At 42.1% G+C, this 72,089-nt stretch overlaps 1 protein-coding gene across 1 annotated transcript; it reads left to right on the top strand.

Moving 5' to 3' along the window:
* Window positions 1–29,957: 29,957 nt before the first annotated feature.
* On the top strand, window positions 29,958–59,308 carry LOC110534268 (TBC1 domain family member 2A). The gene is made up of 13 exons (XM_021619023.2): window positions 29,958–30,096; window positions 30,458–30,787; window positions 33,016–33,170; window positions 33,554–33,684; window positions 33,958–34,169; window positions 34,421–34,756; window positions 35,144–35,254; window positions 36,989–37,158; window positions 37,384–37,905; window positions 44,225–44,345; window positions 52,748–52,933; window positions 54,186–54,307; window positions 57,269–59,308. The coding sequence occupies exons 2-13, from the start codon at window positions 30,476–30,478 to the stop codon at window positions 57,468–57,470; spliced, it is 2,580 nt and encodes an 859-aa protein (XP_021474698.2). The 5' UTR covers window positions 29,958–30,096; window positions 30,458–30,475; the 3' UTR covers window positions 57,471–59,308.
* The last annotated feature ends 12,781 nt before the right edge of the window (window positions 59,309–72,089 follow it).

Below are 72,089 nucleotides of genomic sequence, written 5' to 3'. Positions count from 1 at the left end.
GGGGGGGGAGACGAGCGGGGGCGCGAAGAACGGGCTTGATACAGGAGACATGGAAGACCGGGTGGACGCGACGAAGGTATCGCGGAAGAAGAAGTCGAACTGCGACAGGATTAATGACCTGAGAAATACGGAACGGACCAATGAACCGCGGGGTCAACTTGCGAGAAGTGGTCTTAAGGGGAAGGTTCTGAGTGGAGAGCCAAACTCTCTGACCGCGACAATATCTAGGACTCTTAGTTCTACGCTTATTAGCAGCCCTCACAGTCTGCGCCCTATAACGGCAAAGTGCAGACCTGACCCTCTTCCAGGTGCGCTCGCAACGTTGGACAAAAGCCTGAGCGGAGGGGACGCTGGACTCGGCGAACTGAGATGAGAACAGCGGAGGCTGGTACCCGAGGCTACTCTGAAAAGGAGATAGCCCGGTCGCAGACGAAGGAAGCGAGTTGTGGGCGTATTCTGCCCAGGGGAGCTGTTCTGACCAAGACGCAGGGTTGCGAAAAGAAAGACTGCGTAAGATGCGACCAATAGTCTGATTGGCCCGTTCTGCTTGACCGTTAGACTGGGGGTGAAAGCCGGAAGAGAGACTGACGGAAGCCCCAATCAAACGGCAAAACTCCCTCCAAAATTGAGACGTGAATTGCGGACCTCTGTCCGAAACGACGTCTGACGGAAGGCCATGAATTCTGAAAACATTCTCGATGATGATTTGTGCCGTCTCTTTAGCAGAAGGAAGCTTAGCAAGGGGAATAAAATGAGCCGCCTTAGAGAACCTGTCGACAACCGTAAGAATAACAGTCTTCCCCGCTGACGAAGGCAGTCCGGTGACAAAATCTAAGGCGATGTGAGACCACGGTCGAGAGGGAATGGGAAGCGGCCTGAGACGGCCGGCAGGAGGAGAGTTACCGGACTTAGTCTGCGCGCAGACCGAACAAGCAGCCACGAAGCGACGCGTGTCATGCTCCCGGGTGGGCCACCAAAAGCGCTGGCGAATGGAAGCAAGCGTACCCCGAACGCCAGGGTGGCCGGCTAACTTGGCAGAGTGAGCCCACTGAAGAACGGCCAGACGAGTAGGAACGGGAACGAAAAGAAGGTTCCTGGGACAAGCGCGCGGCGACGGAGTTTGAGTGAGTGCTTGCTTTACCTGCCTCTCAATTCCCCAGACAGTCAACCCGACAACACGCCCCTCAGGGAGAATCCCCTCGGGGTCAGTGGAGGCTACTGAAGAACTGAAGAGACGAGATAAAGCATCAGGCTTGGTGTTCTTAGAGCCCGGACGATAAGAAATCACGAACTCGAAACGAGCGAAAAACAGCGCCCAGCGCGCCTGACGCGCATTAAGTCGTTTGGCAGAACGGATGTACTCAAGGTTCCTATGGTCAGTCCAAACGACAAAAGGAACGGTCGCCCCCTCCAACCACTGTCGCCATTCGCCTAGGGCTAAGCGGATGGCGAGCAGTTCGCGGTTTCCCACATCATAGTTACGTTCCGACGGCGACAGGCGATGAGAAAAATACGCGCAAGGATGGACCTTGTCGTCAGAGAAGGAGCGCTGAGAAAGAATGGCTCCCACGCCCACCTCTGACGCGTCAACCTCGACAATGAACTGTCTAGAGACGTCAGGTGTAACAAGGATAGGTGCGGATGTAAAACGATTCTTGAGGAGATCAAAAGCTCCCTGGGCGGAAACGGACCACTTAAAGCACGTCTTGACAGAAGTAAGGGCTGTGAGAGGGGCTGCCACCTGACCGAAATTACGGATGAAACGACGATAGAAGTTCGCGAAGCCGAGAAAGCGCTGCAACTCGACGCGTGACTTAGGGACGGGCCAATCAATGACAGCTTGGACCTTAGCGGGATCCATCTTAATGCCTTCAGCGGAAATAACAGAACCGAGAAATGTGACGGAGGAGGCATGAAAAGAGCACTTCTCAGCCTTCACAAAAAGACAATTCTCTAAAAGGCGCTGGAGGACACGTCGAACGTGCTGAACATGAATCTGGAGTGACGGTGAAAAAATCAGGATATCGTCAAGGTAAACGAAAACAAAGATGTTCAGCATGTCTCTCAGGACATCATTGACTAATGCCTGAAAGACAGCTGGAGCGTTAGCGAGGCCGAAAGGAAGAACCCGGTATTGTTGTAATAACATATTAAAACATGTAATGACGCATTCACGGACTGTTGTTAAACACACTGATAACCCATGAATATACACTGCTCCAAACCCTTTGGGATGGGCTACAAAGACACAGAACTCTGTCAAGAACCAATGTGATACAGACAACAGGCTGGAGAGGACTGTCTATCACCTACGAACAACCAACCAGGAGCCAGGACTACTAGAATCTACCTACGTCATTTCAATGTATAAATGTACTGCCCAAATATGTGTTACGCCCTCTTTTTCCGAAACCTCCCTAAGAGTGGACGATAGGAGCCGTGCTGCACGTTTGCCAGATATTACTATGCTAGATTAAAATGCCTCAAATATACCGTATCCGCCTTGTCCAGAGTCTCATCTTGGTCTCGTTTCTCCTATAACTAATCATTGACAAATTGGTAGCTAGAGGATGGTAGAAATCCATGAATTCGGTCCATAGATTTGATGAGAGAAAAGACAAGTTGACGACAGATTCTAGAAGGACGGGCGACCTGTCTACAGGAGCCATCGGGGATTCAACTCGCCTCAGGAAACTGACCAAAGAGCTCGACATTATAAAGGTACGCAGAACCGGTTTAATCGAATTCTGCATATTATAGTATAATCAATATCCAAATTATGGTCAGAAGTACTGAGTGCGTGAGTATGAATTGCCGTTAAATTTATGAAAATTGTTTCGATAACCAAAGGCATTTGCATAATGATATCTGTGTAAATATATTGTTCAAATCTGATTCAAATAGTCCTGCAACAGTAATAAAATTACTGGGTGTCGTGGTGAGGAATTGGAGGACAGAATGTGATATGATGTGATATATTGTTTAAGATTTAATCCAAATAGGCTGGCAGTAGTTGATATGTAAATCGACTAGGTGTTACGGTGAAGGATTTGATAACAGAATTTGATGGAATGTGATGCACTGTTTTAATCGGGTCCAAATAGGCTGGCAATTTTCGATTTGGCAATCGTTTAGGTGTTACGGTGAGGGATTCGATAACTCAGTGAAATGAAATATGAATGAGATGATGAAATGTTTTGTTAATTGATCGAGACGTATATTTAAGACTGTAACTAGTGGAGTAGCATCCCACTAGGAGCAACAGTTAACAAGCTAAATAATTGGACTAGGAGTGAAGGAATTAAACCTGATCTCTCCAGATTGATGTCACTGATTCACCGTTCCATGAGACCGAGGGATACTGACCACCGGCTCTAAATTTGACCGCCGAGTCAAAAGTTTGGGCGGGGCTGTGCGGCCGCCGTGCCGTGTAACGAATTGATTTCTGTTCTCTTTGTGCTGTTGGGGTTGCCTAGAATTAATTTGACAAATATTATAGAAGGCATCTGAATGCATTGACCCAAAAGTAGGCGTTTGGGACACTAACATTTCGGCAGGCAGTAGAAATGTGTGAACCTGTAAAATTACTCCAGTAAAATACCCTAGACGCATAATTATCTCGCGAATATCCCTTTGCGATATTATAGTACAGCAATTCTACAAAACTCTGTGTGCACGAGGGTGAGACACGAGAGATAAGTCTGTGTGGGCACCAGGGATACATCGCTGGTTTCGACCAAGTGACGGGCTAAGTGCACATAGTTGCGGAGGGCCATAGTGCAATGTGCAACATTTAGTTGTTTTTAATTGTTTTACATAATTTTTTATCGGACCCAGACATAGTGAATCGTCAATATGGCCTCAATTACCGTTCCCAAACTCAAATTCAATGAATATTTAGATCAGAGAATACAGGAAAGGGCAGGAGGAAAACAGGAATATAAAACAATAAAGAAGATATGGGGGGAAATTAGGCTAAGAGAGTGAGGCAGAAAATAATAGCAGCCATTTTTTTTCAAGAAAAAAGGAACGAAGGAGAGAGAGAGAGTGGAGGCGGAGCTGAGAATAGGGACATGGGCAATAGAGGTGAAAAAAAGGACATGCCCACAAAAGAAACCTGATATGATGGGGGTGCTTGCTGGGGCCTCAGATGACGTCAGAGAAGGCACAAACAACAACCACAACACACCACCACCCACCGTGACCACCCCATCGGCCCCGCTCTCTCTATACCTGCCACTGCCACAGGAAGAGAAGACTGAAGTGCCACCTCCCTATTCACAAAATCCATTCGCATACCTCCCACACAACCCATTTAAAAACCCACACCACACCAGCAGCCATACAGGCCCCGGTCTTCATGGTGAAGGGAGGACAGCTAAAAGGGAACATGACTGTGGGGATTCAAGAAGGCCACCTCGTCTGTGAAGAAAGGCCCGATTGCTCAAGCCCCACAGCACTACAAGGCCCAGGTGGGTCCCTGCTGAACTACCCACAAGGAAGGGAAGGTGGATCTCAACCGGGCCTCCTAAAGAGAGAAGGCCACGATCTTATTCAGTTCTCCTCTACTCCAAACACAGACAATTAGCTGAAATCATAGGCTTGACACAAGCACTGAAAGGAGCAGGAAGGGGCCTACCAACTTCCCCTACGCCCAGCAGTTGATCCACGCTTCGTTGAGTGCCAGTCTGGGAAGACCGCTTTGATGGGACAGATGCCCAGCCTACATGGAGGAGCCTCTACATGGATACACTAACTGCAATGAAAATACTACTACCCAAAGCCACGAACACAGGATGAGGAGGAGGAGGAAGAGGACCCCCTCCTCTACAATACAACCACCCAGGGCCCAGCCACATGCAGCAGCAACAGCAAGATTACAACCAACCACAGTTTCAAGGTATGGCAGGGAACACCATGCCCTGGCCATAAAAGATGCCCACACTGTCTGAAACCCCAGAAGTGTACTGGCCAAAATGCCTACCCACAGGGCCTGCCACCCCTCACATCCAGTTTAAGTTCAACCAACTGAAAGCTCAAATCTACACTCTGCACCCATATAAGACTCCCCAAGCTGAGATCCATTGCACACTCAATGCAACAGAAACTGATGACTGCCTCTACACTGCAGACTGGGACGAAGACAGGATGCACCTGACCCCTCCTATCAGGTGTTGTACCATTGTGTGTGGCCCAGAGGGGGTGGCAGCACCGGTCATCCTACGATCAAGGAACCTCCATGCACCCCTGGCCTGGACGGCTGAAGCATCAACAGCCATAGCACTCCTGAAAACAGATCTATCAGCGGCAGCAGCTCTGACTGCACCTGACTACAAGAACAAGTTCCATTTGGATGTTTCTGAAAGGGAAGGATTCACCTCATCCGTCCTATTCCAGAAACAAGAGGGGGAGAGACGGGTCTTGATGCACTACTCTTCTAAACTTGACCACATTGAGGTAGAACAGACAACATGCTCCAGATACGTTGCTGCAGTAGCAAAAGCTATTGAAAAAACAGCTCACAGCCATCATCCCTCAACCAGCATCGGCCAAATTAGCTGAAATCATCGGATTGACGCAGGTCCTCATCAGAGGAAAAGGAAAGACTGTGAATATCTATAGAGACTCAGCCCATGCCCATGAAGCAGTCCACACTGATGGACCCAGAACTTTTATGAGAAGCACATGGCCCACACACACACGAAGGCAAACTAAAGACCCTCCAAAAGACCCTCACATAAAAAATATGACTGACTTATTTATTTTATGATTTATTTTGTGACGAATGCAATGTTGGTGACAGACACAACCCAAAGAAACCATATCAAACACCAATGGGCTCATACCCATTACCTAATGCATGATTTCAGGTTATTAGCATAGAATACACAGACATGGGGGCGGATAAGGTGGTTAATGGGAAACAATACCTATTAGTGATGGTGGATAGGTTTTCCAAATGGGTAGAGGCAATTCCAGCGGCGGGGGAGGATGCGAAGTCAGTTATAGGCCACAATCCCAAGATCTCATGGAACGCGCAAGTCAAACGTATGTGCCGGGTCGAAGTTGAAATGGGTCGAAGCCCTGCCCCTGGCGTTGATGGCCATGAGAGCCTCACCAGGATCAGGCACCCATCTCTCTCCTCATGAGATAATGACTGGTAGAGTCATGCCTGGCCCACCAAGGGAGGGAGGTCATATGCCCGCCCTTGATGTGCAATAAATTGTAATGTCTAATTATGTGAAAAAACTGACGGTTCTCTCTGCAGCACTCTCTACCCAGGTTCACAAGGTACCGGAGGGGGAGCTGCCGGGGGACACGCCACCACTGAAGGTAAAACTTGGAGACTGGGTAAGGGGAAAGGTCCACAAGAGAAAGTGGCTGGAACCCAGGTGGACTGGTCTGTACGAAGTGAAGGAGGTTACTTCACACTCAGTCCAGGTCAAAGGTAAATTGGGCGCACCTTGGCACCACCTCACACATTGTACACCAGCTCCAACCCCTTCCCGCACACTGACGGAAGTCAGAACCGACCTAAGTGGTCTACATTCGGCCCCAAATCTTGCACCTCCTTAGTCAGGGAAAATGGGAGGTTCAACCCCATATTCACTGACTAAGTCACACCGTACTCCTTGGGAACGGTTGGGGATCTCCGGACCACTGTTTGTTATTTTTCTTCTCATGGGAGGAGTCACTGTATGTACACTCACATGGCTTATAAACCAACAGATGCACCCACTACAGATGCACCCGCTACAGACTCACACACTGAATTCTACTCTGCCAGGTGAAACTAACTCTCTCTCTTTTCCCTCTTATCTACCACAAGACCATACCGTTTCTAGGCGTGAGGTGGGAGTCACTAAGTGCACCCCCCAGGAGTTGAAGAGCACCACCTTGTGTTTGCCTTTCAATGCCACCACCACCGTTTACCTGCCTTGGGGCCTTTTGGGTCATGCGCAAAATAGTTTGGGGCTGCCTGCCTGGACCTATTCCAGTTTTAACTGGTATATAACCAAAGGGGGATATGGTGAGTGGTCTTGGAAAAACTTGGTGGCAGAAACGGGGCATGACTGGTACAGCTATTCCGAGGGACGGGTTGTTCTTGCCTGGCGCAAACGGCTTACATTTTCACGCACTGGTTTTCAACTAAAGCTGATTGTACGACCTGGGACCACTATGGGGTGTCAGGTTTTTACGTTGGCCCTATATGTAGATACCGACAGGGCTGAAGTCCATTTCACACTATATATCTGTGTTACGCCAGAACCACAGCCTACTTCTGTGACGGTGCGTGACGATATGGCAAAGCCACATACCCTGCCCCAGCACAGGGATGGGTGGGGTTCTGCTGTTTTAGTGGTCACCACCCCTACCCCGGATGAGAACATTCGGGTTGCTACAGGTATCTCAGGTTTGTCTAACAATTGGCTATTATTGACCGAACAAGCAGCCAATACAACCCCCACTAGTTGTGTAGTTTGCATGGGTGCCCGACCATTGCTCCGCATTGTCCCGGCTACTGTCGAGATCGGATGTTTAATGCCCCTTATGGACCAAGACAATCCGACTGGTAATTGTTTCTTGTGGGATGCAGTTTACCCTGTTGTCTCCGCTACGGACAGGGCACCAGTATTTTCCTCTGATGTTGCCAGGGCCGAATTCTCCTGTATTAACATGACAGGGGGTATACTACAGTTAGGTTTGCTCCCTGTTGGTTGGTGTACAAATACTATCGTAGTAGTTGGTGTTTTTAAGCCAGTGATCAGGGCTGACATCTGGTGGTGGTGTGGGGGACCTCGGCTTTTTGACAGACCTCCCAATAAGGCTACGGGTACTTGTGCGCTTGTGACACTTCTACTGCCTATCTCTGTTTACCCTATAGGTGTGGGTGATTTGGTGACCCGGATACAGGCTGTGGACCCACAGTTTCTGCCTACCAGAACCAAGCGGGAAGCAGCCCTGACTGTTGGGGATCCCACATATATTGATGCTATAGGTGTTCCTAGGGGGGTCCCTGATGAGTACAAGCTGGTGGACCAGGTCGCCGCAGGTTTTGAATCATCTCTCTGCTGGTGGTGCACTGTGAATAAAAATGTTGACCGCATTAACTATATACATTTCAATGTCAAAAATTAGGGAACTGGACTCAACAAGGTTTTGAGGCCGTACATGGTCAACTGGCGGCTACCTCCCTTATGGCTTTTCAAAATCGCATTGCCGTTGACATGTTGCTGGCTGAGAAGGGTGGTATATGTTTTATGTTTGGGGAGCAATGTTGCACATTTATCCCCAATAACACAGCCTCTGATGGCAGTCTCACTGTTGCGTTAGAAGGACTACGTACCCTGAATGGTAAAATGAAATCCCACTCTGGGGTTGATACCAGCAAGTGGGACTCCTGGATGGATGCATTTGGTAAATATAAGGTCCTGGTCTCTTCTATTCTGGTCTCTATCTCTGTGTTTGTTGCAATACTAACCCTCTGTGGCTGTTGTTGCATCCCATGTGCCCGCTCCCTGCTTTCTCGAGTCATTACTTCTGCTATTGCACCAAATAATGACCCTGCACTGATGTCCCCCCTCATACAGCAGGAGGATCCTCTGGTGGAGTTTGAAACATGCACATATGAGTAATTTTCACGTCTCTTTGGAGACGTGAAGAGGGGGACTACAAATTTCCTAAAATGTCCTATTCTATTTTTCTTACATTTAGTTTTTGTCACGTCTAGTAGATGTGAAGAGGGGGTGTTGTAATAACATATTAAAACATGTAATGACGCATTCACGGACTGTTGTTAAACACACTGATAACCCATGAATATACACTGCTCCAAACCCTTTGGGATGGGCTACAAAGACACAGAACTCTGTCAAGAACCAATGTGATACAGACAACAGGCTGGAGAGGACTGTCTATCACCTACGAACAACCAACCAGGAGCCAGGACTACTAGAATCTACCTACGTCATTTCAATGTATAAATGTACTGCCCAAATATGTGTTACGCCCTCTTTTTCCGAAACCTCCCTAAGAGTGGACGATAGGAGCCGTGCTGCACGTTTGCCAGATATTACTATGCTAGATTAAAATGCCTCAAATATACCGTATCCGCCTTGTCCAGAGTCTCATCTTGGTCTCGTTTCTCCTATAACTAATCATTGACAGTATTCAAAGTGCCCTAACGGAGTGTTAAACGCCGTCTTCCACTCGTCCCCCTCCCTGATGCGCACGAGATGGTAAGCGTTACGAAGGTACAACTTAGTGAAAAACCTGGCTCCCTGCAGGATCTCGAAGGCTGAAGACATAAGAGGAAGCGGATAACGATTCTTCACTGTTATGTCATTCAGCCCTCGATAATCTATGCAGGGGCGCAGGGACCCGTCCTTCTTCTTAACAAAAAAAACCCCGCTCCGGCGGGAGAGGAGGAGGGGACTATGGTACCAGCGGCAAGAGCTACAGACAAATAATCTTCGAGAGCCTTACGTTCGGGAGCCGACAGAGAGTATAGTCTACCCCGGGGGGGAGTGGTTCCCGGAAGGAGATCAATACTACAATCATACGACCGGTGTGGAGGAAGAGAGGTGGCCCTGGACCGACTGAACACCGTGCGCAGATCGTGATATTCCTCCGGCACCCCTGTCAAATCACCAGGCTCCTCCTGTGAAGAAGAGACAGAGGAAACAGGAGGGATAGCAGACATTAAACATTTCACATGACAAGAGACGTTCCAGGAGAGGATAGAATTACTAGACCAATTAATGGAAGGATTATGACAAACTAGCCAGGGATGGCCCAAAACAACAGGTGTAAAAGGTGAATGAAAAATTAAAAAAGAAATGGTTTCGCTATGATTACCAGAAACAGTGAGGGTTAAAGGTAGCGTCTCACGCTGAATCCTGGGGAGAGGACTACCATCCAGGGCGAACAAGGCCGTGGACTCCCTTAACTGTCTGAGAGGAATGTCATGTTCCCGAGCCCAGGTCTCGTCCATAAAACAGCCCTCCGCCCCAGAGTCTATTAAGGCACTGCAGGAAGCTGACGAACCACTACGAACAAGGTAGTGCAGGATCTTGAAGGAGAGACAGGAGTAGTAGCGCTCACCAGTAGCCCTCCGCTTACTGATGAGCTCTGGCTTTTACTGGACATGAAGTGACAAAATGACCAGCAGAGCCGCAATAGAGACAGAGGCGGTTGGTGATTCTCCGTTCCCTCTCCTTAGTCGAGATGCGGATACCTCCCAGCTGCATAGGCTCAGCACCCGAGCCGGCAGAGGAAGATGGTAGTGATGCGGAGAGGGGGGCAACGGAGAACGCGAGCTCCTTTCCACGAGCTCGGTGACGAAGATCAACCCGTCGCTCAATGCGAATAGCGAGTTCAATCAAGGAATCCACGCTGGAAGGAACCTCCCGGGAGAGAATCTCATCCTTTACCTCTGCGCGGAGACCCTCCAGAAAACGAGCGAGCAAAGCCGGCTCGTTCCAGCCACTGGAGGCAGCAAGAGTGCGAAACTCAATAGAGTAGTCTGTTATGGATCGATTACCCTGACATAGGGAAGACAGGGCCCTGGAAGCCTCCTCCCCAAAAACAGATCGATCAAAAACCCGTATCATCTCCTCCTTAAAGTCCTGATACTGGTTAGTACACTCAGCCCTTGCCTCCCAGATTGCCGTGCCCCACTCACGAGCCCGTCCAGTAAGGAGAGATATGACGTAGGCGACACGAGCAGTGCTCCTGGAGTAAGTGTTGGGCTGGAGAGAAAACACAATATCACACTGGGTGAGGAACGAGCGGCATTCAGTGGGCTCCCCAGAGTAACACGGCGGGTTATTGATTCTGGGCTCCGGAGATTCGAAAGCCCTGGAAGTGGCCGGTGGATCGAGGCGGAGATGGTGAACCTGTTCTGTGAGGTTGGAGACTTGGGTGGCCAGGGTCTCAACGGCATGCCGAGCAGCAGACAATTCCTGCTTGTGTCTGCCTAGCATCGCTCCCTGGATCTCGACGGCTGAGTGGAGAGGATCCGAAGTCGCTGGGTCCATTCTTGGTCGGATTCTTCTGTTACGGTGCGTGAATGAGGACCCAAAAGCGAATTAACGTAAACAGAGCTTCTTTAATAACAAAACAAAACGTAGGCTCAGATGGACCGGCAGGTTCCGACAGGACAGGACAAGGTTGCAGCAAACATGACGATAGTCTGGTTCAGGCATGAACAACACAAACAAGAATCCGACAAGGACAGGAGCAGGAACAGAGAGAGATATAGAGACCTAATCAGAGGGAAAAAGGGAACAGGTGGGAAAAGGGGTGACGAGGTAGTTAGGAGGAGACAAGGCACAGCTGGGGGAAAAGAGGGGGAGAAAAGGTAACCTAACAACGACCAGCAGAGGGAGACAGGGTGAAGGGAAAGGACAGAAACAAGACACAACATGACAGTACATGACAGGATATATCCTCTGGCGTGTTTTGTATTTGTATTTATTATGGATCCCCATTACTCTTCCTGGGGTCCAGAAAAATTAAAGCAGTTTATTCAATTTTAAAACATTACAATACATTCATGAGGTAAACTCCAATGGATATATCCTCTGGCGTGTTTTGTATTGTATTTATTATGGATCCCCATTACTCTTCCTGGGGTCCAGAAAAATTAAAGCAGTTTATTCAATTTTAAAACATTACAATACATTCACAGACTTCACAGACATATCTACAGTATTAAATCCATGTGTATGTATAGTGCGTATGTTATCATGTGTGTGTGTGTGTGTGTGTGTGTGTGTGTGTGTGTGTGTGTGTGTGTGTGTGTGTGTGTATGCATGTGTCTGTGCCAATGTTTGTGTTGCTTCACAGTCCCCGCTGTTCCAAAAGGTGTTTTTTAAATATATTTTAAAAATATATTTTTACTGCTTACTTGATGAGGAATAGAGTTCCATGTAGTCATGGCTCTATGTAGTACTGTGCATCTCCCATAGTCTGTTCTGGACTTGGGGACTGTGGAGAGACCTCTTGTGGCATGTCTTGTGGGGTATGCATGGGTGTCCGAGCTGTGTGCCAGTAGTTTAAACAAAAAGCTTGGTACATTCAGCTTGTTAACACTTCTTACAAAAACAAGTTGTGATGAAGTCAATCTCTCATCCACATTGAGCCATGAGAGATTGACATGCATATTATTAATATTAGCTCTCTGTGTACATCCAAGGGCCAGCCGTGCTGCCCTGTTCTGAGCCAAATATGAAAAGATAGATGGTATCATCATAAAACAATACCAATTTAGATACTACAAGGGACACCCTTACCTTAAATTGAGGATATCTTTACATTTTTCAGTCAAGTGCCTGCACCTGCTGTCCTTTCAAATTCAAGTCCAAATGTTTCAGTTGGGCATAACTAAGGAAGAAGAACTAAGGAGGTTCCCTTTAAAAACATTTTAAAAAAACTTTATTTAACTAGGCAAGTCGGTTCCTATGGGGTTCTTGGAATAACCTTTTGGGGACCATTTTCAGTGCCAAGAACCCTAAGGTCCTTTGAAGAACTTTTAGGATCTTAGAAGAACCCTTGTTGAACCCCTAATTTTTTGAGTGTATATGCATGTAGCAGTATCTACACTTAAACCACTAGATGCTGTTGTGCCCTTAGGTTTATTAGTGGTAATGGTTATATAACTCATCATGCCTGTAGATTGCTACTAATGAAAATGTGGTGAAGGTGAGTTGGACTGATTTGATTGACTTAAAATCAATGTCCTGCCAGGGCAATTCCATGCAAGATTGCCCAAAGATATTTATAGCCTTTCACCTTGGAGTTGTGTGCACATTTTTGTTGTGATGTTTCAACCCATCCACCTATAAAAGTGACATGATTGATTGTAACAGGGTTGATGATTTAATCTTAAAGGGCAACTGTACTTACTGATTATGCCTCGGTTTAGATTTGTTTCATTAAGAAATTCCAGCGGCATACTGAATTCAACCGTCAATTTGTTTTCTGGGTGTGGTTTGATGTGGGGGTCTCATGGTCATGGCTAGAAAGGATCCAGCTTTTGTCAAATTTACCTCAAAAGTTGACATGTATTGCATTTTTAGCTAACCCTAACCCTTTTTCCTAACCTTAATTTAATAATCTTAACCTGTGTAAATTCTCCTAGCCTGCTAAGAAAATTCAATTCTGACATTAATTTGACAAAAGCTAGATCTATTCTAGCCATGACCTTGCCTCGTGTATGTGTTCTCAGGCGGGAAGAGTTAGCAAAATGATTTAGCCAATAAGCTTCAGCCAACTGGTGTGCAACCATGGACAAATTAGTTTGAGTTAGGAAAGTCTATTTCCGGGGCAAGTTAGGGACCGTCAATAAATTACACACTGTAAATAAAACATTATTTTCATGTTGCACACATTTTAGGTCTCATTAAATACTTTCAATATTTGTTTATACATTTATACAATTTACAGTTGGTTTGAGGTTAAGTCATTTCAATTTGGAGCCATTGGAATTTGAATGTATTGTCCCATATTAAATCAAAACCAAATCAATTTATTTTTATTGGTTACATACACATGGTTAGCAGATGTTAATGTGAGTGCAGCGAAATGCTTGTGCTTCTAGTTCCGACAGTGCAGCAACATCTATCATGTAGTCTAACAATTCCACAATAACTACCTAATACACACAAATCTAAGTAAGGAATGGAATTTGAGTATATGAATGTATGGATGAGCAATGACAGAGCGGCATAGGCAAGTATGAAATACAGTATATACATTTGAGACGAGTAATGCAAGATATGTAAACGTTATTAAAGTGATTAGTGATCCATTTAATAAAGTGGCCGATGATTTCAAGTATGTACCGTTGAAGTCGGAAGTTTACATACACCTTAGCCAAATACATTTAAACACAGTTTTTCACAATTCCTGACATTTAATCATTGTAAAAATTCCTGTCTTAGGTCAGTTAGGATCACCACTTTATTTAAGAATGTGGAATGTCAGAATAATAGTAGAGAGAATTATTTATTTCAGCTTTAATTTATTTCATCACATTCCCAGTGGGTCAGAGGTTTACATACACTCAATTAGTATTTGGTAGCATTGCCTTTAAATTGTTTAACTTGGGTCAAAGTTTCAGGTAGCCTTCCATAAGCTTCCCACAATAAGTTGGGTGAATTTTGGCCCATTCCTTCTGACAGAGCTGGTGTAACTCAGGCAGGTTTGAAGGCTTCCTTGTTCTATAGGATTGAGGTCAGGGCTTTGTGATGGACACTCCAGTACCTTGACTTTGCTATCCTTAAGCCATTTTGCCACAACTTTGGAAGTATGCTTGGGGTCATTGTCCATTTGGAAGACCCAAGCTTTAACTTCCTGACTGATGTCTTGAGATGTTGCTTCAATATATCCACATAATGTTCCTCCCTCATGATGCCATCTATTTTGTGAAGTGCACCAGTCCCTCCTGCAGCAAAGCACCCCCACAACATGACGCTGCCACCCCCGTGCTCACGGTTGGGATGGTGTTCTTCGGCTTGCAAGCCTCCCCCTTTTCCCTCCAAACATAACGATGGTCATTATGGCCAAACAGTTCTATTTTTGTTTCATCAGACCAGAGGACATTTCTCCAAAAAGTACGATCTTTGTCACCATGTGCAGTTGCAAACCATAGTCTGTCTTTTTTATGGTGGGTTTGGAGCAGGGGCTTCTTCCTTGCTGAGCGACCTTTCAGGTTATGTTGATATTGGACTCGTTTTACTGTGGATATAGATACTTTTGTACCTGTACTTTTGTACCTCCAGCATCTTCACAAGGTCCTTTGCTGTTGTTCTGGGATTGATTTACACTTTTCACACCAAAGTACGTTCATCTCTAGGAGATAGAACGTGTCTCCTTCCGGAGCAGTATGGCGGCTGCGTGGTTCCATGGTGTTTATACTTGGGTACTATTGTTTGTACAGATGAACGTGGTACCTTGAGGCGTTTGGAAATTGCTCCCAAGAATGAACCAGACTTGTGGAGGTCCACGTTTTTTTTTCGGAGGTCTTGGCTGATTTCTTTTGATTTTCCCATGATGTTAAGCAAAGAGGCACTGAGATGAAAGGTAGGCCTTGAAATACATCCACAGGTACACCTCCAATTGACTCATATGATGGCCGGTTCCCCTCTTTCCACTGGGATTCTCTGCGTCTAACCCTATTACAGGGGTTGAGTCACTGGCTTACTGTGCTCTTTCATGCCGTCCCTAGGAGGGGTGCTTCACTTGAGTGGGTTGAGTCACTGATGTGATCTTCCTGTCTGGCTTGTGGGCTATACTCGGCCTTGTCTCAGGATGGTAAGTTGGTGGTTGAAGATATCCCTCTAGTGGTGTGGGGGCTGTGCTTTGGCAAAGTGGGTGGGGTTATATCCTTCCTGTTTGGCCCTGTCCGGGGGTATCATCGGATGGGGCCACAGTGTCTCCTGACCCCTCCTGTCTCAGCCACCAGTAGTTATGCTGCAGTAGTTTATGTGTCGGGGGGCTAGGGTCAGTTTGTTATATCTGGAGTACTTCTCCTATCTTATCCGGTGTCCTGTGTGAATTTAAGTACGCTCTCTCTAATTCTCTCTTTCTTTCTCTCTCTCGGAGGACCTGAGCCCTAGGACCATGCCTCAGGACTACCTGGCATGATGACTCCTTGCTTTCCCCGGTCCACCTGGCTGTGCTGCTGCTCCAGTTTCAACTGTTCTGCCTGTGATTACTATTTTTTGACCATGCTGGTCATTTATGAACATTTGAACATCTTGGCCATGTTCTGTTATAATCTCCACCCGGCACAGCCAGAAGAGGACTGGCCACCCCTCACAGCTTGGTTCCTCTCTAGGTTTCTTCCTAGGTTTTGGCCTTTCTAGGGAGTTTTTCCTAGCCACCGTGCTTCTACACCTGCATTGCTTGCTGTTTGGGGTTTTAGGCTGGGTTTCTGTACAGCACTTTGAGATATCAGCTGATGGGCTATATAAATACATTTGATTTGAATTGGCCTATCAGAAGCTTCTAAAGGCATGACATAATTTTCTGGAATTTTCCAAGCAGTTTAAAGGCACAGTCAACTTAGTGTATGTAAACTTCTGACCCACTGGAATTGTGATACAGTGAACTTTAAGTGAAATAATCTGTCTGTAAACAAAAAGTAGATTTCCTAACCGACTTGCCAAAACTAAATTAGTTTTAATGACTCCAACCTAATTGTATGTAAACTTCCAACTTCAACTGTATCCATGGAGTAACCATGGTAAGTCTGATGTTTAGACAAATGTGACTGACCGCCTTGTTTCGGACTTATGTAGCAAAATTTGAAATTGTGTTTTTTACGTTGGATAAAAGTAGACACACAGGGCTAGAAATGGAACAATGGGAAAGAAATTCTGCTTTGAAAGTTGATAAACTTGCAACCCCACTTTTGAGAAAATGGCCCTTTTCTTTGTCTACACCCATTTAACATTGTTCACACCCTCTCAAACCTTAGCCCCACCTGTCTCTTTAAGGATTCACATGAGACTGTGTGCTAAACAGAGTGAGTAGTTTAGTAAACAACCAAAGATTTCAAGACTAAAAATGGTCAAAGTAGTTGTCTACAATAAGGAACAATTCCAGTTAAAAATACACTATCTAGTCCTTGGCCTATATCCTAATCTGACTTGGTGCAGTTCTTCACATTACCGTCTCTGGTAAACAAACACTATATCAAATAAAATGTGTCAAATGCACAGGATACAGAAGGTGTTAACTGTACCGTGAAATGATTACGTGCATAGTAGCAATGTCAAATCCAGATAAAAATATTTTATACATATTAAACATTTTATTAGATGACACTTACCCGACATACTTGGCGAAATTCATGGGGCATGTGAAAGAAATGCTATAACCAACCCCAAGCCACATCTAGCTAAGTGGATGGGTCACAGTTGTCTAGAGTACACTACCGTTCAAAAGTTTTAGAACACCTACTCATTCAATGTTATTTCTTTATTTTTTACTATTTTCTACATTGTAGAATAATAGCGAAGACATCAAAACTATGAAATAACACATATAGAATCATGTAGTAACCAAAAAAGTGTTAAACAAATCTAAATCTATTTAATATTTGAGATTCTTCAAATAGCCACACTTTGCCTTGGTGATAGCTTTGCAAACTCTTGGTATTTTCTCAACCAGCTTCATGAGTCACCTGGAATGCATTTCAATTTCCAGGTGTGCCTTCTTAAAAGTTAATTTTTCAAATGTCTTTCCTGCTTAAAGCATTTGAGCCAATCAGTTGTGTTGTGACAAGGTAGGGGGTATACAGAAGATAGCCCTATTTGGTAATAGACCAAGCCCATATTATGGCAATAACAGCTAAAATAAGCAAAGAAAAATTACAGTCCATCATTACTTTAAGACATGAAGGTCAGTCAATACGGAACATTTCAAGAACTTTGAAAGTTTCTTCAAGTGCAGTCACAAAAACCATCAAGCGCTATGATGAAACTGGCTCTCATGAGGACTGCCACAGGAATGGAGGACCCAGAGTTACGTCTGCTGCAGAGGATAAGTTCATTCGAGTTTATTTTTTATTATTTATTGAATATTCGAAACATACAATATACTTCCAGTGAAGCCGCTCAATAACTACATCATACCAGTCATCCAACAGATTCCCATTCAGAGCGACACACAGAAGCATCCAGGGTCAATGCCCTGCTCAAGGGCATGTTGACCGATCTACCACCAGGACAAAAAACGTGAACCCGAACAATCCAAGTTCCCCCCACAGTTCCCCAATAGCTGTCCCTCAACCATTCGAGACCCCTGCCACAGTCCCACCAGGAAGAAAAAAATAAAAATAAAAAATACAATTAATTCCATTCCCCACCCCCAAGAACCCCCCAATGTACCAACAACCAAGAGAATGAACTAAAGAAAAAAAAGGAAAAGACAGAAGAAAACAGCAAACAACAATGCAAAAAATAAAACTAAACAATACATTTAAAACAAAGGACATCAAGGACAACTAAAATCACAACAGCAATGCCAACTGTATATGTTTGTGTGCATGTCTGGCACTATTACATGTTCAGTATATCACAAAAGTGAGTATACCCTCACATTTTTGTAAATATTTGAGTATATCTTTTAATGTGACAACACTGAAGAAATGACACTTTGCTACAATGTAAAGTAGTGAGTGTACAGCTTGTATAACAGTGTAAATTTGCTGTCCCCTCAAAATAACTCAACACACAGCCATTAATGTCTAAACCGTTGGCAACAAAAGTGAGTCCACCCCTAAGTCCTCTAGTAAACTTTGATTAAATTTCCAATATCCCCGTCCAATCTATAAGTGTTATGTGAATGCCAATTAGATGATGATCCGACCGCATTCTGTCTCCTATTAAAACTTTTTTAGCCTTTGATGCAAGAGAGAAAGAGACAAGAAATTATTCAAGACGACTAGCTTGATTAATTCTCCATGTATATCTCACTAGGCTATGTATATCAGATATACTATGTATATCTCACTCACTAGGTTTTTTAGTCTCCAAATATCCACCATTTCTAATGTGTCCATAATATTTGTGATTTCCTTAAGTGATGATTTTTTGTAGAGTGATTACCTTTACGGTCCATTGAGGTACTCAACACTGTGTTATAGTCTCCTACCATAACAATTAGATAATTTGTTGTCTGTAAGTTCAATAAATTGGTATAAATGTTTTGAAAGAAGTCTGGATATTCCTGATTTGGACCATGTAGATTGATGAGCCAAATGTATTTTTCGTCTACTTTCATATTCAAAAGGATCCACCTTCCTTGTGAATCATTCCTGACTATTTGCACAGTCAGATCAACATTTTTGTTAATTAATATCATCACACCCTTTGAGTTCCTTTGTCCATGACAGAAAATTATTTATCCACCCCATTCCTTTTTCCACACAACTAGAGTGAGTTTCCTGTAAACAGTATATGTTATATTCCTTTTCCTTTAGCCATGTAAAGACTGATCTTCTTTTTTTATAATCTGCTAAACCGTTACAATTATAACTGGCTATACTTATTTCACCCCTTACCATAACTAGATACTATTCTCAGTCTAAATTGACCATAATTAGTGCTTGTAAATTTACTGCCATCAGAGGTATTATGAAGGTCAAAACTAGAGCTTTCAAATGTTTGATATTTAGAATTGAAGAAATAGGTTCCAGCAATATTCATTTTTTTCCCTTGCCTGTTTGCCTGTGAGCCAATGCCACAGATGTTAGAAAATTGAGACAAGATATTATGTGTGTAGCAAATCTGAGTAGGTTGATGTGTATGATATTGGATGTGATATAGTGAGAGTGTGTACGACGTCTGTATAAGAGTTCATTAGAGTTACCAGCCTCAGAAATTGCACACTGAATAAATGCTTCACAGAGTTCAAGTAACAGACACATCTCAGCATCAACTGTTCAGAAGAGACTGTGTGAGTCAGGTCTTCATGGTCAAATTACTGAAAAGAAACCACTTATAAAAGGACAAGAAACACAAGCAATGTCCATTAGACCGGTGGAAATGTGTCTTTTGGTCTGGAATCCAAATTGGAGATTTTTGGTTCCAACCACTGTGTCTTTGTGAGATGCGGTGTAGGTGAACGGATGATCTCCACATGTGTATTTCCCACCGTAAAGCATGGCGGAGGAGGTGTTATAGTGTGGGTGTGCTTTGCTGGTGACATTGTCTGTGTATTTTTTTTTATTCAAGGCACACTTAACCAGCATGGCTACCATAGCATTCTGCAGCAATATGTCATTCCATCTGGTTTGGGCTTGGTGGGACTATCATTTGTTTTTCAACAGGACAATAACAATAACCCAACACACCTCCAGGCTGTGTAAGGGCTATTTTACCAATAATTAGAGTGATGAAGTGCTGCATCAGATGACCTGGCCTCCACAATCCTCCAACCTCAACCAAATTGAGATGGTTTGGGATGAGTGTCTTTTGCAGATTGAAGGAAAAGCCGCCAACAAGTGCTCAGCATATGTGGGAGCTTCTTCAAGACTGTTGGAAAATCATTCCAGGTGAAGCCATTTGAGAGAATATCAAGACTGTGCAAAGCTATCATCAAGGCAAAGGGTGGCTATTTGAAGAACCTCAAATATAAAATATATTTTTATTTGTTTAACACTTTTTTGGTTACTACATGATTCCATATGTGTTATTTCATAGTTTTAATGTCTTCAATATTATTTTACAATGTAGAAAATAGTTTAAAAAACAGCAACCCTTGAATGAGTTGGTGTTCTAAAACCTTTAACCGGTAGTGTACTCATGTTCATGAAATACAATTGATGGCCGTAATCACACCCAGAAACACCTGGCTAACTTGATGGATCATGTTATCATCTGACAAAGTTGAGTCTTTTGTTTAGACATGTACAGCAGCTAGCTAGCTAAACAATGAACCGGGATAATCCCAAGTCATACTACTAGCGTAGCACCCCATATTATTGGCATATTCAACAGCGTTTAAAAAATATGTTACCTCCATCGGTGTTATCTTGTGATCAAGCCATCAATGTTTTGTGATTATTGGTGTCGTAAAAATGTTAGCTAATGGGTTAGCAATTAATAGGAAATACTACTACTATCAGCTTTTTGATAAGCGGTTTTGCAAAATAAATATGTCCCGTATTATCGGCATACCCAGTTATTGGCCACCTTACTATTTTTTAAATTACAAGGTATATCCGTTTAATTTTGTTCATAAAAGAGACACCAACCTCGTATCCGAAGTGTTTACTAGATAGTTGACTAGTTGGCTAACCTTCCAGTAAAAAAAATGACTTGCCTGTCAACTTTTAGAATTTTACAATATACAGTGTGTCCCACAAAATGTGTATATATATATATATATATATATATATATATATATATATATATATATATAACTTTTTTGAAAACTCTCAAAGCCTAACTTAACTTACATAAACGGCAATAAAAATTGGTAGTCAGATAGCTAGAAGGGTGTCTTTAGTCGCAAACGTACCGTTATTTTCCAGGCCATTTAAATGTTGAGCTCGAGGTGATTTTATCCTCTAACCACTAGAGAGTGTCCGAAGTTAGGGGGTGTCCAATGTTGGGGGGAAAATTAGCTACCAATAAAACATTGTCATAACTGTAGTATGAATCTGCAGGTTGCTAAAGCTAACAACTAGGTCCAATGTTAGCTAGCTAACAATAGGCTATAACTATCATTGCAAATGTATTTTGGATTCGAATAATATTACTACACAAATCATCGCTAGCTACCGAACAGTATGCTTTAACTTGCAATAAAAATGAATTTGAAACGCATAATATCTGAAAATGTAGCTAGACTCTTACATGGATGAATGCTCCACTGCAGACTGGAGCCATTTAACTCAGTTTTGTTTGTAGATACATCTTATTTGGCCAGCTTTGTGTCAAGTCACTCCGGTTCACACTGGCCGAGGCATGTGCAGAAAGTAGGCCATCACTTTTTCCAACTGATCTGTCGATAGCGCTTGCTAAATTCAGGGCGTCAATGTTGTTGAGAAATGTACAAAACCTTTGTAGTTTGACGGCTAAGGTTATATCTTTTAAAAATGGTGCGGTAGAATGGTTTATCAACACATACTGAGCAGGTCACATTTATAGATGGAAGCCTGCTATATGGCAGACCAATCCATACTCATCTCCCAGCATGTCCAGCCCATCTAGTATCTCAGCCAATCATGGCTAGCGGGAAGGTTCCTGACTTTTTCTGTGACTAAACCAGATGGGCACATAATTTAAGAATTGTATTCATGGATACAATACAAGTTTGTTATTAAGGCACATGAAAGAACACATATTCCAGAAGGCATTTCTGCCCCCCCAAAAAATGTTATGTTAAAATGCCTCTCCTGTGACATATGCCTAGTTTCCTGAAACAAGTCACAAATAAAAACATATCTAACTGGTGGGATACACAAGCTACATTCCTTGCCAAATTAAGACAGTTTTATAACATTCTAAATGGACTGGTTGATTAAAGTATGGAAATACTTGTTCCACCAACGAGCTGCAGTTTTCGAATAATTGCGTCCAGTCTATTTTCCACAGGCTACTTTGCGATCTGCTACTGCCATTTATACTGACTGAATATATATATGGGGCAATTTAGCAGTTAGGAATTGTTACCTGTAATGGTTATCATAAATTAGACATTATTGCGAACTGTTGGCATATAGGCCTAGATAAATGTGGACATATTTTCTTAAGGTATTGTGTTCTAAAAATATCACATTTTTTTCATTCAAGTACTTGAGTTCAATATAATTTATTGTGGCAGTAGCTAAGAAAAACTGTTGTGTTCTGTTCATAAAATATGGATTCCCCCTGTGAAGAAACAGTGTAGAATAGCAGGAAATAGTTATTAAAAACAAATGTTTTTAAATGTTTAATTCATTCATTGTTTTTTGCACCCCCAATTTCAGACAGTCAGGCACCCATGAATGTTGTTTTTCTATTTCAATTTGTAATGTAAAGTAAAAGAGTGATGCAAAAACTTTGAGTGTTGAAGATTGAACATCATATAGATACTAAGTATTTATACCAAGTATAGATAGTAAGTATATATTGAATAAGTTCATATTGTTTTAATACAGAGAAACGTCACAGAGACCCGTCATCAGAGTGCGCAACAGGACACTGTACTGTCGGGTTGTTGTTAACATCAATACATTTTCATTAAATCGATTTTAATCCGAACGAAAGTTTTGTTTCTAAGGATTCCACGACGCGGTTTGTTACGGTGCGTGAATGAGGACCCAAAAGCGAATTAACGTAAACAGAGCTTCTTTAATAACAAAACAAAACGTAGGCTCAGATGGACCGGCAGGTTCCGACAGGACAGGACAAGGTTGCAGCAAAGAATGACGATAGTCTGGTTCAGGCATGAACAACACAAACAAGAATCCGACAAAGACAGAAGCAGGAACAGAGAGAGATATAGAGACCTAATCAGAGGGAAAAAGGGAACAGGTGGGAAAAGGGGTGAATGAGGTAGTCAGAGAAGACAAGGAACAGCTGGGGGAAAAGAGGGGGAGAAAAGGTAACCTAACAACGACCAGCAGAGGGAGACAGGGTGAAGGGAAAGGACAGAAACAAGACACAACATGACAGTACATGACAGTACCCCCCCACTCACCGAGCGCCTCCTGGCGCACTCGAGGAGGAAACCTGGCGGCAACGGAGGAAATCATCGATCAGCGCACGGTCCAGCACGTCCCGAGAGGGAACCCAACTCCTCTCCTCAGGACCGTACCCCTCCCAATCTACTAGGTACTGATGACCACGGCCCCGAGGACGCATGTCCAAAATCCTACGGACCCTGTAGATGGGTGCGCCCTCGACAAGGATGGGGGGGGGGGGGGGAGACGAGCGGGGGCGCGAAGAACGGGCTTGATACAGGAGACATGGAAGACCGGGTGGACGCGACGAAGGTATCGCGGAAGAAGAAGTCGAACTGCGACAGGATTAATGACCTGAGAAATACGGAACGGACCAATGAACCGCGGGGTCAACTTGCGAGAAGTGGTCTTAAGGGGAAGGTTCTGAGTGGAGAGCCAAACTCTCTGACCGCGACAACATCTAGGACTCTTAGTTCTACGCTTATTAGCAGCCCTCACAGTCTGCGCCCTATAACGGCAAAGTGCAGACCTGACCCTCTTCCAGGTGCGCTCGCAACGTTGGACAAAAGCCTGAGCGGAGGGGACGCTGGACTCGGCGAACTGAGATGAGAACAGCGGAGGCTGGTACCTGAGGCTACTCTGAAAAGGAGATAGCCCGGTCGCAGACGAAGGAAGCGAGTTGTGGGCGTATTCTGCCCAGGGGAGCTGTTCTGACCAAGACGCAGGGTTGCGAAAAGAAAGACTGCGTAAGATGCGACCAATAGTCTGATTGGCCCGTTCTGCTTGACCGTTAGACTGGGGGTGAAAGCCGGAAGAGAGACTGACGGAAGCCCCAATCAAACGGCAAAACTCCCTCCAAAATTGAGACGTGAATTGCGGACCTCTGTCCGAAACGACGTCTGACGGAAGGCCATGAATTCTGAAAACATTCTCGATGATGATTTGTGCCGTCTCTTTAGCAGAAGGAAGCTTAGCAAGGGGAATAAAATGAGCCGCCTTAGAGAACCTGTCGACAACCGTAAGAATAACAGTCTTCCCCGCTGACGAAGGCAGTCCGGTGACAAAATCTAAGGCGATGTGAGACCACGGTCGAGAGGGAATGGGAAGCGGCCTGAGACGGCCGGCAGGAGGAGAGTTACCGGACTTAGTCTGCGCGCAGACCGAACAAGCAGCCACGAAGCGACGCGTGTCATGCTCCCGGGTGGGCCACCAAAAGCGCTGGCGAATGGAAGCAAGCGTACCCCGAACGCCAGGGTGGCCGGCTAACTTGGCAGAGTGAGCCCACTGAAGAACGGCCAGACGAGTAGGAACGGGAACGAAAAGAAGGTTCCTGGGACAAGCGCGCGGCGACGGAGTTTGAGTGAGTGCTTGCTTTACCTGCCTCTCAATTCCCCAGACAGTCAACCCGACAACACGCCCCTCAGGGAGAATCCCCTCGGGGTCAGTGGAGGCTACTGAAGAACTGAAGGTTGAAACTGAGCCTTCACAAAAAGACAATTCTCTAAAAGGCGCTGGAGGACCCAAAAGCGAATTAACGTAAACAGAGCTTCTTTAATAACAAAACAAAACGTAGGCTCAGATGGACCGGCAGGTTCCGACAGGACAGGACAAGGTTGCAGCAAACATGACGATAGTCTGGTTCAGGCATGAACAACACAAACAAGAATCCGACAAAGACAGAAGCAGGAACAGAGAGAGATATAGAGACCTAATCAGAGGGAAAAAGGGAACAGGTGGGAAAAGGGGTGAATGAGGTAGTCAGAGAAGACAAGGAACAGCTGGGGGAAAAGAGGGGGAGAAAAGGTAACCTAACAACGACCAGCAGAGGGAGACAGGGTGAAGGGAAAGGACAGAAACAAGACACAACATGACAGTACATGACACGGTTAGCCTTTACGGCTGGGATTGCAAGTTTGCGTTCCTTTTTTTGCGTGTATTCCGCGAGTGCTAACTGGCTTTACTACAGCCACCTGTCGTCGTCGTGGGAAATACTCATCTTTTCATAAAAAAAACTGGCTGGAGTAAAGAGATCCTGAGGGAAATCGACGAGTACCAACAGCTTTACGCTATGAAGGAACAACATACTCCTTCATGGAAAGATCCGAACACCTCACAAAATAACTTTAACCCAACAAGAAAAGAAAAACAGGTTCATATACAGACACGGACGATTTACTTACCTAAAAAATAATTTTCTGTGGCTCAGTAGCCGCCTTGTACCTTGTAATCTGCCTTCTGAGCTCTGGCCCAATTGTAGACAGAATATTGTTAATTTGCTCTTGGCTCATTCTAAAGTACTGGTGATGGTGTGCTCCATCTAGACAAAGTTCAGCAACCAGGTGGTAGTAATCTCCCTGCTGTCTTCTCTGTTGGTTGATAAGGTGCTCCCAATGTGCCTAGCTTCCTGATATGTCTGTGAAGTTATATTTAGAAAAAGAAAATTTTTAGGTTAAAGAAAAAATTAGTATAAACCCAAATCAAATGTATTTTTAAAGCCATTTTTACATCAGCCGATGTCACTAAGGGCTATACAGAAACCCAGCCTAAAACCCCAAACAGCAAGCAATGCAGATGTAGAAGCACGGTGGCTAGGAAAAACTCCCTAGAAAGGCAGGAACCTCGGAAGAAACCTAGAGAGGAACCAGGCTCTGAGGGGTGGCCAGTCCTCTTCTGGCTGTGCCGGGTGGAGATTATAACAGTACATGGCCAAGGTGTTCAAACGTTCATAGATAACCAGCAGGGTCAAATAATAAGAATCACAGTGGTTGTAGAGGGTGCAACAGGTCAGCACCTCAGGAGTAAATTTCAGTTGGCTTTTCATAGCCAAATATTCAGTTAGAGACAGCAGGTGCAGTAGAGACACAAAAAATAAAATAATAAAACACTCCCTGATGCTTCTGTTAGGTGAGGTGTTATTCCGTAACGAGTGCGCTGAAAGTCTGGAAGCAAGTTCAGGGAGTGAGTGTTTTAATAAATAAAAGAAACAATGAACACGAAACACAAACAATGCACCGACATGAAAACAGAGTCAATAACACCTGAGTCAATAACACCTGAGGAAATAACCAAGGGTCGTGACAGATATAGGGAAGATAATCAAGGAGGTGATGGAGTCCAGGTGAGTGTCATGAGGCGCAGGTGTGCGAGACGATGGTGACAGGTGTGCGGGATAATCAGCAGCCTGATGACCAAGAGGCCGGAGAGGGAGTATACATGAGGTACTCTGATATCCTTGGGTAGGTGGAGGGAGTCTGGAAGGGCATCAGGAATCTTTGGGTTGTCCGAGAATTTATAGCACAGCTTTCGATGATCCTTGGTTGGGGCCTGAGCAGATTATTTGTTGCGATTGCAAACGTAATAAAATGGTGGTCTGATAGTCCAGGATTATGAGGAAAGATCCACAATATTTATTCCACTGAACAAAACTAGGTCCAGAGTATGACTGTGGAAGTGAGTAGTGAGTCATGTAATATTTAAATTGTACAGTGCCTTGCGAAAGTATTCGGCCCCCTTGAACTTTGCGACCTTTTGCCACATTTCAGGCTTCAAACATAAAGATATAAAACTGTATTGTTTTGTGAAGAATCAACAACAAGTGGGACACAATCTTGAAGTGGAACGACATTTATTGGATATTTCTAACTTTTTTAACAAATCAAAAACTGAAAAATTGGGCGTGCAAAATTATTCAGCCCCCTTAAGTTAATACTTTGTAGCGCCACCTGTTGCTGCGATTACAGCTGTAAGTCGCTTGGGGTATGTCTCTATCAGTTTTGCACATCGAGAGACTGAATTTTTTTCCCATTCCTCCTTGCAAAACAGCTCGAGCTCAGTGAGGTTGGATGGAGAGCATTTGTGAACAGCAGTTTTCAGTTCTTTCCACAGATTCTCGATTGGATTCAGGTCTGGACTTTGACTTGGCCATTCTAACACCTGGATATGTTTATTTTTGAACCATTCCATTGTAGATTTTGCTTTATGTTTTGGATCATTGTCTTGTTGGAAGACAAATCTCCGTCCCAGTCTCAGGTCTTTTGCAGACTCCATCAGGTTTTCTTCCAGAATGGTCCTGTATTTGGCTCCATCCATCTTCCCATCAATTTTAACCATCTTCCCTGTCCCTGCTGAAGAAAAGCAGGCCCAAACCATGATGCTGCCACCACCATGTTTGACAGTGGGGATGGTGTGTTCAGCTGTGTTGCTTTTACGCCAAACATAACGTTTTGCATTGTTGCCAAAAAGTTCAATTTTGGTTTCATATGACCAGAGCACCTTCTTCCACATGTTTGGTGTGTCTCCCAGGTGGCTTGTGGCAAACTTTAAACGACACTTTTTATGGATATCTTTAAGAAATGGCTTTCTTCTTGCCACTCTTCCATAAAGGCCAGATTTGTGCAATATACGACTGATTGTTGTCCTATGGACAGAGTCTCCCACCTCAGCTGTAGATCTCTGCAGTTCATCCAGAGTGATCATGGGCCTCTTGGCTGCATCTCTGATCAGTTTTCTCCTTGTATGAGCTGAAAGTTTAGAGGGACGGCCAGGTCTTGGTAGATTTGCAGTGGTCTGACACTCCTTCCATTTCAATATTATCGCTTGCACAGTGCTCCTTGGGATGTTTAAAGCTTGGGAAATCTTTTTGTATCCAAATCCGGCTTTAAACTTCTTCACAACAGTATCTCGGACCTGCCTGGTGTGTTCCTTGTTCTTCATGATGCTCTCTGCGCTTTTAACGGACCTCTGAGACTATCACAGTGCAGGTGCATTTATACGGAGACTTGATTACACACAGGTGGATTGTATTTATCATCATTAGTCATTTAGGTCAACATTGGATCATTCAGAGATCCTCACTGAACTTCTGGAGAGAGTTCGCTGCACTGAAAGTAAAGGGGCTGAATAATTTTGCACGCCCAATTTTTCAGTTTTTGATTTGTTAAAAAAGTTTGAAATATCCAATAAATGTCGTTCCACTTCATGATTGTGTCCCACTTGTTGTTGATTCTTCACAAAAAAATACAGTTTTATATCTTTATGTTTGAAGCCTGAAATGTGGCAAAAGGTCGCAAAGTTCAAGGGGACCAAATACTTTCGCAAGGCACTGTATATAGCTCCCTTAATGTTGCTGGACCCCAGGAAGTGTAGCAGCAGCTAATGGTGATACTCTAGGTAACGTTAGGTAGTTAAAATAAAGGCATTGGGTCTCTTGTGGAGTTTATGTAGTGTAGCTACATGTTGTAGCCATCGTTAGATTCCTTTGAGTACAAAGCAGTGTGAATACAGACAATGTTATCTTGCTAAGTGTTAGCTAGCTAAGAAGCCGTGTTAGCTAGCTTTAACATTGAACACACTAAGGTTAGTAACTAAAAACACTTACCTACCAGTCCTTGAGAACAGTGGCCATTTTGTCATCACTCTTCAAACCATTAATGCTCGCCACCTTTCAATGTTAATTCCAATGTTTATCCGGTTTCTGGATTGGTCATGAGCAGTCTTTTTCTCGCCTTCTCTCTTTTGGGGTCAGGTTGATTTAGATTCAAGAACCGAGGATGATGTTTGTTTCTGTCAACATTTTCTGAAAACGTTGTCCCTGCTACCAGGACAGTATTCGGCGCATGTGACAAATACTATTTGATTTGATGTTAGCTTATCCCACAATAAAAATAACGCTTTCATTTCAAGTGTTTTTATTTCAGGAAACAATAACTCTCAAAAGTTAGTTCAGAGCCAACCTCCCAGGGGGCTCCGATCTCCCAGGGGGCCCAACAAAAAAACTAAAAACATTTTAATTTCACGTTTTTAGTTCAGGCAACAATAACTCTCACCAGTTAGTTCAGAGAATTTGTGGCCCTGACCTCCCCATGGCACGTGCTCTGCATGCCCATTCGGTAATCTGGCACTGAGTACCAGGACATTTTAGCCAAAAACCTGGTTGCCTCTGCTTGGAGGCTGTCACTTGGCCGCAAGTGCATCTTCCAGCAAGACAATAACCTCAAGTACTAATCAAAATCCACAAATAAATAGTTAATTAACCACAAAATCAACATGTTGCAATCGCCGTCTCAGTCCATGGACTTGAACCCTATTGAAAACGTGTAGTTTGAATTGAAGAGGGCACTCCATAAGCACAGATGAAGGATATCAAGGATCTGGAAAATTCTGAATGGAGGAATGTGTTTTCCAATCTCATAAAACATTTTAGAAAAACTGTGTCATCCTCACAAGGGGAGGGTGCTAGAATATTGAAAACAGGGGTGCCAATAATGTTTACTCCTATATTTTTTTCTTTTTTACTTGCTAAACAAAATCTCTTCCTCTGAGCAATTGTATTAGTATAAAATAATATAATGTCCCCTTTTTTTGCATACAATATAGCTGATTATTTGTATTATTTATTTTATAAAGTATTTTTTGCTCATCTTTATCAAGGGTGCCAATAGTTATGGAACCCACTGTATGTGCATCAGATGCAGTAGTATGTTGGCTTTGTCCACATTTGGGGTCAACTTGGTTCCTCCCAGAAGTATGAGAAGATTTTTCAATCACTCGTGCCAAAAGGAATTGAGTAAGTATTTTACTTTATTTAATTAACCCTACTAGAAATATACTTTTCACAGTAACAACATATTGGTAGTAGGCATATGGCAGTGGTGGAATGGTGTATATATAGTAGCAATGTTTAGATTTGTACATGTGCACTACAGTTTTGTAACCTAAAACTCTGGATGCAACCTTTTAAAAATAACCTCACACCCTGTAGCTTCTTACAAGATACTTGACTAGGAAGACTTTCCATGCACGAAGACTTCAGTTGGACTCCACTAGCAGTTTAAAAAAGGTTTTGCTGACCTTTGTCAAGTATGATACCGTATGTTTATCTGTGGAAGTGTTAATTTGTCTTCTTTGATCAAGTGAGTAGTAATGTATAAATTGTAACAAATTTGTACATTCTCTTATGTATTTTTCTGTGTTTAATTGAAGTTACTTTTGATTACTTTCCTTCAGATCTAGGCACCTTTTGTGCCTAGGGGCAGCTTAAACTTGAACAAACCTATGAAACTTGAACATTGATTGGACATCGGTGTCATTGTGCCGTTATTTTATTGTGTTACTTTTAAAAATGTATTTAAATATATTACTTTATTTAGTAAATATTTTCTTAACTCTTAGTTTTCTTAAGGGCTTGTAAAGTAAGCATTTAAATCAGGGTAAGGTCTACCTGTTGTATTCAGCGCATGTGACAAATAATATTTGATTTGATTTGGGGTGGAGAAAGCAGGCAGAGACGGAATGAATGACATTGCCTTTCTAAACAAAGACGGGGACAGTTTTCCTACTGAGTCCAGAAAGCAGAGCCCAGTGGTATCTGCTGCCGCCACGTTATGCGGGTATCTGGACAAGCTGAGCGGGCCACTGAAGGTCTGGAGGTCCCTCTGGTTCATATACGAAGAGAAGGAGTGTCAGCTGGTCTACTACAAGTGTGCCCAGGATGTGAATCCACTGGGTTGGATTGACCTGTCCAATGCCATACTGGGAGACCTACCACAGGCAGACCAGGGGACCTTCTACATTCAAACACCCGAGCGCACCTTCACCCTCAAGGTAAACTTGTCCAAGCGCAACATGTGCCTTCAGAAAGTATTCATATATGACAATAGGAAAAATAAAAATAAATTACTCACAATCTACAGCAATCCTGGACCACAAAAAAATATTAAATACTTAGGATGCTTAATAAGTTACAACAAACAAATATATAAAAATAACTTTATTCCATTACTCAACAATATGAAAGCAGATCTAATTAAATGGAATAATCTTCCAATAAATCGTACAGATAGAATTAACCTCTTTAGAATGGCGTGGCTGCCAAAGTTTTTGTTATCATCTCTCTCTCACTCTACGGCATCTGCTGTCTCGACCTGAATGCTCTGCTATGAAAAGCCAACTGACATTTACTCCTTAGGTACTGACCTGTTGCACCCTCTACAACCACTGTGATTATATTTGACCCTGCTGGTCATTTATGAACATTTGAACATCTTGAAGAACAATCTGGCCTTAATAATGACCATGTACTCTTATAAAAATAAAAAATACATGTTTTTGCGGTTTTACTTTAGTGCCTTATTGCAAACAGGATGCATGTTCTAGAATATTTGTATTCTGTATAGGCTTCCTTCTTTTCACTTTGCCATTTAGGTTAGTATTGTGTAGTAACTACAATGTTGTTGATCCATCCTCAGTTTTCTCCTATCACAGCCATTAAACTCTGTAACTGTTTTAAAGTTACCATTGGCCTCATGGTGATATCCCTGAGCCGTTTCTTGCTCTACGGCAACTGAGTTTGGAAGGGCGCCTGTATCTTTGTGTGTATTGATGCACTAATGGGTATGTTGGTACACTTTGGATAGTGTAATGCTTAACTTCATCATGCTCAAAGGGATATTGAATGTCTGCATTTTTTTTGTTTTACCCATGGCCTTCTTTGCGAGGCATTAGAAAACCTCCCTGGTCTTTGTGGTTGACTGAGGAACCTTACAGATAATTGTATGTGGTACAGAGATGAGGTAGTTATAAAAATAAAAAAAAGTTAAACATTATTATTGTACACAGAGTGAATCCATGCATCTTTTTATGTGACTTGTTAAGCACATTTTTTTACATTTTGAATACGTTTGTAAACATTTCTAAAAACATAATTCCACTTTGACATTATGCGATATTGTGTGCATTTCCAGCAATACGGTGCATTAAAACTAAAACCAGAAATTTTTGTGAATGGTTTAATGATGATTACAAAGAAATAACGACACAACAGGTGTCACAGTTGTTGAACTGGACGGACCAAGGCGCAGAGTGTGTTGAGTTCCACATCTTTTATATAAGTGAAGCTTTCAAACAATAAACAAACAACGACCGTGAACTACGTGGTGCTGAATGCACTCACTCAAAACAATATCCCACAAACACAGGTGGGAAACGTGGCCACCTAAATATAATCCCCAATTAGAGGCAACGATTACCAGCTGTTTCTAATTGGGAACCATACAAAACACTAACATAGAAATATTTAACTAGAAAACCCCCTAGTCACGCCCTGACCTACTACACCATAGAGAACCAAGGGCTCTCTATGGTCAGGGCGTGACAACAGGCGTTTGCACATTTCAATATAGTGACATACATAGAAATAAATAAATAAGGAATATGAAGTCTTTCCATTGAGTGTGCAAAGTCTGATAAAGTGCAGCTCAGCAGTCCCATGAAGTAGGTCTGGCGGAGTACAGTGTACAGAGAGTTGTGGATATGGCTTTTGGTGCTGAAATCTTAGACAAGTGGTGTTTCATCTGTGGGAAAGAGGGAAGTGCCTTGAGGAAGTCTAAGGTCACAGCTGTCTACATATGTTCAACCAATGACAAGAAGAAAGTGGACACACCCACAACCTTCCTACCACCTTTCTATGAAATGCATAATTCAATGTCCTGACCAAGTTTAATGCAAATGACCCACAGCAGGACAAAGGAGTTAAATTTGGACCTTACATAGGCATCATTCCCCCAACCTCTTTAAAGTATACATTTTTCAATAGATTCTATACAAACACTGCAGAGAAGCATGCTCTGAAACAGTAAAGAGAATCAAAGGACCTCAGCTCCATTAAACCTTTAATGCTGTATTAGGTAGGCACCCCGTGGTATACCGTTTTGGGGCTATTTCTGTTTTTTTTCCTCACTCCAAATGTGCTTAGAAAAGTTATTTATTTGGAAGTAAAATGTTCCCCTGAGGTCCTACTTCAGGTCATTCTCAAAACCTGTCTTGAATTTCAGGCTGTGAATTGCGAGTCTATGATATACTGGCTGAAGCAACTCCAGTTGAAGAGGTGGCATTCTGGAAAGCTGGGAATGGTCACCAGTCACCATGCACTACGACGATACGCCACGCTGAGTGACGTCCTCCTCAGACACACTCCGACAGGAATTCAGTCAGTATACACAAATATGAACCCTATTCATACATCTGCAAACACACACACACACATTAAACAGAATTGGTCTTGGTTCACTCTAGAAATTTGACATAGCTTTTTAGACTGGGAGGAAATATCAGAATTTTGTATTTTATTAAGATCCCCATTAGCTGTTGCTAATGCAGCAGCTACTCTTCCTGGGATCCACACACAACATAAAACATGGCATAATACATGTTTTAAAAGACTAGAACAGCTCAAGGACAGAACTACCAAAAAATTAGCTTGCTTAACTGTAATTTGAGTCTTTGTAAAAAAATGTAAAGTTTAAATGTTTTACATAAAAAGAGTTAGTGTGTGATTATTTACTGTATGTTTATGTCCATCTGTGGTTGTAGTAAGGAATACTTACTCCGGAGCCGCTCCTCACAGGAGCTCAGCCACAGCCTCAGCTGGGAGGAACTCTGGGATCCATTCCTGCCACTCAAAGACATCCAGGCCCCTCCATATTTTGACCAGGACAAATCACGTAGGTCTCTCCTAGACCACCGGATCCCCCTTTTTGGATGTTCACAGATATGAAAGGGCTGGATAGTAGAAAGCAATATGACAGCGGCTTCATTGAGCGCAAGACTGAGGAATGGCCGTTTTGCTGCCATCAATCCAGTCTGTTTAGACCTGTGAATGCTGAGTGGATGGTGCCTGTGGGAAAGATTTTCACTATTATATAACCACCAATGCCACCTTTGTAATTAACAGTGATATTTTAAAGTAATTGAAAACCATTTGTCTCTTTGCATAGCTCCAAAAACAAATATTGAGCCCTCTGGGCCAAAAACACAGTGGGTCCAGGAGATAGAGGCACCAAAGGGACACCAGAGCTCCCTAAGCAGTGAGGGCTCCTCTTCTAAACCCGCAGACAAGACTGCTAGTCCCCAGCAGGAAGAGCCTCCAGACACTGCCCGTCTTCAACAGGAAGTGCTCAGTCTGGCAGGCCAGGTCAAGGCCCAGAAGGTGAGGTCTGGAATAACACAACGACTCAGTCCTGGAATATTTCTGTATCAGTAAAAAAAGCTAAACTACATAAATAACTAAATACATCGAAAGTGTCTATATAGCCCTATATTTCTCTGAGGTCCATGTCAAACATTTTACCCAAGATCATGTTAATTAGACAACTGTTGACAACTGTTGACACATTGTACTATAGCTGGGTGTCACATCTAAGCCTGTCACTGTAATCTCTGATGTCACTTCCTTTTTAGGATCTAGTATCCCTGTTGCAGAAAGCCCTGGAGTTGGCCCAGCAGGAGAAATTGACTCCTGCAGTAGAGTCCCCGAGGTCGGAGTGTGAATGGAAGAGTTCCAACTCACAACCATGGAATCAAGGCGAGTGCAACACAGATCATTCGTATGGCCTGCAGGTTGTGCCACTGCTGCGGCACGACTGTGCGGCCGAGTCTCAGGATCACCTCCGGCTACTGGCTGAGAGGAACCAGGCTGAGAGAGAGTTGGTCCTCCGTCTGTCCCAACAAGTGGCTGAGAGTTGGACTGTCCTTGAAACGCAGGAGCAGCTGAGACAGGAGATTAGGAATCTTAAGGTGGGGAAGGTTTCAATGGCTTAGGGGACTAGCTAGCTAGAACATGGGGCTGTAAGTCACTTTAGTTGAAAGCTTCCACTTAAATTACCAGTATTGGGAGGATCAAGATGGACATCTCTTAGTAGAGTGAAGCCCGTATTCAATCAAACCTGCCGTTGCAATATTTATGCAGCATCAAAGAACTATTGCAAGCACACACACACCCACTCACTAACTCACATTCTGGAAGATGGAGGGGAGTCTCTGATGTTTTTTCAGTTGTGAAATAGTTACTACAACAATAACAGTATATCAAACAATAATTCAGGAGCAACCTCTGTAAACTTGAAATACACTTTATAAATGTACTGAAGGCATTAAGTTTAAATGCTCTCTTCCCTCCCCAAGGACAACATTGAGGCCTACAAGACTCAGAATACTTACTTGAATGCAGAGATCTACAAGTTAACCAAAGAATGGAGGAAGAGTACAGAACAAGAGAAGTGCTTGATGATAAAGGTACCTGCTGCTGCATGACATTTACAAGACCTGACTTTGATGTTGCATTGTAGAATGTGTGGTATACTTTTGTGGCTTTTATTGAGGCACTTTGCTTTTATTGGTATTTCCAGCATGATTCACTAGGTTTGCTGCAGGTAGAACATTCTAAGAAATGTTCTTTATTTGATGCAAGCCATCTCCAATCAATCAATCAATGTCTGGTTGGGTGTGTCTTTGGTGGGGGGGGGATCACCTAAAAGCCAATTTATGCTTTATCCGGAATTGTGGTCCGAGGCTCCATATTGAGGGTGTGATGCAATTGCTGAGCGTCTGGAGGCATGCAGAGGCTAAATTGAGCTCTGTACCACATCGTCGTGTGCCTCCCAAATTTTGTAACAATGCGGAGGGCTTTGTATAGTTCTGCATTAACAAGATTGATTGACCGTAGGTCAAGCATAAACAGACACTCTTCCTTCACAACAGCTCTGCTCAGAAGCTCTGTGCTGCTGCGCGAAGCGCAAGAGGTATGATTGTCCTGACTTCTGCACAGACTGTATCACAGTAAATGTTGCACAGCCAATGCAGACATCAGCTTGACCCTGCAGCGTCTTTAAGCCAGGGGAGATGTAGGCAGAGACGTGCCTATTTCTACAATTTCTCTTCTTAAAATCTGATTTTATACCTAACCACACTGCTAACCTTATGCCTAACCCTAAATTATGACCAAATATATATTTTTCATGAATATATACAATATTGGCAATTTTGACTTTGCGGCTGTGGTAACTAGTGGAAAACCCTATTGCATTGGTGTCTATGGGAGACAAACCCAGTTAAGTAGACCGGAACTTTGCCTGGGGACCAGACAGTGAATGTCTAAATACACTGTCTGGAACATGGTTCTAGAAATGGTCTTCTACAAGCCGGAATGTTGAAAACAATTCAGCTGCTCATCATTTGAGAAAAAATATCCACAGGAAAGTATTGTTTACCCAACTGTTTAGATCACCGTACTGAAGTTGACATTTCACCTGACACATGCGCACAACCATGTAAACACCTGCAAGACTTTGGCACCTGCAAGACTTTGGCACCTGCAAGACTTTGGCATGGTTCGCATATATACTAACATGTACCTTTGGTAATGAGCAAAGCACATATTAATTGCCACACACATAGACCTGCGTATTGAAGTTGGTTTAATAATAATTTCCTGGGGATATTTTGTCTCAAATTTCTACCAACACCACGGACAATCGGCAAAGTTGACATTTTATTTTATTCAACATTCGTGACAGACAAGAAACGTTTAGGATTTTTCTATATAAATGTGTGTGGCGTTGTCTACATAATTTGAAGCGGAACTGGCATTTTTTTCCAATGGTAAACAGCCTGAGTGAACATCATCTATCCACCATCTTTGGTTTTGGTTTGCTAATCATAATCGCACTTAGCGTATTTGGCATTGAATACTATTTGGAGATCAGTGATTCTACACCCCCCCACCAAACACACACGCACAACCAGACATTGATCGATTGAATCCTAGGATTTTCTACATGCAGCAAACCTAGTGGATCATGCTGGAAATAATGGTAAAAGCATGGTCTCTAAAAAATCCCCAAAAGCATGTCTTTTTTTGAGACAATAAGTACTGTATGTATTTGTAGTATGCTTAAATCCAGATGAGTAGCAGTGTACCTTGTAAAGTGTTACATTCCTTCTTCCTCTTGTGCTTTGTGTATGTGTCAGTGTGCCCATCTGGAGGCCAAGGTGTTCCGGATGGAGAGCAGGTCTCTGACAGTCCTCTTCAAGCTACAGGAGAGCAGAGGTTTGGAGAGACACAGGGAAGCCATAAAGACCCTGATCACCGACACTCTTCGGGAGGGCGGGAGGGACATTCTGGAACTGAACCCTGCCAGGTGTGTGTGTGTGTGTGTGTGTGTGTGTGTGTGTGTGTGCGTAGCATTAATTGAAACTTTTTCATGTAAGTTAACCTCAGTAAGAGTGTTCATTGTAATCACACTTATGATTCCTATCATTTCTTGTGAGTACTTGTTGGTAAAGTTAAGTGATGCTAATCATGAGAAAATACAAAGAACTTCCTAGCAGAGTTAATGAGCTGTCGTCATTTGTGTGTTGTGTAGGGAATATGATGAGTATGGGTTTAGAATCTCCACTGACATCCAAATGGATGATATGAAGCTGCTCACCAAACTGCAAGCATTAGGGATTCATTCCCACGATGCCCCACAACAACAGAAGGATGGGGAAGAGGAGGTGGACAGCGAGCGTCTTTGGGGCCGCTGGGCACAGCACTTTGATGGCAGACGATCAGACAAGGCGGTGGCCTCTCCGAAGCTGAAGGGGCTTCTGAGAAAGGGCGTGCCGCACCACTACAGGCGTCGTGTGTGGCGCTGGATAGTGTGGAGCCGCACCCGCTCCCTGAGAGAGCGCCAGCCCCACTGGTACCAACAGATATGCTTTAGGAGCCAGGCTGCTTCGACCCGCCGGGTCTCGCAGCAGATCTGGTTGGACCTGGAGACCACTCTGAGGGGGAACCGCCACTTCTCCTTCCCCGCCAAGCGTGCCGTCCGGCAGCTACATCGTATCCTCCTGGCCTTTTCTTGTCATAACCGGTCTGTCGGCTACTGCCAGGGCCTCAACAGGTACATTCAAAGACTTTAAAATTTAAAAAAAATATGTATTTGTTGATATCTTCTGTAATAGAGAAAATATATAGAAAACTTCCATTGTTTAACTAACTTTGTGGAGTAAAACAATTGTACACTTCAGTACTGTGTCAGTAACTATACTGAACAAAAATATAAATGCAACATGCAGCAATCTCAAAGATTTTACTGAGTTCCATATGAGGAAATCTGTCAATTTAAATAAATTCATTAGGCCTTAATCTATGGATTTCACATAACTGGGAAGACAGATATGTATCTGTTAGTCACAGATGCCTTAAGAAAATTTGCCTAAGAATGGGCCTCAGGATCTCGTCATGGTACATTTGTGCATTCAAATTGCCAATGATAAAATGCAACTGTGTTTGTTGTCCGTAGTTTAAGCCTGCCCATACCATAATCCCACCGCCACCATAGGGCACTCTGTTCACAACGTTGACATCAGCAAACTGCTTGCACACACAGCTCCATACACATGGTCTCCAGTTGAGGCCGGTTAGATGTATCAAATCAAATGTTATTGGTCACATACACATGGTTAGCAGATGTTAATGCGAGTGTAGCGAAATGCTTGTGCTTCTAGTTCTGACCATGCAGTAATATCTAACAAGTAATCTAACAATTTCACAACAACTACCTTTTACACACAAGTGTAAAGTAATGAATAAGAATATGTACATATAAATATATGGATGAGCGATGGCCGAATGGCATAGGCAAGATGCAGTAGACGGTATAGAGTACAGTATATACATGTGCGATGAGTAATGTAGGGTATGTAAACATTATATAAAGTGGCATTGTTTAAGGTGACTAGTGATACATTTATTACATCCAATTTTTAATTATTAAAGTGGCTAGAGATTTGAGTCAGTATGTTGGCAGCAACCACTCAATGTTAGTGATGGTTGTTCAACAGTCTGATGGCCTTGAGATAGAAGCTGTTTTTCAGTCTCTCGGTTCCAGCTTTGATGCACCTGTACTGACCTCGCCTTCTGGATGATAGCGGGGTGAACAGGCAGTGGCTCGTGTGGTTGTTGTCCTTGATGATCTTTTTGGCCTGGTGTAGGTGGGTGGTGTAGGTGTCCTGGAGGGCAGGTAGTTTTCCCCCGGTGATGTGTTGTGCAGACCTCACCACCCTCTGGAGAGCCTTACGGTTGTGGGCGGAACAGTTGCCGTACCAGGCGGTGATACAGCCTGACAGGATCCTCTCGATTGTGCATCTGTCAAAGTTTGTGAGTTTTTTTGGTGACAAGACAAATTTCTTCAGCGTCCTGAGGTTAAAGAGGCGCTGTTGCACCTTCCTCACCATGCAGTCTGTGTGGGTGGACCATTTCAGTTTGTCCGTGATGTGAACGCCGAGGAACTTAACACTTTCCACCTTCTCCACTACTGTCCTGTCGATGTGGATAGGGGGTGCCAAATTCTCTAAAATTCGTTGGAGATGGCTTATGGTAGAGAAATTAACATTCAATTCTCTGTCAATAGCCCTGGTGGACACTCTTGCAGTCAACATGCCAATTGCACTCTCCCTCAAAACTTGAGACATCTGTGAGATTGTGTTGTGTGACAAAACTGCACATTTTAATGGCCTTTTATTGTCCCCAGCACAAGGTGCAACTGTGTAATGATCATGCTGTCATCTTCTTGATATGCCACACCTGTCAGGTGGATGGATTACCTTGGCGAAGGAGAAATGCTCAATAACAGTAAACTAACAATAAACAAATGTCTGCACAACATTTTAGAGAAATACATTTTTGTGCGTATGGAACATTTCTGGGATCTTTTATTTTAGCTCATGAAACATGGGACCAACACTTCACATGTTGCGTTTATATTTTTCTTCCATGTAGGGTTCCATGCAATTGGCAACAGATATTATAGATATACAGTGCCTTTAGAAAGTATTCAGACCACTTGACTTAATACAGTTAAAGCCTTTTTCTAAAATGTATTCAAACTTTTTTTCCCAGCAATCTACACACAATACCCTATAATGACAAAGCGAAAACAGGTTTTTAGAAATGTTAAAAAACAGATACCTTATTTACATAAGTATTCAGACCCTTTGCTATGAGACTCGAAATTGAGCTCAGGTACAGGTATCCTGTTTCCATTGATCATCCTTGAGATGTTTCTACAACTTGATTCGAGTCCACCTGTGGTAAATTCAATTGATTGGACATGATTTGGAAAGGCACACACCTGTCTATATAAGGTCCCACAGTTGACAGTGCATGTCAGAGCAAAAACCAAACCATGAGGTCGAAGGAATTGTCCGTAGAGCTCTGAGACAGGATTGTGTCAAGGCACAGATCTGGGGAAGTGTACCAAAACATTTCTGCAGCATTGAAGGTCCCCAAGAACACAGTGGCCTTCATCGTTCTTAAATGGAAGAAGTTTGGAACGACCGTCCACCCGGTCGTCCACCCGGTCAAACTGAGCAATCAGGGGAGAAGGGCCTTGGTCAGGGAGAGACCAAGAACCCAATGATCACTCTAAAAGAGCTCCAGCGTTCCTCTGTGGAGATGGGAGAACCTTCCAGAAGGACAACCATCTCTGCAGCACTCCACCAATCAAGCCTTTATAGTAGAGTGGCCACACGGAAACCACACCTCAGTAAAAGGCAGATGAAAGCCCACTTGGAGTTTGCCAAAAGGCACATAAAGATATCAGACCATGAAAAACAAGATTCTCTGGTCTGCTGAATCCAAGATTGAACTCTTTGGTATGAATGACAAGCGTCAGGTCTGGAGGAAACCTGGCACCATCCCTACAGTGAAGCATGGTGGTGGCTTTGGGGATGTTTTTCAGTGGCAGGGACTGGGAGACTGGTCAGGATCCAGGGAAATATGAACAGAGCAAAGTACAGAGAGATCCTTGATGAAAACCAGCTCCAGAGTGCTCAGGACCTCAGACTGGGGTGAAGGTTAATCTTCCAACAGCACACAGCCAACCCTAAGCACACAGCCAAGACAAAGTAGGAGTGGCTTCGGGACAAGTTTCTGAATGTCCTTGAGTGGCCCACCCAGAGCCCGGGTTTGAACCCGAATGAACATCTCTGGAGAGACCCAAAAATAGCTGTTTAGTGACACTCCCCAATCAACCTGACAGAACTTGAGATGATCTGCAGAGAAGAATGGGAGAAACTCCCCAAATCAGGTGTGCAAAGCTTGTAGCGTCATACCCAAGATGAGATTATTATGGATAATAGCGAGAATATTTTTGTCAAACTGCAGTCAAGCATTGATCATCATGTCAGGAGAATAGGACCCTCAATATTTATCAGAATCATCACCATGCACTTTCACCACCCTGTGAAGTTCATCATAACTTACTTCACCATACCCTCACTTGACTCCAAGTTAACTTTGATATGATGGTTATTATATCAATATTTACACATAAAGGCGCTTCCAGTTCCAAAAAGATCCTACCATGTCGAACAAACAAACTGTATTCATAAAATTGTACCGTGATTTATTAAAAATATATGGCATGACTTTACTCCCATAAAAACTGTGGATGGAAACGTAATGTATGGGATACTATTTTGGGTTTGTACTCACTATGAGGAGGCATTGACCGTGTCCGAATACCCATACTTCCATCCTAAATAGTAGCCTTTTGAAGTATAGTTTAAATGCCCAGATGTCATACTAAATTCGGTTAATTTCACACCGAAATCAACCAATACATGGAAACAATGAAAATTGTGCATGATAAATTCTCAGTAAGCAAAAATATGTTTTACAGTATGTGAATTTTTGAACATCGAGTATGGCTCTTTATTTAGTAGAATTCGATGCACACTTTTCCACAATGCATTGGAATAGATGGGTGGCAAGTGATAGGCCCTAGTTCCTAGGTACCCTAGGCCCTAGGTTACTTCACTGGGAAGCGAAGCTTCTGCAGTGGTGTTCAAATGTTAAAACCTGATGACGGGTTAGGGATCCCTTTTGGGAACATCCCCTCCCACGTTCAGCTGGAACGTGGCGCATGGAACGCAAAAATATTCTTAGAAATATTTAACCTCCACACATTAACAAGTCCAATACCTCAAATGAAAGATAAACACCTTGTTCATCTACCCAGCATGTCAGATTTTTTAAATGTTTTACGGCGAAAACACACCACATATTTATATTAGACCACCACCGAAACGAAGACAAGAGGCAGCCATTTTGTCCCAGAAAATATAAAATGATAAAAGCAGGATTAAAAAATAAATCATTCACTAACCTTTTGAAAATCTTCATCAGATGACAGTAATAGGACATGTTACACAGTACATTTTTTCAATAATATGCCATTTATATCCATAAATGTCCATTTACATTGAATTCATGTTCAGAAAATACTCAAAAATGTCAGCAGAAAATATAGGTAGCGCCGCAAGATAACGTAAATAGACATCATAAACTTTGACTAAATATACATGTTCTACATATAGTTAGAAAGATACACTGCTTCTTAATGCAATCGCTTTGTTACATTTATTTTTAAAGTTACAGAAATCGCTCACTATTCAATATTCTGAGACGGCGCTCAGATATAAGCTATATTTCTCCGCTATGTTGGAGTCAACAGAAACACACAATTTCAGCATAAATATTCCCTTACCTTTGATGGTCTTCGTTCAGAATGTACTGGAAGGGTTCATACTTACCCAAAACATCGTTTGGTTTCAAGTCTTGTGTCTTTCTATTAGCTACTGCTAACAATATCAGCTGAAATGCACCCAAAATGTCCTCTGGTCCGGAAAAGTTGCGCATCAAAACTTCAAAATTACATATTATATGTCGACTAAACAGGTCAAACTAAGTGCAGAATCAAGCTTTAGGATGTTGTAAACATACAAAACAATTTTCAATTCAACCGGTCATTGTTAGTTCTCCTCCGGAGTGCTGGAACAAAGGAACGGCTGGGACCAATTCGCGCCCCAACGCACAGGTATTTTCTCGCGGCACTCACTCAATTCACTCCCATAGGGCCAATTCTCGCGGGATTTGAACGATTAAACGCTCTACTGAATGAGGACATCTAGTGGAAGACATAGAAAGTGTCCCCAGATCCATAGCTGGTTGGGAAGGGTGGGGGCGATCACGTCAAAGTTGCCCCAACTTTCATGACCACAAAACTAGTTTGGAAGAATGCCTGCCCTGTGAGTTCTGCTATACTTACAGACATAATTCCAATGGTTTTAGAAGCTTTAGAGTGTTTTCTATCCAATAATAATATTATGTGCATACATTAGCAATTTCTGACAGATTTTTTTTCAGTTTACTATGGCCATGCAATTCCTCCAAAGGGGGCAGTATTCTGCCTAGCCTTAATTAATTAACTAAGTAGTTTTTGTCCTCCTTAAAATGATCACAATTATTTTATCATAAGCTACATCTTTGAAATAAGAAGTATTTTTACCCAAAGTGGATTTCTGTTTTCTCATTGAAAAGTGTTTCTTGTTGTCTTGGCCTTCGTCGGAGCCTTTAAACAAAATACTGAACATCTTTCGATTTGTGAGTGTGTCGGCACCGGGACTCGGGATGTGGATGCATTATTGATGTCATGTTAGCAATGCCATTTGATTTGAACATATGGATTGTTATAGTTTTGTAAGCTACCTATTGAATTATTTAATTTATGGATCAAGCCTTAGCAGTCATTCTGATCTTGTTCCCAATGATCAGTGTTTATTATGTTGCTGTACAGTGGTTCTGAATTTGCGATGCTGTCCACGTTTTGCTGCGCAATACCCTTTTGATTTAAACATTTTGATAAGCTTTGATGTGTGTACTAGGCTATTTAATTTAATGTATTTATGTTACAGCACTTTTGTTTCACAAAAAAATACTGTATGTTACAATGGAACCAAATTATCTGTTTCTATCTTCAGTGCTTTTTAAATAGGAAGATGGTTTATATGGGCTACGGTAGGCTATAGCTCGAATTTGGTAGTCTGCTTATAACCAACCTGAGTAGGCCTATAACTCCATTCCTATTCTATTCCGAGAATAGAGAAATCAATAGAATTGGAAATGAGCTATTATCAGGCTGGTTAGTGTCTGTTGAATTTGGAAAATCCACCCGCACTCGGCCCCACCCCACCTACTCAGCCAGTCAGGAGCCGTGGCATACTGCATACTTTTTACTAAACAGTACGTACTAAATATTATGCGACGATGAGTACATAACATGCAGTTTAAGTATGTTGTATGCTAGTATGTGTATTCGGACACAGTAACTGTATTAGTCTTGTCATTGCTTTATCTGCCTTCTTTTTTTCTGTCAGATTGGCTGCAATGGCCTTGCTAGTGTTGCAGAGCGAGGAAGAAACTTTCTGGTGTCTGGTGGCCATTGTCGAGACCATCATGCCTCAGGACTTCTATGGCAAGACTCTAACAGCATCTCAGGTATGTGAAACGATTCCTTTGATAGTTTTTAATATATGTTTTGCTGAAGTTGCAATGTGGGTGGATATCCATTAATGTACTTGTAATGTACTTTAATGTAAAAAAAATAAAATAAAAAAAAACACTCGAATGGAGCAGCTAGTGAAGCATAAAAATTCAAGCATTGGTTCAGGGTTCGATACTGTTACCAAATCTGTCATTTTGGGACGTTTGACTTTACATTTTTTTATCAGTCACAAGGGTGCCAGTGAAAACAATTTACCTGGTCACGTTAGTTCCGTGATTTTATTTATTATCAATTTTTATGAGAGATGCAGGCGCTATTGTTTGTTTCCCGCCGTTTCAGTTCATTATTATGAGCTAGATGACATTGAATGTTGGCTTCAACTTGGTTTTCCATACAAAGCATTCCACTACAAATAAACCTTTGACACTTTCTCATTTTAAAAACATGAAACAGTACACTACAGATTTTGGCCCCAATTTTTCTGTTCCAAACAGGTTTTTGAGATCGGAAACAAAATCCCCATGTCGTTGCCTACTCGGAACACGCGGCCGTCACCATCGCTTGCCTAGTGTGAGTGTATCAGAGACGCAATCGAAGGCCTACGGATCTCGTCTTAGAGCAGTCCCTGACCTCCCGATACTTGGATCAAAATCTGCAAAGCTCTTTTAGTGTGAGATGTACAACAACAAGTTTTAAGAATGGTGTTGATATAATTTCATTATTCCAATATGTTTTCATTAATTGAATTCACTTAGTCTATTTTATGAGAATTTGTAAGATTCTTATTTGCATAGAATAGACGGAGACCAGTCTTATCAAAAATTGATAATAGTATTTATTCTCGGAGCGCGCTGCCATGTAACCACGAACAACAGTTTATATACAAAATATGACGTCATTGGTTCTAGAATGAATCTTCTCCTCTCGACCAAGACAAAGCAAGTTTAAAAGTTCATTCCGACCTACTAGCACACACACGACACATAATATAACTGAATTAACTCTTGACCCCTCACCACTTAGCTGACAGTTCCAGTTAACGGAAAACCTAAGAAAACAGTCTTTATCTGAACATTCCAGTGCTAAGTTGAGTCGGTTCAACCATAGGTTGATTACCCTTTCTGCTTACTTAAAAAAAAAACACTTCCAATCTTCTCCAAACTGGCTGGAATAGTATTTATTTAATTTGAATTGCCCCCTGTTTCAGGCTCCACAATCCCTCACTTATGAATTCATATTGTTAATCAGATATAACAAAACAGAGTATAAGTTTACTTAGTTACAGTTCTATTTATAATGGGGATATTGTTTAGTAATTTATTCATAAAATTCCTAACAAATGGTGATTAGCAATAGCTTTTGAGAGCTCGCCAGAGAAGAAGCGAGTGAGATGACATTGTTTTTCATCACCCAGGAGACTCTCAAGCAGGAGCGATGACTACTACTAGTATGCATTTGTACTTGCCTTTAACCCAAGCCAAAGTGTCAAATAGTTGCAGCTCTGATTTGAACAAGCAATGTTATTAAATTCTAAATGTTGGGTAGACATTTCAACTCTATGGCAAGCGTGAATGTCTGACTGAAAACGTTTATAAGCTTGCAGCTTGTTGTAGCTACAGTATGTTCAATCTAATCACATTGTTTTTGCTAGACAGTGTGGTATTGACAATCCTCACGAAGTGAAGAATCTTGTAGTGTGTGACCCCCGTCTGTGCCACATCGTTAAGTGTGCGCACCACTACGTTGGAAAGACAAAAAAAACTACAGAAAAGGTGGTGGTTTAATGTGAGAGGCTCAGCCATTTTGAAAGTTGTTTTAAATTTTTAATTTCACCTTTATTTAACCAGGTAGGCCAGTTGAGAACAAGTTCTCATTTACAACTGCAACCTGCCCAAGATAAAGCAAAGCAGTGCGACTAAAACAACAACACAGAGTTACACATAAACAAACGTACAGTCAATAACACAATAGAAAAATCTATGTACAGTGTGTGCAAATGTAGAAGAGTAGGGAGGAAATGCAATAAATAGTCCATGGACGCGAAATAATTACAATTTAGCATTAACACTGGAGTGATAGATGTGCAGATGATGAAGTGCACGTAGAGATACTGGGGTGCAAAAGAGCAAGAGGATAAGTAACAATATGGGGGTGAGGTAGTTGGGTGTGCTATTTACAGATTGGTATTGTACAGGTACAGTGATCGATAAGGTGCTCTGACAGCTGATGCTTAAAAGTTAGAGAGGGAGATATAAGACTCCAGACTCAGTGATTTTTGCAATTCATTCCAGTCATTGGCAGCAGAGAACTGGAAGGAAAGGCGGCCAAAATAAGTTTTGGCTTTGGGGATGACCAGTGAAATATACCTGCTGGAGCGGGTGCTACAGGTGGTTGACGCTATGTGACCAGTGAGCTGAGATAAGGCGGGGCTTTACCTAGCATAGACTTATAGATGACCTGGAGCCAGTGGGTTTGGCGAAGAATATGTAGTGAGGTCCAGCAAACGAGAGCATACAGGTCCCATTGGTGGGTAGTATATGGGGCTTTGGTGACAAAACGGATGGCATTGTGATAGACTACATCCAGTTTGCTGAGTAGAACGTTGGAGGCTATTTTGTAAATGACATCACCGAAGTCGAGGATTGGTAGGATAGTCAGTTTTACGAGGGTTTGACTGGCAGCATGAGTGAAGGAGGTTTTGTTTGCGAAATAGGAAGCCGATTCTACATGTAATTTTGGATTGGAGATGCTTAATGTGAGTCTGGAAGGAGAGTTTACCGTCTAACCAGACACCTAGGTATTTGTAGTTGTCCACGTATTCTAAGTCAGAACCGTCCAGAGTAGTGATGCTAGTCGGGCAGGAGGGTGCGGGCAGCGATCGGTTGAAGAGCATGCACTTAGTTTTACTTGCATTTAAAAGCAGTTGGAGGCCACGGAAGGACTGTTATATGGCATTGAAGCTCGTTTGGAGGTTTGTTAGCACAGTGTCCAAAGAAGGGCCAGATGTATACAGAATGGTGTCGTCTGTGAAGAGGTGGATCAGAGAATCACCAGCAGCAAGAGCGACATCATTGAAATATACAGAGAAAAGACTCGGCCTGAGAATTAAACCCTGTGGCACCCCCATAGAAACTGCCAGAGGTCCGGACAACAGCCCCTCCGATTTGACACACTGAACTCTGGCTGAGAAGTAGTTGGTGAACCAGGCGAAGCAGTCATTCGAGAAGCCAAGGCTATTGAGTCTGCCGATAAGAATGCAGTGATTGACAGAGTCGAAAGCCTTGGCCAGGTCAATGAAGACGGCTGCCCAGTACTGTCTTTTATCGATGGAGGTTATGATATCATTTAGAACCTTGCTGCGAGGGGTGCTGAGATGTTGGCCAGGGTAGGGGTAGCCAGGTGGAAAGCATGGCCAGCCATAGAAAAATGCTAATTGAAATGATCGATTTTCGTAGATTTATCGGTGGTGACAATGTTTCCTCTCCTCAGGGCAGTGGGCAGCTGGGAGGAGGTGCTCTTATTTTCCATGGACTTTACAGTGTCCCAAAACTTTTTGGAATTAGTGCTACAGGATGAAAATTTATGTTTTGAAAAAGCTTAGCTTTCCTAACAGAGTGAGTATATTGGTTCCTGACTTCCCTGAAAATGTGCATATCGCGAGGGCTTTTCGATGTTAATGCAGAACGCCACAGGATGTTTTTGTGCTGGTCAAGGGCAGTCAAGTCTGGGGTGAACGAAGGGCTATATCTGTTCTTAGTTCTACATTTTTGTAATGGCGCACGCTTATTTAAGATGGTGGGGAATGCACTTTGAAAGAGCAACCAGGAATCCTGACGTGATGAGGTCTATATCCTTCCAGGATACCCGGGCCAGGTCGACTAGAAAGGCCTGCTCGCTGAAGTGTTTTAGGGAGTGTTTGACAGTGATGAGGGGTGGTTGTTTGATCGCGCCCCTATTTCGCACACAGAAAATGAGGCAATGATCGCTGAGATCCTGGTTGTAGACAGCGGAGGTGTATTTAGAGGGCAAGTTGGTCAGGGTGATATCTAAGACGATGCCCATGGCTATGGATTTAGGGTTGTACCTAGTAGGTTCCTTGATCATTTATATGAGATTGAGGGCATCTAGCTTAGATTGTAGGACGGCTGGGGTGTTAAGCATGTTCCAGTTTAGGTCACCTAACAGTACGAACTCTGAAGATAGATGGGGACAATCAATTCACATATGGTGTCCAGGGCACAGCTGGGGGCTGAAGGGGGTCTATAACAAGCGGCAATAGTGACAGACTTGTTTCTGGAAAGGTGGGTTTTAAAACGTAGAAGCTTGAATTGTTTGGGCACAGACCTGGATAGTATGACAGAACTCTGCAGGCTATCTCTGCAGTAAATTGCAACTCCGCCCCCTTTGGCAGTTCTATCTTGTCGGAAAATGTTATAGTTAGGGATGGAAATTTCAGGATTTTTCGTGGCCTTCCTAATCTAGGATTCAGACATGGCTAGGACATCCAGGTTGGCGGAGTGTGCTAAAGCAGTGAATGAAACAAACTTAGGGAGTAGGCTCTAATGTTAACATTCATGAAACCAAGGCTTTTACAGTTACAGAAGTCAACAAATTAGAGTGCCTGGGGAATGGGAGTGGAGTTACAGTGGGGAGAACAAGTATTTGATACACTGCCAATTTTGCAGGTTTTCCTACTTACAAAGCATGTAGAGGTCTGTAATGTTTTATTATAGGTACACTTCAACTGTGAGAGACGGAATCTAAAACAAAAATCCAGAAAATCACATGGTATGATTTTTAAGTAATTAATTAGCATTTTACTGCATGACATAAGTATTTGATACATCAGAAAAGCAGAATTTAATATTTGGTACAGAAACCTTTGTTTGCAATTACAGAGATCACACGTTTCCTGTAGTTCGTAAACAGGTTTGCACACACTGCAGCAGGGATTTTGGCCCACTCCTCCATACAGACCTTCTCCAGATCCTTCGGGTTTCGGGGCTGTCGCTGGGCAATACGGACTTTCAGCTCCCTCCAAAGATTTTCTATTGGGTTCAGGCCTGGAGACTGGCTAGGCCACTCTAGGACCTTGAGATGCTTCTTTACAGAGCCACTCCTTAGTTGCCCTGGCTGTGTGTTTTGGGTCATTGTCATGCTGAAAGACCCAGCCATGACCCATCTTCAATGCTCTTACTGAGAGAAGGAGGTTGTTGGCCAAGATCTCGCGATACATGGCCCCATCCATCCTCCCCTCAATACGGTGCAGTCGTCCTGTCCCCTTTGCAGAAAAGCATCCCAAAGAAGGATGTTTCCACCTCCATGCTTCACGGTTGGGATGGTGTTCTTAGGGTTGTACTCTTCCTTCTTCCTCCAAACAAGGTGAGTGGAGTTTAGACCAAAAAGCTATATTTTTGTCTCATCAGACCACATGACCTTCTCCCATTCCTCCTCTGGATCATCCAGATGGTCATTGGCAAACTTCAGACGGGCCTGGACATGCACTGGCTTGAGCAGGGGGACCTTGCGTGCGCTGCAGGATTTTAATCCATGACAGCGTAGTGTGTTACTAATGGTTTTCTTTGAGACTGTGGTCCCAGCTGTCTTCAGGTCATTGACCAGGTCCTGCAGTGTAGTTCTGGGCTGAACCCTCACCTTCCTCATGATCATTGATGCCCCACAAGGTGAGATCTTGCATGGAGCCCCAGACTGAGGGTGATTGACCGTCATCTTGAACTTCTTCCATTTTCTAATAATTGCGCCAACAGTTGTTGCCTTCTCACCAAGCTGCTTGCCTATTGTCCTGTAGCCCATCCCAGCCTTGTGCAGGTCTACAATTTATCCCCGATGTCCTTAAACAGCTCTTTGGTCTTGGCCATTGTGGAGAGGTTGGAGTCTGTTTGATTAAGTGTGTGGACAGGTGCAGTTAATACAGGTAATGAGTGGAGAACAGGAGGGCTTCTCAAAGAAAAACTAACAGGTCTGTGAGAGCCGGAATTCTTACTGGTTGGTAGGTGATCAAATACTTATGTCATGCAATAAAATATAAATGAATTACTTAAAAATCATACAATGTGATTTTCCGGATTTTTGTTTTAGATTCCGTCTCTCACAGTTGAAGTGTATCTATGATAAACATTACAGACCTCTACATGCTTTGTAAGTAGGAAAACCTGCAAAATCGGCAGTGTATCAAATACTTGTTCTCCCCACTGTAGGCACTACAGGGCCTGGGTTAACCTCTACATCACCAGAGGAACAGAGGAGGAGTAGGATAAGGGCTAAACACTATAAGAACTGGTCGTCTAGTGTGTTCCCGAGCAGAGAGTAAAAGAAGCAGATTTCTGGGTGCGGAAGAATAGATTTAAGGCATAATGTACAGACAAGGGTATGGTAGGATGTGAATACAGTGGAGGTAAACCTTAGGCATTGAGTGATGATGAGAGAGGTTTTGTCTCTAGAGGCACCATTTAAGCCAGGTGAGGTCACCACATGTGTGGGGGGGTGGAACAAAAGGGCTAGCTAAGGCATATTCAGCAGGGCTGGAGGCTCTACAGTGAAATAAGACAATAATCACTTACCAAAACAGCAATAGACGAGGCATATTGACATTAGGGAGAGGCATGTGTAGCTGAGTGATCATAGTGTCCAGTGAGTAGCTAGGCGAGCTGGAGACACGGCGATTCAGACAGCTAGCAGGCTAGCAGATGGGCCTTTGGGGGACGTTGCAACGGGACAGCCTGTTGAAACCCCTTCAGATGGTTACATCGGCACACCTGTCGTGATGGATCGGCGGGGCTCCGTGTCGGCAGTAAAAGGGTCCAGGCCAATTGGCAAACAGGTATTGTAGCCCAAGAATTGGCTGGTGGACCTCTTCAGCTAGCCGGGAGATAGCCTGGAGTTAGCCTCAAGCTAGGCCTAACTGGTGCTTTCTTTGGGACAGAGACATTAGCCAGGAGTAGCCACTCGGATAGCAGCTAGCTAGCTGTGATGATCCGGTGTAAAGGTTCAGAGCTTGCTGTAGGAATCTGGAGATGTGGTAGAGAAAAAGCAGTGTGATGTGCTCTGGGTTGATATCGCCTGTGCAGACTGGCAGGAATTGCCCGGGCTAAGGCTGGCTGATGTCCGAGTTAATGATGACCGCTAAAAGTGGTTAACTGGCTAGTAGCTAGTAGCTAGTTAGCTGGCTAGCTTCTGATGGGGGTTCCGGTTCTAGTGTAAACAATAGGTTCTAGTGTAAACAACAAGTGTAAACAATAGCAGATCGGTACCACATTGGATGAGGCGAGAAGGAGGAGAGCAGGTTCAGTCCGTAGACGGAAATATAAAAAATATATGCAAAGAAAAGTATATATACATGGGACGGATGGGGGGGGACAAGACAAACAGACGTCCTACTGCTATGCCATCTTGGAATCAGTAGTCGTGTAATGTACACCCGGCTTAACTCTTCAACATCTCAAATGTCAAGACTGACTAGCTACACATGGACAGACTTCATTAGTGTGTTTGTGTCGGGAGCATGCTGTCTATTTAGCCAGTTAATGCCCACATTATTCTGTCATATTTTAGAATGTAAAAAATGATGTGAATGTCAATGCATAATGCCATTGGGTAGGCCTATTAAAAAATGCATTATTCTTTTACCACTACCACTGTTTTTGGGTAGATGGAAAGTCAATTAAAAGGTAACTACAAAGTAACAGAATCATGATTATTTGCATCAATCCAGTGCCCATTTTGTTTTTAAAACTCCATCACAAGTGGGCTACAGAAACACAGAAAACCAAACTGTCTGGCTGGTTCTCACCTGAATTAAAGGGTAACTACATGCAAAAAAAAAGTGATTTTTTTCCAGACCTAAAAAATGGTCCCCAGATGTAGTTTAAACATTGTGGTGGACTTGGAACATCCAATTTTGTTGTTTCCTATTTTAAAAAGTGTGATTTTGAGAGAGAAAAAATGAAAATCAGTCCTCCGCTATATTATACAGTATATATATTTTTTGTCATGGTATCGTTTTGGTATCAATAATCTTTATTTTATTTTTTATTCTGCCCTCTAAAGGATTTTGCAGAAAAGAACATGGCAAAAAAATACATTTTGCACTTTATTTTAACTATTTTCTTTGCTGTTACAGTAAATCTATCCAAATCAATGTAAGAACACAAGGGCATGCTCATTTAAATTATTAGCCTGGTTCTGTATGGAATGCAGGACTACAAAAATATATAGCAAAATTGGTGTGACCAAATAATGTTCTGGTGCCACCAGTGGAAAAAGTTAGTGTAGAACCCTGTGTTGGTTGTTCACCCACTAATAGGGAGCGTGAACTGGGTTTAGACTGTGGTGGGACAGAAAGGTTTGTTTAACCCATCTTGTGTCTTAATCTCAGGTGGAGCAGCGCGTGCTCAAGGACTTCATGGCAGAGAAGATGCCGAGACTAACAGCCCATTTCCACTGTCACGGAGTGGACGTGTCCCTGGTCACCTCCGACTGGTTCCTAGCTGCGTTTGTGGAGAGGCTGACCAGTGACGTCCTGCTCAGAATTTGGGACGCCTTCCTGTACGAGGGCACCAAGGTCAATGGGGCTTGAGGAAGGGGTTAGGGTTTTTAGGCTACAGGTTACAGATGACAGGTTTTGGACGTATATTTCAGTGATATTGATGTTTTGATATGTGGATTGTACCATATTAAAGTTACTTTTCATAAAGGTAATTGAGTCAAATTCTTCAGAGAGGAATACCATTGCAATAATAGTCGGATGAGAGTGGTTGTTTGGTGTTTTAGACATATTTCCAGAATGGGTCTCTATGGTAGTACTGAGAAATGACAATAAGTAATTTAAATATACAGGCAACTGCCAAACTAAAGGAAACACGAACATAAAGTGTCTTAATATGGCATTGGGTCAACACAAGCCATCAGAACCGTTTCAATGTGTCTTGGCAGAGATTCTACAACTGGAACTCTATTTGAGGGATGCGACTCCATTCTTCCATGATAAATTCCATAATTTGGTGTTTTGTTGATAATGGTGAAAAACGCTGTCTCAGGTGCCACTCCAAAATCTCCCATGTGTTTAATTGGGTTGAGATCTGGTGACTGACACACACACACACACACACACACACACACACACACACACACACACACACACACACACACACACACACACACACTTTAAACCCCCTATGCTCCTTTGAGACCCCTCTTTCAAAGTCACTAAGATCTCTTCTAGCTATGGTAGGCAAAATAATGGGCAACTGGGCATTTTTATACATGATGGGATGTTTTAATTGCTTAATTCACTTTGGAACCACACCTGCTTTCAATATACTTTGTATCCCTCATTTACTCAAGTGTTTAGTTTATTTATCAGTAATAAAGGAAGCACTTATATCCAAAAAACAAAAAGGATTATGTAATTCACTGGGGTCAAGCTTCCTGACATCCAGGACCTATATACTAGGCGGTGTCAGGGGAAGGCCCCAAAAATTTGTCAATGACTCCAGTCACCCAAATCATAGACTGTTCTCTCTGCTAACGCACAGCAAGCGGTACCGGAGCGACCAAGTCTAGGTCTAAAAGGCTCCTTAACAGCTTCTACCCCCAAGCCATAAGACTGCTGAACAATTAATAAAATGGCCACCCGGACTATTTACATTGAAACCCCCCTCCTTTGTTTTTACACTGCTGCTACTCACTGTTTATTATCTACGCATAGTCACTTTACAAATGACCTTGACTATCCTGTACACATTCACTATTGTCATAGTAGCAAGAAACATTACTACTTAATGGACATAATATTTTATCACATATTTTTACAGGTGATATTTCGCTATGCATTGGCGCTCTTCAAATACACAGAAGAGGACATTCTGAAGATTCATCATAGTGTGGATATCTACCAGTACCTCCGTTTCATCACCAGAACCATCACAGACAGCAGGTAAGATATGTTATCCCCTAAGCTCTTCTATAGATCTAATGAAGGACAATCTGATTGATGGCAATTAAACCAACTGCAGTAGTGCAACAATATACAATGTTAATTGCCTTGTGATGACAAATTTATTTGGCAGTCATTTTTCTTTTATTTGTAATCTCAGTAGCTAGGTTACCATCCATTTGGCGGCAGATTTCCGTGCGACTATTCTAAAAATAATGTGCACATTTTCCCACCAGAGGTGTGTTTCCATCAAACTGAATTGGTACAGATAAATCTTCTTTGGGATTTTTTTCACTTTTGGATGAATATCGTTCCCAGAGTGAACTGCCTCCTACTCAGTCCCAAATGCTAACATATGCATATTATTATTAGTATTGGATAGAAAACACTCTGATGTTTCTAAAATTGTTTGAATTATGTCTGTGAGTATAACAGAACTCATATGGCAGGCAAAAATCTAAGAAAAAATCCAAACAGGAAGTGGGAAATCTGAGGTTTGTAGTTTTTGAACTCAGCCCCTATCAAATTCACAGTGGGATATGTGTTATTTTGCACTTCCTAAGGCTTCCACTAGATGTCAACTGTCTTTAGAACGTTGTTTCAGGCTTCTCGTGTGAAGGGGGCCGGATGGAAGCTGTTTGACTAAGAGGTCTGCCAGCAGCCTCGTTCTCAGTAATGCGCATTTCACATGAGAGGTATCTCTTGTTCCATTGCTTTTCTACAGACAATGGAATTCTCCGGTTGGAAAATTATTGAACAGTTATGATAATAACATCCTAAAGATTGATTCTATACTTAGTTTGACAAGTTTCTTCGACCTGTAATATAACTTTTTGAACTTTTTGTCCGACTGGACCTGAACGCGATTTTGGATTTGTTTACCAAACACCCTAACAAAATAAGCTATTGGACATAAATGAACATAAATGATGGACATTATCGAACAAAACAAGCATTTATTGTGGAACTACGATTCCTGGGAGTGCATTCTGATGAAGATCATCAAAGGTAAGTGAATATTTATAATGCTATTTATGACTAATGTTGACGACCCAACATGGCGGATATTTCTCTGGCTGGTTTGGGCTCTGAGCGCCTCTCCTTAATGCAACCGCTGTGTCAGATTTTTTTTTAACTTTACGGAAAAAGACATGCATGCAATAATCTGAGACGGCGCTCAAAAGTAAAACCACCACAGCCGCAAAGATGGTTCCTTTACCTTTGATGATCTACATCAGAAAGCACTACAGGAATCCCAGATCCACAAGTTTGTTTTGTTCGAAAATGTCCGTTATTTATGTCCAAATACCTTCTTTTGTTAGCGCGTTTGGTATACATATCCAAGCGCTAATTCTGGTCAACGTTATATTTGACAAAACGTCAAAAATATATATTATCGGTCGAAGAAACATTTCAAACTAAGTACAGAATCAATCATTAGGATGTTTTTAACATATAGCTTCAATAAAGTTCCAACCGGAGTATTCCTTCTTGTCTTCGTGAGCAATGGAACGCAAGTTACCATGAGGAAAAAGCACGATCACAAAATGGCTGCTTGATGCACATCTGATATATTCTGCTCTCATTCACTCCCACAACAATATAGAAGCCTCATTATAATTTCTATTGATGGTTGACATCTAGTGGAACCCCTAGGCAGTGCAACAACATTCATATCTCAAGGGGATTTCATTGGGGACTCTGGTGAATACATACAAACTCAGATTTCTGACTTCCTGTTTTGATTTCAACTCAGGATTTTGCCTGCCAATATGAGTTCTGTTATACTCACAAACATCATTCAAACAGTTTTAGAAACGTCAGAGTGTTTTCTATCCAATTCTAATAATAATATGCAAATATTAGCAACTATGACTGAGGAGCAGGCCATTTGATATGGGCACCTTTCATCCAAGCTACTCAGTACTGCCCCTGCAGCCATAAAAAGTTAATGGTTCGTCGGAGGGCATAACGGGATTATAAACTTCAGGGCTACTTGAAAGCGGCAGCTCTACCCTTTTGCTCAGTGCGGATGTTGCCTGTAATCCATGGCTTCTGGTTGGGGTATGTACATACTCTCTTGCTACAGCTTATCATGAGATACTCTACCTCAGTTGAGCAAAACCTTGAGACTTCCTTAGATTTTGTGCACCAGCTGTTGTTTACAAATATACATAAACCGCCACCCCTTGTCTTACCAGAGGCCGCTGTTCTATCCTGCTGAAAAAGCTTAAAACCCGCCAGTTGTATGTTATTCATGTCGTCGTTAAGCCACGACTCGGTGAAACATAAAATATTACAGTTTTTAACGTCCCTTTGGTAGGATATACGTGAATGTAGTTTGTCTATTTTATTATCGTTGGCTAATAGAACTGATGGTAAAGGTAGATTACCCTCTCGGCGACAGATCCTTACAAGATCCTTACAAGACCTGGACCTTACCTGGAACTTCGTCCTCGATACCGCCGTCTCTTTCTCCTGCGAATGACGGGGATGAGGGCCTTGTCGGGCATCTGAAGTAAATCCTTCCCATTCGACTCGTTGAAGAAAAAGTATTCCTCCGGTATGGGTGGGTATTGCTGTCCTGATATCTAGAAGCTCTTTTCGGTCATAAGACACGGTGGCAGAAACATTATGTACAAATAAGTTACGAATAACGCTAAAAAACATACACAGTAGCATAATTGGATACGGGATCATCAAACAGCAGCCATCTCCTTCGGCGCCATTCTCTCAAGTATGCCTCAGGTAATTAATCCGCATTAAATGGTTGGATGGAAACCTGGTTATAGAGACTGTTCTTCTCCCCAAAACGATTTTAATACAATTCCCATGAATTTGTCAACACTTGTCAACAGGACTGAAAATACTTCTATATACTTATAGTGTGTGACAACATAAGCATCAAAATATACAACTGATACACACAAATCACACACTGCTTTTTCCTTCCCTCCACAGGAGACTGACAACCATTGCATTCAGCGACATGAACCCGTTTCCTTTCAGGCTGCTCCGTCAGAGACGGGCCCTGCACCTTCAGTGTGTGCATGTACAGTTGAGTGAGTTAGAGCGTATCCAGAGGGAGCTGGGTAGAGAGCGACGCCAGCACAAGGACAGGGAGCTTGGGCTCGTTTCCAGCGAGGATGAGGGGGACACATGAGCTCTGGATAAAATGCTCTGGCCAGCGTCCTGTTACTCACTTATCTCGGTAGATATTGTCGGTTTGTCATTTCTTGTTTGATGTTTTCAATGTTCATGTTTTATTGTCACGTGCATAAATACAGTGAAATGCCTTTCTTGCAAGCTCTTTCGCAACAATGCAGTAATCAATATCAATAGTACTATAAAATGTATAAAGTAGAATAAAAAATGACGAGAAATAGAAATTAGAACACGAGGAAGCAAGTAAGCTATATACAGGGTCAGTACCAGTACCATATCTACAATGCCATATTTACAATGTGTTGGGAGTGGTAGGAGTAGATACATCGAGCTCCAAAAGTATTGGGACAGTGACACATTTGATGTTGTTTTGGTTCTGTACTCCAGCACTTTGGATTTGAAATGATACAATGACTGACTGTGAGGTTAAAGTGCAGACTGTCAGTTTAAATCTGAGGGTATTGTCACCCATATCAGGTGAACTGTTTAGAAATTTCAGCCCTTTTTGTACATAGTCTCCCCCCCCCCCCCCCATTTTAGAAGACCAAAAGTATTGGGACAAATTCACTTGCGTGTATTACAGTAGTAAAACGTTAAGCATTTGGTCCCATTTTCATAGCACGCAATGACTACATCAAGCTTGCGACTCTGTTGGATGCATTTGCTGTTTGTTTTGGTTGTGTTTCAGATTATTTTGTGTCCCAAAAAAATGCATGGTCAGAATGTTTCAAAACACTTCTGCATTACTGTGGGTGCTACCCTATTTATGGATAATCCTGAATGAATTGTGAATAATGAGTGAGAAAGTTAGAGGCATAAATATTTTTCTCACTCATCATTATTCATGATTCATTCAGGACTTTGTAACTGTCCCAATACTTTTGAAACTCACTCTTTGTATAGGGCTAAATTGACTAGGCATCAGGATATATGATATGTGGCAGACCAGGGGGTTTGGTCAAGATGTTTACACAGATCAGACACTGACAGAGTAGGATTAGCTCAGTTTCAAGGGTGTTTATTTAAATAATAAATCAAAAAGAAAAGGATAGGATAGGTCTCCCCCATGAGACCCTCTACGGGATACCGTCTTCTGGGCTCCAGGTCTTGCTGTATCCTGCCAGGATCAAAACTGCACTCACTCCTGTTACCTCTGTAACCATCCCCAACTATACAGGAGTCCTTTCTTCCCCCCCACTCTCCTCCTGTGTGCTGCCCTTCTGGCAGCTTTATGGGCCTTGCACAGCTGGTGTGCAATCAGCCCTTGATTACACACCAACTCCCAATCAGCTCCCATTAGTCCTGGCTGGAGAACCCGTCGAGACCTGGCATGTCCAGAAGATGGAGCCATCGCCTCGTGATGTACACACCGTCTGTCACCAGGCCTCGATGAGTCTCCCCCTGGTGGCTGACTTGCTGTATGCCACAAATTATTGTGTGTGTGTGTGTGTGTGTGTGTGTGTGTGTGTGTGTGTGTGTGTGTGTGTGTGTGTGTGTGTGTGTGTGTGTGAGCAAATGAAGCGTGAGTGTGCATAATCAGTTAATAAATAATGCAAAAATACTGTGCTGTTGTACCATTGCAAAGCGGGCTTGAGTGCTAGAAACATGCTTTGTAAATCTGTATTATGATTTATTTAATGGTGAGATAAGTATAGCTAGTTATGGCTTAGCAGATAATAAGAAAATAAGAAAAGACAATCAGTATTTACCTGGCTAAAGAGAAGGAATATAATATCTATTGTTTACAGGAAATGTATTTAACAATTTTAGATGTAGTTGTGTGGAAAAAGGACTGGGGGCGAAATAAACTTCTCCGATGGGCAAAGAAACTCAAAAGGGGTGTTGATATTAATTAACAATATTTTTTTCAGAATGTGCAAACTGTTCAAACAGATCCGCAACGTAGATGGATTATTTTAAATATGTTATTGGACCATAAACATATTCATCTAATTAATCTATACGGTCCAAATAATGATGATCCGCGCCACTTTGAAACTACAGTATATATAATAATGTTTCAAGACTACAAGCAATACACTATTTTTATGGTGGGAGATAATGCGGTTTTACATACCTTAATTTGGGGCAGCAGGTAGCCTAGTGGTCAGAGCGTTGGGCCAGTAACCAAAAACTTGCTGGATCGAATCCCTGAGCTGATAAGGTAAAAATCTGTCATTCTTCCCCTGAACAAGCCAGTTAACTCACTGTTCCCCGGTAGGCTGTCATTGTAAATAAGAATTTGTTCTTAACTGACTTGCCTGGTTAAATAATAATTTTTTATTAAATGGACCGTAAAGGAAATCACACTACGAACTATCACCCTTATGCACTTAATAAGGTAATCACAAATATCATGGATATATTGGAACTAGTGGATATATGGAGACTTAAATATCCTGACCTAGTAAGATATACATGGCAGATGCTCAGTCAAATTAGTCGTCTTGACTACTTTGTCATTCTCGCTGGCACCAAAAGTAAAAAAAAAAAACTGTGGATAGGGGACAGAATGCGGTCGGACCATCAAATAATTGGCATATACATTACTCTTACAGAATTTCCACATGGGCGAGGATATTGAAATTTTTGTTTTTAACCAGGATAGAATAATTTATAACGGACTTTTTCCGACATAACATCCCCTTATGGTATGGGACACTTTCAAATGTGCCTTTAGAGGCCATGCATTTCAGTACACATTTTTAGATCAAAATAGTTCATATTAACAAAGTAAATAGAGGGACTAATGGTACAGATAGAAAGTAATGAAAAATATGCCATAGAGGCACAGAATACATTAGAGGAAAAACAAAAGGAAATGGAACTTATTCAAAGATTAAGTGTAATATATTAAATAAAGAGAACTGGATGGAATTTGGGAAAAAAATGCTCCAAATTCTTTTTTCATCTTCAACATAGACTATCAATATTTTTTTACTGAAACTTGTTACCTATGATTCACCAAACAATATTTTGAAAAGAGGAAGCAAAGTACTTTAAGAATTTGTTTTCGTTTCAGTCTCCTCAATCTCCATAAACCGAAGTTAGCTCTAAGAATTTTTTTCTACTAATAATGTAAAATTAACAGCTGTACAGAAAGATGCATGTGAAGGCCAAATTACAGAGGAGGAACTTCTTGATGTAATTAAAGCCTTTAAGTCAGGGAAAACTCCAGGGCTGGATGGTGTTAGGTTCTAAATATCAGAGTAAGAACTTGACAGACACTATGAAAGCTTAAACCAAGTTTATTCATCCCAAAGGATCGAACAGCTGAACAGACAAAGACATGGTTCTACCAGTGGTGGTATATATACCTCAATTTGGGGTGGAGTCTCCTCGCTAAACATTGCGTCTGCATTGCTAGGCAGGAAATTAAGTGATATGTGCCATAAACTGTTCCTTCTCCTTAATGTGACCTGATCTCGACCCCCTTCATCACCAATCCACGGCTCTCTCCCCTTATCAGTGCTGCTACATGTGATTGTTTTTATTTTCTTCTAATGATCAATTAGCCTTTTAAAATGATCAACTTGGATTAGCTAACACAATGTGCCATTGGAACACAGGAGTGATGGTTGCTGATAACGAGCCTCTGTATGCCTGTGTAGATATTCCATAAAAAATGTGCCGTTTCCAGCTACAATAGTCAGTTACAACATTAACAATGTCTACACTGTAGATCAATTTTATGTTATTTTAATGGACAAAAAATAGCTTTTCTTTCAAAAACAAGGAGTTTTCTAAGTGACCCCAAACTTTTGAACGGTAGTGCACATTTATAAACGGGAAATTTTATTGCCGGTAATAACTCTTCTCATTATAACCACCATTTGTCCCTGCTTTCCTGTCTCGAGTGGCATGGTAATGAAAGATCGGCATCTCAACTCTTGATAACTCCATGAGGAAATAATAGTATCCCATAAGATAATGGTAAAATAGACTAGTGACTGGTGTTTCTCATTCATTTTATAATTAAATCCCACCTGTTTCGATCATTTCTCCTAAACAATATCATAACTGCCATCGATAAGAGTGCAGCTGTATTCATCGACCTGGCCAAGGATTTCGACTCTGTCAATCACCACATTCTTATTGGCAGACTCAACAGCTTTGGTTTCTCAAATGACTGCCTCGCCTTGTTCACCAACTACTTCTCTGATAGAGTTCAGTGTGTCAAATCGGAGGGCCAGTTGTCCGGACCTCTGGCAGTCTCTATAGGGGTGCCACAGGGTTCAGTCCTCTGGTCGACTCTTTTCTCTGTATACATCAATGATGTCGCTCTTGCTGCTGGTGATTCTCTGAACCACCTCTACGCAGATGTGACCATTCTGTATACTTCTGGCCCTTCTTTGGACACTGTGTTAACTAACCCCCAGACAAGCTTTAAATGCCATACAACTCTCCTTCCGTGGCCTCCAATTGCTCTTAAATGCAAGTAAATCTTCAATGCTCTTCAACCGATCGCTGCCCACACCTGCCCGCCTGTCCAGTATCACGACTCTGGACGGTTCTGACTTAGAATATGTGGACAACTACAAATACCTAGGTGTCTGGTTAGACGGTAAACTCTCCTTCCAGACTCACATTAAGCATCTCCAATCCAAAATTAAATCTAGAATGGGGTTCCTATTTTGCAACAAAGCATCCTTCACGTGTTACTCTGAGTTGTTGTTTATGTCGCACTGCTTTGCTTTATCTTGGCCAGGTCGCAGTTGTAAATGAGAACTTGTTCTCAACTGGCCTACCTGGTTAAATAAAGGTGAAATAAAACTGAAATTAAACTATGCGAAATCTTAATCAGCAATCCAGAAGTATTAATTATAAACCAAACATGATAATGGTAAATCCACTGCCCATACTCCAATCATTAAACGTTTGTTTTAATTCACCCCATCGTTTATTTAGCATGTTAGCAGCATCCTTAGACACGCCGACATTATCTCGCCACCGAGTCTAACGATACACTGGTCTCTTTTCCCCATAAAATGTCAAGTTAATTTTAGGTTTGGTAAACCCAATGCTAATTCTTCGTGACCCCTCCACCTTTTCGTCCATTCTATAAATCTATTTCAGAATAAGACGACATAGATTTACATTTTATTTCATAATAAAACAACATTTAATGTCTCATGAGATTAGGTTTTCTGAGTTTGCAAGGAATGTTTGGCCAGATCATTTTAATTTGTTACCTTTAGAATTCATCCCCCTGGCATTTCGCCTAGATTCTTCAATCCAAAATACTTTTCCCCGTAGCAAATTCAGCCCGTTTCTCATGATAAGGAACCCGCAATATTTGATCCCTGGCATCTTTTCTAAAATGTTGTTTGAGACTTGGGCTCCCTTCACATAGAAACTGTAATATCTATGAGCCACTATTGATGAACCGAGGCCATACACTGCTATGTAACATTTTCCTGTCCCGCTGCTTTCAAAAGGATTTGTTGCTGTTGTTTTGACAAAGATGCAATGCTTGTATCCCTGAATGCAGCGGGCTCAATTCCTACCTTACACTCTCTTTTCCAGTGACCAATAGCCCCACACCTTTCCTCCCTGTTTCCTTGTCTTACTTGGGCCATTGAAACCACTGTTAGTGACTTTCACTGTGGCTGCATTAACAGCTCATACATCTGCGGAGTAAACGGAATTAGCTTCTCTCTCCACACCGCTTGTACTATTTCATTCCAGTGAGAATGCTGGTCAAATATCCTACCATCAAAGCCAACGTACATATTCCATCAATGTACTCACGTACCCAGTTTTTCTGAGGCTGAGTACATCTACTAATTCCGGGTTTATCGGTTTGTAATTTTTATTGATAGAACGCTGACATCAAAACGCTGGTATATTGCGCTTTTGATTCTGGTTTTATGTCATTGTGCCAAGTCACAATTGCCTACCGGAATTCTCTATTAGATTGGAATTTTCTGTTAGCCGGGAATTGCTGACCAATTTTATCCAGTTTGCAAAATTTTCCCATATTTGAGCCGAATTGCTCAAGTGCATTCTGCACGTGTGACTTTTTCAGCACCTCTATGGCTCTATTAAACTTCTCTTCTTCTAGCCCTGCTTTACTGGGAGCATCGGGTCCGCCGGTCGCCATTTCAATAGTTATTATTCTGACGCTTCCCCGGACGGTGTCCAGGATGTTTAGACTTCTTCACTCCAATCTCTAAACCCCACCTTCTATTAACTGTTTTCCAAGGTAGCGCTACCAACTTCCCGGTAGAATAGTTAGGGTATTTGTGCCTATTAATTGGTCACAGCACTTCATACCTTGTATTAGAACCAATAATATAGCGTCTGCAAATGTATTGCTGGAGAATACGCATGACCTAATTAATGTCTTATTCCAGTGTTGTGCCTCAAATATCACTGTTGTTGATAATACACCTTACCAAAATTATTCACACTTGTTTTCTTTTTTCCACATAATCCGCAATAGGGCATAAGCCAACCTCTCTCCATATTGCTACCTTCTTTTAATCATGACTGTGGCTTTCTTTCAGAATTTATAGGCAACTCTTTATCACTATCCACATACACTCTGCTGCCTCACTTCCACTATGGCTGGGACTTTCGTCCCTCTTACAGATCTTGCAGGGGAATACCCCCACTAGGGATCTATCCTATACGGAACCAACCCTACACTGGATCTTCCAGAAGAAAACCTCCACTCGGGACCTATCCTTAAAGGAACCTACCCTACACCATATTTTACCTGGATCTCGTAGAGGAAAACCTCCACTCTGGACCTGTCCTTAAAGGAACCTACCCTACACCATGTATTTACAACCGATCGTTACACAATGGGCCTACTGAATAAACTCAGGCTTTCTAGGTCCGTATCCTATAATTGTTCAGTCTACGATTCTCATCTCCCCAAGATTGTCAAAATTAGTGGAAACAGGTGTAGGAACTGTGCCTACCTTGTTTGTTGCCAGCTCCTGCTCTATTGATCTGGACACTCTGGTTTGACTATGAATCCTGCTGAACCCTGCTCGCAGTGCCAACTGTTCTGAATTTCAGAGTAAGAACTCGACGGACGCTATGAAATCTTAAACCAAGATTATTCATCCCTAAGGATCGAACAGCTGAACAGTCAAAGACATGGTTCCACCAGTGGTGGTATATATGGGTGATTCTGCAACTTTGGGCACTTTGGCCCAGCAGGCATTCAGAAATTAAAATGTATTGAAACACCATTTTACCAGTATTATAATTGTCTTTGATTCGTCTATAAATAATATCTGATAATGGCTGCAATCGTACTATGCAGGAATTGATTTATCATTTTTCTCAGACAGCCATAGACAAATTTCCATCACATCATTAAACATCCATTTTAGTTGAAAATGAAATATCATACAATTCTTTTATAACACATTTCTTATACATTTGTACATTAACTTGCATTGAATATTATTTGAAAAGTTTTTCCTCAAATTAATAATTCAACACAATGCTTGAATATATAAACTTGTCTTTGAGACAGTTGAAAATATTTAGCATTAAAAAAATAAGATATTTCCACCTAACCTTTTTGTGAGATTATGATAACAACCATATAATTTCCCTATCTAAAACAAATCAATCAATGTAAATTATACACAATATACTAATTTACGTAAAATTGTGGGTGTGGTGGAAATGACAAAGTGTGGTGGAAATGAAATCTATGAAAAAACAAAAAAACTTGAAAGCAATATTTTACTGCAAACATTTTGAACAACCACTGTAGAACATTTAATTAATTTAAGAAAAAGTAAGATTCCAAACGTGGGCAGAGGTCAAGGAAGTAGGCCAGTGTTTTTGAGAGATGAGCCCAGATTGCAGAGGGGTCATCCGCATAGAAGAGCTCAGTGAGCAAAGTGAAACTGTATCATTTGTGGTATGTCCAACACAGGTGTGGAGGGTCACCTGCATGTGAGAATCACCAAAGTGAACGGCCTGGATTTCACTGGTGTATTTACACAGGTAGTTCTCTCTTTGGCACAACTTTGGTTTTAGAAGTGGGGTTGAAGTAATTATTAGAATTTGTTTTATCCAGTTGAATAAACACTCCAAACAGCCTACCGGACCACTCGGAGGTGTCTGTATGGTCCTAAAGCACACCGTTGCCTCATTTTGCATCTCATTCAAAGGATAAAACTGGAGGGGACAAAAATACAATTTCAGAATGTGAGGGGGACATGCCCCCCCCCATTCCCAGTGAAAGTTGCAACCCTGAGTTCTCTGCAAAGTCAATATGCACAATGATCTCTTTCCACAGATACTCTTTTAATTCTATCAGTTTGGAGTATTGGTGTCGAATGTTGTACATGTGTTTCCCTAACTTCTCTTTCAATCCTTTGGAGAAGTCCTCCAGTAGAATATGGAGTGTGCCACACACCTTTTCTTATAGTGTCAAATGGACAGTAAACTTCTCCATGTTTCCCTCTTTGTTTTTCCTTCTCTCTCTCTTCAGCTTTATTTTTCCACTCAAACCACCATGTCTGCTCAACAGCATCAAAGGAAAATGTTTAAGCTCTTTGGCTTGGCAAAGGGAGAACTCTGTGTACATGCACTCTTTCTTCAGGTTCTCACAGCACAAAGACTCAATAAGGTTTGATTGTTGCTGCAGCTGATCACTTGTGATGTTGTAGTTTGCCCACCATGAATTGGAGGTTGGCGTGGGTTTTGCAGAGGCATGTGTCCCTATCCTGGATTGTTGTCTTGACAACCCCAAAATACGTATTTTAAAGGATTCATAGTAGTACATTTTAATCTCTGAATATTCCCTCTTAAAATCCTGATAATGGTTCTGAATTGTGCCATTCAAGAAGAGCTTCTGATTTTTTTTCTTGTTCCTCGTTAGTGTGTCCTTTCTCCCAATTGTTGCTCTACTGTTGACATCATGTTCATAGAATCTAGTGATTTTCTCTTCTGTGGCTGTGCTAATTATGTTACACTGCTTTTTCCTAGAATATTGAAGACTTGTTGGCCTGTTTTCATTTGCTCTCATTGCTTTTACTGAAAATCCAAATTCTCTGTTTGCAGCTTTGACCAGGCCATACTTTCTCAGGATGTTGCCTCTAAGCATTTTTGAAGCCACTTGTTTGTCGTTGGCACTGCACATTTTTTGATACTTTTGCTTAAACTCTGCAATGATGTCATTTTAAAACCATAAAATCCTTCTCAAGATCTTCGGAGTTCCCTTTTTTTTCTGTTTTGTCTTTAGGGAATCTTGTCTATCCATTTTCTTCATCAGTTGATCATACCTTTTTTTGTATTTCTCAGTTTTCCGTTAAGCTTTATCAAGTTTGACATATGTCATGCAAAGATCTCTATGTTTTTGAGCAAACTCTTCCAACCTTTTTCCTTCCAGCAAGTATTAGACTTCTCATTCCTGTTGTAGATGATGAGGAAGGGGTATCAGCTAGCAGCTCACTAGCTTTAAGAACCAGCTGTCAGAGCAGCTCACAGATCACTGCACCTGTTCATAGCCCATCTGTATACAGCCCATCTATCTACCTCATTCTCATACTGTATTTATTTATTTAGCTCCTTTTGCACCACAGTATCTCTACTTGCGCATCCATCTTTTGCACATCTACCATTCCAGTGTTTAATTGCCATATTGGAATTACTTCGCCACCATGGCCTATTTCTTGCCTTAACTCCCTTATTTCCACTCACTGTATATAGACTTTGTTTTCTTTTTTTCTACTGTATTATTGACTGTATGTCTTGTTCATTCCATGTGTAACTATGTTGTTATATGTGTCAAACTGCTATGCTTTATCTTGGCCAGGTCGCAGTTGCAAATGAGAACTTGTTCTCAACTAGCTTACCTGGTTAAATAAAGGTGAAAAAAATAAATAAATCAGGGCGTGCATCAGGGCAGGTAAGATGGCCTCATGTTCTGGCTGCAAGTCATCTGGTGACTAAGGTGTTGCGTTGCCTGATAGGTAGATCTCCAATGCAACTGTTCTCTTTAACCTTTCTGATCTCCCCATCCCGGATCCGGGTTCGTGAATACAGACTCAAGCTCATTACCATAACGCAACGTTAACTATTCATGAAAATCGCAAATGAAATGAAATAAATATGCTAGCTCTCAAGCTTAGCCTTTTGTTAACAACACTGTCATCTCAGATTTTCAAAATATGCTTCTCAACCATTGCAAAACAAGCATTTGTGTAACAGTATTGATGGCTAACGTAGCATTTAGCATTAGCATTCAGCTGGCAACATTTACACAAAAAAACAGAAAAGCATTCAAAAAAATCATTTACCTTTGAAGAACTTCAGATGTTTTCAATGAGGAGACTCTCAGATAGCAAATGTTCAGTTTTTCCTGAAAGATTATTTGTTTAGGACAAATCGCTCCGTTTTCTGCGTCACGTTTAGCTATGAAAAAACCCCTGTATCCAGGATTGTGTAAATCTATCAGCAAGCTCATTAGCATAACACAACGTTAACTATTTATGAAAATCGCAAATGAAATGAAATAAATATGCCATCTCTCAAGCTTAGCCTTTTGTAAACAACACTGTCATCTCAGATTTTCAAAATATGCTTCTCAACCATAGGAAAACAATCATTTGTGTAAAAGTAGCTAGCTAGAGTTAGCATTTCGCGTTAGCATTTAGCGTTAGCATTAGCGTTAGCATCCAGCACGCAACATTAACAAAAACATAAAAGCCTTCAAATAAAATCATTTACCTTTGAAGAACTTCTGATGTTTTCAATGAGGATACTCTCAGTTAGATAGCAGATGCTCAGTTTTTCCAAAAAGATTCCTTGTGTATTAGAAATAGCTCCGTTTTATACATCACATTTGGCTACCAAAAAAAATCCATAAATTCAGTCCTCAAAACGCAAACTTTTTTCCAAATTAACTCCATAATATCGACTGAAAACATGGCAAACGTTGTTTAGAATCAATCCTCAAGGTGTTTTTCACATATCTCTTCATTGATACATCGTTCTTGGACACATGCTTTCTCTCCTGAATCCCAGGAGAAAATGACCGCACCTGAAGATTACGCACAAATTTAGACAAAGGACACCGGGCGGACCTCTGGAAAATGTAGTCTCTTATGGCCAATCTTCCAATGATATGCCTACAAATACGTCACAATGCTGCTAAGACCTTGGGCGAACGACAGAAAGTGTAGGCTCATTCCTTGCGCAATCACAGCCATATAAGGAGAGAATGGAAAACAGAGCTTCAGAAATTCTGCTAATTCCTGGGTGATGCATCATCTTGGTTTCGCCTGTAGAATGAGTTCTGGGGCACTTACAGACAAAATCTTTGCAGATTCTGAAACTTCAGAGTGTTTTCTTTCCAAAACTGTCAAGAATATGCATAGTCGAGCATCTTTTCGTGACAAAATATCGCGCTTAAAACGGGAACGTTTTTTATCCAAAAATGAAATAGCGCCCCTAGAGCTCTAAGAGGTTAAAGTCTGTCTTCTATTCCGTTGGTTGCATTTCCATTGCCATCTTTTGCTTCTTTGTTCTCGCTTTGTAAGTTCATAGATAGATATCACTTATCCCTTCTCTTTTTTCTTCCAGTATCTCTCCCCGTCTTTTTGCAGATGTTTCTGGATCATTTTTTATTTCGTTTTTATGTCTGTGACCTCTATGCTGTTTTTTGTGGCATCTTCTAAAAACAAAGAAAAATACTACTTAAGGTTTGCAATTGTGCACACCTTGGTGCATTTTCTAGATTAAAGTCATTTAAAACATGATTAAATAAGCCTAAATAAAAAAATGTAAAAAAAAAAATGGATTTTTGTCATTACCACCACGTTCTGTCATTTCCATCACAGTTAAGTTTGTGATGGAAATGAAACTTCTGCTGTTTTTGGAGAAAAATGACAGACTGCTTAGCATGCTTTGGCCAGTATTACAGCTAGCATATGGTTTAGACTAAATACATCATATATATTTTAAAAATCTCAATTCTACCACAAATTACAGCCCGGTTGGAAATGACTGATAATAAAAATATTCTCTACACAAGCAACATTTACCTAGATTTTTCTTCAACTTCTGGACATCACATCTGGAACAACTGTCCTCTGCAGCCATGTGCGTCAGTGTCGCAATGTTTCCATGGTAACTCAATTAACATTCTCTTGACAAAACTTTATTAAAGAGGAATTTGCTCTCAGTGGTGGAAATGACACCACTACCAAAGGACGGGTATATTTTGTGTAAATAACAATATAAAGGGCATACGCACAATAAATATTGATATAGATTTTAATTAATTGACTCTTTCTCTAGAAGATAACATTACATTAATGTGTAATTATTCATGTTTTTTCATAGAAAAACACAGTAGAAGCTCGAAAGTCTGTCAGGGACAAGGGCAAAAAAGTGAAATTGAGGTATAAAATGCATCTGAAAAGTAGCTAAAATACTTGATAGAGAGGTGTTGAAAAAAACATGGCGTGATTGTAGTGTGAACTTAACGAATAAAGAATTTTATAACATCCACAAAATTGACCCTGTGGACATAAAAGTTCCCGTAGTTGCAGAATTACCCATATATCCCAATTTATTGCTAGGCAGGAAATTAAGTGATACGGGCAATACACTCTTCCTTCTCCCTTAATGTGACCTGAACTGACCTCGATCCCCTTCATCACTAATCCACGGCTCTCTCCCCTTATCAGTGCTGCCACATGTGATCATTTTCCCTACACTCAGTACATTCCAAACTTAATTGCACTGATCACATACATTCCTCCTACAGATACCCATTCACTTCAGGTGTAGACCCTATACTATAGCACCCCTCATGTCTCTAACTTAACTAATGATTAATAATATTTAAAGTTTAGAAATCCGAACCCATCAATGGCATATCATGTTCAATTTAAAACTACTAAAAAGTGTGTGCCCTCAGGCCTGGAGGGAAGCAAATGTAATTCTGCTATCTAAGAATAGTAAAGCCCAATTTACTGGCTCAAATAGCTGACCAATCAGCCTGTTACCAACCCTTAGAAAACTTCTGGGAAAAAAAATGCATTTGACCAGATACAATGCTATTTTTCAGGAAACAAATTCACAACAGACTTTCAGCACACTTATAGGGAAGGACATTCAACAAGCACAGCACTTACACAAATGAAGAGAGATATTGATGATAACATATTTTGGGGGGGTTGTTTTGTTAGACTTTTGTTATTGACCAAATACTTATTTTCCACCATAATCTGCAAATAAATTCATTAAAAAATCCTACAATGTGATTTGCACAATTGGTGGCTGACCAAATACTTTTTTGCCCCACTGTATATTGTAATACATCAAAAGTTGGTTTCAATTTCAGTTTAATCCACCACAAAAGACAGAACAAATATTACAACAACTATTATTGTAAGGACATATATAGAGGGGCAATCAGCAAAACGAAGGAGTCCAGGTGAGTCCAATGGAGCGCTGATACGCGCCCTCGAGCGCCAGAGGGGGAGTGGGAACAGACACCCGGCATCCCACCTGGGCGAGCCTGACTGGCCGACCGAGGCATGGAACCCTGACAAGCCGGCTGAAGCGTGGGAGCCTGACCAACTGGCTGAGGCATGACGTGGGGTACGAACCTGCCGAGCCAACCGATGCAAGGAAACCTCTCGAGCCAGCATGAAGCACCCCCAGTCCCCACTACGTCACCAACCAAAACAAAAAACTGATGCTGAAGGTTGATGCGTGTAACGAAGGTGACAGGTGTGCGCAATGAAGGGCCACCTGGCACCTTCGAGCGCCAGAGAGGGGGAGCGGGAGCAGGCGTGACAATTATGGTTAAACTCAAATGTACTAATTGAATTTTAAATAACAGAATAATCTTTGTAAATTATATCATAAATAGGACTGGTGGAGTTATTTCATACATGCAGCTCCACCCAAAATTACAACCAACTAATTGCAGCATTACTGCAAAAATGGAAAAGGCAACTTGTCTGTCGGCCCTGCATTAAAGACCAAAATTGGTTAAAGATAATTGTGATGAATAAAAAAGTATACCAGTTTCATTTAAGGATAAAACAATTGACAGCTGAAATTGGGCGTGCAAAATTATTCAGCCCCCTTAAGTTAATACTTTGTAGCGCCACCTTTTGCTGCGATTACAGCTGTAAGTCATTTAAGAACAAATTCTTATTTACAATGACGGCCTACCAGGGAACAGTGGGTTCAGGGTCAGAACGACAGATTATTACCTAGTCAGCTCTGGGATTAGATCCAGCAACCTTTCGGTTACTGACCCAACGCTCTAACCGCTAGGCTACCTGTAGCCCCACTGTTCCCCGGAAGGCCGTTATTGTAAATAAGAATTTGTTCTTAACGGACTTGCCAGGATTGAGGGAAAGATGAACTGAGCAAAGTACAGAGAGATCCTTGATGAAAACCTGCTCTAGAGCACTCAGGACCTCAGACGAGGGTGAAGGTTCACCTTCCAACAGGACAATGACCCTAAGCACACAGCCAACACAATGCAGGAGTGGGTTCGGAACAAGTCTCTGAATGACCTTGAGTGGCCCCACCAGAGCCCAGAATTGAGTCCAATCGAACATCTCTGGAGAGACCTGAAAATAGCTGTGTAACAAAGCTCCCCATGCAACCT

This window comes from Oncorhynchus mykiss, chromosome 10 (genome assembly GCF_013265735.2).
Source record: "Oncorhynchus mykiss isolate Arlee chromosome 10, USDA_OmykA_1.1, whole genome shotgun sequence".
Lineage (NCBI taxonomy): Eukaryota > Metazoa > Chordata > Actinopteri > Salmoniformes > Salmonidae > Oncorhynchus > Oncorhynchus mykiss.
This window is presented reverse-complemented; position numbering and strand designations above follow the sequence as displayed.

What these genes read in the sequence shown, in the direction of transcription:
- LOC110534268 (XM_021619023.2), top strand. Translation starts at nt 30,476, where the DNA reads ATGAATGACATTGCCTTTCTAAACAAAGACGGGGACAGTTTTCCTACT. An exon ending in CACACTCCGACAGGAATTCA is followed by an intron (nt 33,171 to 33,553) that starts GTCAGTATACAC and finishes CTGTGGTTGTAG; the next exon opens with TAAGGAATACTTACTCCGGA. An exon ending in AGACTCTAACAGCATCTCAG is followed by an intron (nt 44,346 to 52,747) that starts GTATGTGAAACG and finishes TCTTAATCTCAG; the next exon opens with GTGGAGCAGCGCGTGCTCAA.